The sequence below is a fragment of the Sciurus carolinensis genome, chromosome 2, assembly GCF_902686445.1.
Source record: "Sciurus carolinensis chromosome 2, mSciCar1.2, whole genome shotgun sequence".
Classification (NCBI taxonomy): domain Eukaryota; kingdom Metazoa; phylum Chordata; class Mammalia; order Rodentia; family Sciuridae; genus Sciurus; species Sciurus carolinensis.
In genome coordinates, this window is record NC_062214.1 from 47,066,615 (window position 1) to 47,138,703 (window position 72,089).

At 41.6% G+C, this 72,089-nt stretch overlaps 1 protein-coding gene across 4 annotated transcripts; it reads right to left on the reverse strand.

The window, feature by feature from the left end:
• Window positions 1-21,992: 21,992 nt before the first annotated feature.
• Window positions 21,993-40,164, reverse strand: Foxa2 (forkhead box A2). 4 transcript variants are annotated; one of them, XM_047541811.1, is made up of 4 exons: window positions 38,900-39,035; window positions 36,686-37,834; window positions 22,673-22,728; window positions 21,993-22,187 (listed from the first exon to the last, which is right to left on the reverse strand). In XM_047541811.1, exons 1-4 carry the CDS (start codon window positions 38,984-38,986, stop codon window positions 22,103-22,105), a joined length of 1,377 nt encoding a protein of 458 aa, XP_047397767.1. In that variant the 5' UTR covers window positions 38,987-39,035; the 3' UTR covers window positions 21,993-22,102. The 4 variants fall into 4 exon arrangements, with proteins under 4 accessions (XP_047397767.1, XP_047397768.1, XP_047397769.1 ...); XM_047541812.1 differs by lacking the exons at window positions 21,993-22,187; window positions 22,673-22,728 and adding an exon at window positions 39,951-40,164 and having other exon boundaries at window positions 36,092-37,834; window positions 38,900-38,969; XM_047541813.1 differs by lacking the exons at window positions 21,993-22,187; window positions 22,673-22,728; window positions 38,900-39,035 and adding an exon at window positions 39,951-40,164 and having other exon boundaries at window positions 36,092-37,834.
• Window positions 40,165-72,089: the final 31,925 nt, after the last annotated feature.

Below are 72,089 nucleotides of genomic sequence, written 5' to 3' on the forward strand. Positions count from 1 at the left end.
GCAATGCCATATTGGCAATTTATCATGTTTGAAACTCATCATTCATGCTGTTTGGAAACATAAAGGATTCTACCCACAGCCTCTGTCCTTATCCCCACCTTGATGGAATCCTGGGGAGAAGGGTGTTATGCTTCAAGACGCCCCTACATACAGTCCCTGAGCTCACTGGGCAATTCTTCTCTTTGTCCTCTAGTCTTCACTTCCTGGACTAAGACAACAGGTGTGTGCAGGTCCAGGAACATGGGACATCAGCAAACTTAAGTTGGAATTGAGGTTTTTCCACTTAAACCCTAACAACTTGGACAAGGTCAAGACTCTGCAGAAGAATATGCTTTCTTACATATTAAGGAGGAGCAGAAAAATCTGGCTCTTGGGGTTTTGGGGAGGATTAAGTGATACAATGAATAGAAAGCTCCTGGTGCCTTGCAGGCATTAATCAAGTAGTGTGTTTTTATGGGGATCAAATAAGAGTTACATGAATAGCAAGATTATCCTTGAAACTGAAGAAAGCTAGAAGGCAATAGCCTGAAGGCTCCTGGGTGTATGAGAAATGGGGTGAGCCTGTGACCAGCTTAGCTAGAGGTCAACATCTCCCGAAGATCAACCATGGCCCAGCTGAACTTTCTTGGAACCCCCAGTAGGTAAAAAGAGACTAAATTCATGCAGCAGTTTCATCCATTCATTTATTCAGTGAATATTAATTGAGTGCCTACTATGTGTCAGGCACAGTTTACAACAGAGACTAAAACAGAGAAAACCCTTGTTGTCTGGAGGTTTCCCAGTAGTAACAGGAAACTGATGGGAAATAAACATGGAAGCAAAATATCGAAATCAGGACTGTTTTTAGGAACAATGGGGCATGGGAGGGTGAGGAGACTGGAGGCAGGACTTGTGACAAAGCTTATGTGTCCTGCAACAGAGAACATTTTCATGGAGAGCAGCCACTGCAAAGACCCAAGGAGTCTCACATCTTTCTCAGCTATGATTTGGAACTAACCTTGAGAATCAGTGGCCAGACATCACAAATATTATTCCCCCAAAACTTGCAACTCTCCTAAGGGAGATCTTCTTGAGAAAAAACTGCTTGGAGAGAAGAACAAGTAAGTAATAATGAATAAATAACCAGGCAAATTGCATATTGCATACTAGTTCTCTGTTATCAAGAGGGATACTTGCCAAGACCCCAATGGATGCCTCAAACTTCAAATAATACCATGCTCTCTTTCTGTTTTCTACTATACATACATTCATTTGATAAAGTTTCACTTATACAGAAGGTACAGTAAGAGAGTAGCAACAATAACAATTCATAAAATAGAGCAATTACAATATTACATAATATTATGTAATAATATTATGTAATCAGTTTTAAATAATTTATTAATTGTTTCTTCATGGAATTTTCCACTTAATATTTTCAGACAAGATCAGGCACATTCAGAGTCATAAGGTCATAGACTCCATTTAATATTTTCAGACTACCATTAACTCAGGGCAAAAGAAACCATGGAAAGCAAAACTTCAGATAAGAGGGGAAGTTTCCAGGTGACTAGGAAACTTCCAGATATACCCACGGTCAGTGGCAGCAATATTAGATGATCACCAAGAGAAGAACTCAGGAGGCACTCCCTAAGAAGGAGCAAAGGAACCCAGCATGTGCCTAACAGGAAACAAAAGGCAGGTGGGAAATGGAAGGTTCTAGAAATTGTGAGAAAACAGGAACCAGGATGATCAATGACTCGGTCAGAGGGAAGGTCTCCTTTTGCACTTGATGGTACAGTTCTTGGTCTTGTCCTTGGTTCCTTGCAGACCCTCCCTGTGGGGAGCACCCAAGAGTAAGAACCACAGAAAGCCCTCAGATCAACTTGAGAAGACTCCTATGTGATTCCCTGCTCCAGGTTCACCCGTTTCACCCATGTTCTCCACAGAAGCATCCAGAAAGTTCACTATCACAGTTTCACACCTTCCCCTTCTCCTGGTTCTTTCCTTATCCCCTCACTCACCCTGGTATTGGGTCCCTGTGGGCAGCTCCAGCCCATCTTCCTTGAATCACCCTTCAAACCTGACACTAGTCCACATGACGTGTTTAAAATCTGGTTGAACCACATCACCTGAGGCAAGCCTCAGACTACCCAGTGCTTAGCTCACTCTTGCCATGAAGTGGAAATGATTCCTTGGGGGTGTTTATGAAGTGCAAATGGAAAATGAATACAGAAGAATTCAGCATAATGCCTGGAACATAGCAGGTGTTCCACAAACATGGGTTCAGGACTGTTGATGGTGCTGCTGAATGGCTCAGAGTCCCCCTGATCATGCAGGCCACTCATATCTTCACCTGCTGGGTTTTCATCTTCAAAACAAAGGCAGGTTTCTGGCACCAGCCATCTTGATCTAAATATCTCCCTTTGGTTCTCTCAGGTAACCTGTTCACCTTTCCATCCTAGCACTTTGCATATGACATAGAAACTATCTGGTTCTGTATCTAAGCATCCCCTCCAGAATATAATTCAAAAAGCTGAGGGATCTTGGTATCTTGGATCTTGGAATCTTAGTATCTCTGTCACAGAACACGTAGAACTGTCCTTAGGGGTGTAGTGAGACAAAGAGTCAGAAAGAAAGAGAGAAGGAGAGAGAGAGAGCTATTAAAATTCCAAATCTACTTCCTGCTTATGTTCACCCTATGCCTTTTTGATAAAAATATATATAGATAAAATACATATATATAATGTATATATATATATTTACTTATTTATTTATATATATGCTAGGCATGGTGGTGCACACCTATATTCCCAACATCTTAGGAGACTAAGGAAGGAGGATCACAAGTTTGAGGTCAACTTCTGGCAATTGAGCAAGATCCTTTCTTAAAATGAAATTTGAAAGGGGATGGGGATTAGTTCAGTGGCAGAGCACCACTGGGCTCAGTCCCCAGCACCACAAAAATAATAATAATAATAAATATATGTGCAGATGCATATTTACATATATATAGTTCACACATAAAAAATATATATCAAATAAATAAAATATATCCTTTTCTATTTTGGTACAAATTGATCATTGTATTTCCTTAGCCATGATGTTTTAATAAACTTAAAATAGATAATTGAGCTGGTATATGTGCATGAATATGTATATGCAGTGTATAGTTGTATAATAATAGTAATTAATATTTACTGAACACCTAACTTTGTGCCAGGCAAGACATAAAGGTGTTATCTTTCAAACAAAGTCAATCATCCCGACTACCTTGCAAGGGGGATATTGATATCTTATTTTATTCTTTATGAAATAGGTCCAGAGATGTTAAGGATATGTTCAATGTTACACAGTGTGGTACGGTTTCTTTTTCTTTCCTTTGTGTTGAGTTGAATCGCATCCCCACCCAAATCTATGTTAAAGTCCTAAGTATGTAAGCAATATAGAGATGATCCAGTTAAAATGACGTCAAAAGGGCAGACCCTGATACAATATACCTCATGTCCTTATGAAAAAGAGAACTATGTGCCCAGAGACATGTTCGTATAAGGAACATGTGATGGGACAGAGACAGGAGAAACCCATGTGAAGTGACAGGTTTGCAGTGATATGTCTGCAAGTCAGAGATTGTCCACAAATCACCAAGAGCTGGCAGAGGGTCTAGAACAGATCTTCTCTCACCACCCCAGGAAGGAACCCATACTTCTAACACCCTGACTCCAAATTTCTAGCCTCCAGAACTGTGAGATAACATGCTTCTCCTATTTCAAGACATCTAGTTTGTGGTACTTTACAATAGCAGCCCCATAACATCAATAGGTTTTTTTTTTTTTTTTTTTTTTTTTCCAAAGACGTTACTTTTATCCACTGATTGCACATGTCCTGAAAAGTGTGAATTCAATTTCTGGGGACTCGTCTGCCTCTCCACTGAGTCAGGAAATCTTCAGGGAATAGTATTTTCACCCTTGTGCTCCTACTTTATTAGCATAGTTGCTGACATAAGGAAAGTATGCAAAATGTTTTTTTGTTTTCTTTTAAATTTGCAGTACTGGGAATTGAACACAGGGGTGTTCTGCCACTGAGCTACTTCCCCAACTCTTTTCATTTTATATTTTGAGACAGGGTCTTGCTAAGTTGCCCAGGCTGACCTCTAATTTGTGATCCTCCTGTTTCAGCCTCTTGAGTCACTGGGATGACAGGTGTGCACCACCACATGTGTCTCAAAATATGTTTTGATAAATTGAATAAGTGTTAAGGTTCTGGGATACAGCTTAGAAATACAGTGATTGTCTGGCATGTATGAGGTCCTGGGTTCAATTCCCAATACCCTCCTCACCAGCAAAACAGTGTTAGAGTAGTTAGAATGTTTTTATTCCATTTTAGTGTTTACACCAAATGAAAAAGTAAGTTTAGAATTAGCTGTCAGAGTAGATTTGAGATGAACTGGAGATGTGGGGAATGGGTCATGGAGCTGCTCAGACTCGGGTGATTCTCAGCAATGAGTCACATATTTCCCTGGCACCCACCACCCTGTGAGCTCCCACACCCACCTCAGGGTGTCTAGGTCAGTGAGGGATTTCATCCAGAAAATTCCACTCCATGCAAACCAAAAGTGGACTCCAATGAGTGAAAAATTTAAACCAAGAAGTACAGGTACACCATCTGACAAGTGCACTTATTGTGGGGATATAGCAGTATTTGAAAGCAGACATCTCCCAGAAAATTTGCAGATGTATGTGTGCCTCCATCTTTATCCCCATGTGATTGAGAGGGAAGGAGCTGGGTTTAGGTTGGATCTGCAGAGAAGAATATAAAAGATACATTCGCCCAACCACTGCATTGAATGTTCCCTGTTACGCACACTGCACAGAGGCCTGAGAGTTATGAGGTAAGTGAGACAAAAATGTTTATATTCTGGTTCATGAGAAAAGACTTACAGATGATATTAATAAGTTCATTGCTATAGGCTCTAAAGGTCCAGGCGCTGTACTTGGCTTTATCCACCAAGGTGGGCATCCGGTTTGGGTTTATCTTTATTTTGAAATGGACAATAGAATGCTTGTTTAAGAGGACAAACCTTAAAGGATTAGCCGGCTTGAAACATCTTTCCACTGAATGCCAAGTTAAGGTCAAGGAAGTCACAGTAACAACAGAGTCCCTATCTATGACATCCAGTGAACTAGATCTGCTAGCCTGCAAGGAGGACAGAATTGGGAAGACTCTAAGACTTCAAGGAAGGAGGTCAGTGAACAGTTTGTGTAGCAGGAAATGGGACAGAAATTAGCAATTTCAAATCAGGAGGCAGGCAACTAATTAAAGAAAATTATCAACATCTCAACCCCTCCATGCCCCAGTTCCACTTTTCCAACACATCTCAAATCATCTCTGAAAGTTAATTTCTAAACTTCTTTTTATGTTTTTTAAACACCGAAACATAGTTTATCTTATGGGAGAGAAATAAATCTAGAATTTCATCCAGGAGGAGGCATGGATTCTGTGATGTTCTGAAGGTTAAGAACAGAAACAAGATGCAGGAATACATTCCTAATGCCTGTCCACAGAGTGAAGGATGCTGAAAAACCCAGAAAGAGGTGAGTCAAGGGCTTGGACATGAGTGTTAGAGTGAAGGATGGTAAAGGAGACCAATCTGAGAGATCAAGTATTACAACAAAAGAGCTGACAATAAATATGGCACCAGAAAATACAGAGGGGAGTGTGGGGAGGGTAAGCCAGTTGCTATGGTGCACACCTGTAATCCCAGCAACTTGGGAGGTTGGGGTAGGAGGACTGTAAGATTGAGGCCAGCCTCAGCAATTTAGCAAGGTCCTAAGCAACTTCATCAAACTGTCTTAAAATTAAAAATTAAAAAGGGGGTCTGGGGTTGTGGCTCAGTGGTAGAGCACCTGCCTATTATGTGTGAGGCACTGGGTTCAATTTTCAGCACCACACATAAATAAATGAATAAAGGTCTGCCAGCATCTAAAAAATGTATATTAAAAAATTAAAAGGACTGGGGATGTGGCTTAGTGATAACCCCAGCTGCATTCAAACCCAGTACCAAAAAGAAGAAAAAAAAGAGAGAGAGAGAGAGAGAGAGAGAGAGAGAGAGAGAGAGAGAAGGTAGAGGAGAAGGAAGAGGAAGTAAGGGAAGAATTCATTTTTGATAAACCCTGGGTTTGAGGTAAAAATAGAATTCTAAGTAAGAATATCTGGCATGCTGCTGAAAAGGTAAAACTAAAAATCTTAGGGCAGGGGAAAGTTAGAAATGCTGATGGCAATGGTTATAAGGAGAGGAGATGAAGTTTCTCAGATGAAAGAGTCAAAAGAAGGAAGAGAAAGGTGAACCCTGGACCTATGGAGTTTCTCCCATGATGATATTCAGAGGTTCATCAGTTGGTTAAGGATGCAGTTGTAACACCAGAAGAAAATCAGGAGCTGTGTCATCCCAGGTAGCTCAGGGAAAAGAGAGCATCAAGAAGAAAAGACTGATCAATGGTGTCCACTACTGCCAAGGTACACATGATAGAGAGATGGCTTTTGAGTTTGTGAATCAGAGGTCAAATTTTGCAAGTGCCCTTTTAGTAAATAAAATAGCAGGGAGTGGGCAAGAGCATCCAAGCAGTAGCAAGACAGTAGCAGCCTCATACAGAAGACTTGTTCAACCAGATTGGCCATCACCACCAGGAGGGAAGTGGAGGAAGCCTAGGAGAAGAGTGTATGACTGCAGCAGACAGGAAGGTGGTCACTACAGACTCCATTCTCTCTCTGATATTCAACTGCTGAGGGATGTGAAACAAATATGTTCATGAATATGAGCTGACATTTTTTCACTTTTCATTTTGGAAATCTTCAAACATATTAGAATAGTGTATCACATTGCTCAATTCCAACCCATGGCCAATCTTGATTTGCTTCTATTGCATCCACTTTGCTCACCAACTGGTTTGTTGGCAAGTTCAGTCCAAATATTAAATCAATCACTTCTTCCTGGAATAATTCCTTGAATGCTTCCATAAAAATTACAGACTTTTGTAAATTATAGCTATATACCATTACTACTTCTAAAAAGTAAATAGTAGTTCCTGAATTGCCCCTAAGTGTTTAAATTTCTCCAATTATCTCATATCATTTGGTGGGAAGGGGGAGCTGTTTAATCACAGTCAAAATTCAAGCAAGAGTCATACGCAGAAAATCAAAGGTTGAATGTTTTTTTTTTCTCATATGCTAGAGCAAAATGAGTGGGGAGAAAGAGGGGGATCATATATTATAAAAATGTAGGGAAGATCTGCAAAGTAGGAGACCAAGAGAGAGAGAGAGAATAGGTATGGGAAAGGGGAGGAAATGCAGAATGAATTTTAAAAAATCATGCCATGTGTATACATAAATATACCGCAGTGAATTCCACCTTTATGCATGAAGGATTTTGTCAGAATTAACCCTTATGTATAACTATAATGCATTAATAAAAAGGAGGGGAATATTCAGACAAGGCCTGCACATGGAATTGGCCAACATGTACCTCTGTCTTTCCACATCTATAAATTCTTCCTCTTTTTGAGGGGGAATTGAGGATTGAACCCAGGGCAGTTTACCACTGAATTACATCCTCATCCCCAGCCCTTATTTATTTATTTTTGAGACAGGATCTCAATAAATTGCTTAGTGCCTTGTTAATTTGCTGAGGTTGGCCTCAAAATTATAATCCTCCTGCCTCAGTCTCTGATGTTGCTGGGATTACAGCATGCACGACATGGCCAGGCCCCTTCTTTCTTTTTCATCTTGATGCTTATCTGTTGAAAAAACAAGGTAATGTGTCCTGTAGAGTTTCCGGCAATGGATTGTGTTGGAGGTATGCACAGGAGATCATTAGCAGGTCCTTCCACTGCTGTATTTTTTAAAATTTTTTTTAGTTGCTGATGGACCTTTATTTTATTTACTTATTTATATGTGGTGCTGAGAATCCAACCCAGTGCCTCACACATACTAGGCAATACTAGTATGTACATACAGAGCACATACTAGTGCTCTGCCACTGAGTCACAACCCCAGTCCACACCCCTGTATTTCTTGTCAGCTGGAAGTTAAATCTTGAAGTTTCCTGTGCTTCAAGTCTCTCTCTCTCTTTTTTTTTTTTTTTGTCAAAAAAAGTTTATTTCCTAATGAATCACATCAGTAAGCACAATGTCATTTTGCAATGTTCATATTGATGCCTCTGGGCCATCATGCAAGCCCATCCCTGCTAAATTTCCAATACTTTTCACAATGTTGACAGGAAAATGCAATTGTATCTTCTTACAGAAAATGCTTTTTATTTTTTGGATCTGAGGATCAAATCTACTCAGCCATATCTCCAGTATCTAATCTATTTTGATGAACAGAAAATTCAATATTCTATATACACTAAAGACATACATAAAACCAACATTTCTTAAATATAAAAATTATGTCTGGGTATGGTGGCTCATACCTATAATCCCATCTATTAGGGAGGCTGAGGCAGGAGGTCCACAAGCTCCAGGCCAGCCTCAGCAACATAACAAGATCCTTCCTCAAAAAAAAAAAAAAAAAAAAAAAAAAAAAAAAGAAATTTATATGATCATTTCCATTTCTATGAACAAATATGGTGATTTTTCTAACATGAAATCAATGTTCAGAATGTGCTCTGTCACTGATATTGGAATAATAGGTATAGAATATCTTATAAAAATAGAGGTATGGAATGATAATTGGAGGGGACACTGTCACAAATTGCTCCTTCCTGTGGACATTAACAGACACCTTCTGTAACCAACACCTGCTCACAATGCAGGCAAGGCTAGAAGCTGATCTTGGAGGTTGCTGACAATGACCGCTGTAGAGATTTCCCATGCCATTAAGGCCTGTAGGGCGCTACCATCAGAGAGAATGGAGAACTAGTGAGGAACATGGTATAACAAAAAAAAAAAAAAAAAAAAAAAAGAAATCTAAAAAATCTAAAGGGATCACTAAATAATTTTAAAAAGGCAGAGTTGAGATATCACCAATACCTTGACTGACTGATTCTCAAGTAACCTAAGAATGTAAATTCCAAATTTCATAAGAACATGAAGCATACTTGTATTATACTGACCTCATGCATAACTATCATGCTCAGAAAACTCCAGAAATTTCCCTAAGAATTAGAATCAACCCCCCTCATCTCTATGCACTTCTTAGACTACTGTTCATATAACAAATATATCCATTTTCTACAGAAATTCTATGAAGCAAAGTCATGAACCAAACAGCTTTTTAAAGGAATGAATTGTCAGCTCCCTATTTGTTAGGGAAAAAATACCCAAAGGCATCAGTCTCTGCAAAAATAAATAAGTTATATAAATACTCTGGGGTTAGAGGGAGATACAGAGAATTCTGTAGGCTAAAGTAAAAATTGTGTGATTTAGCACATGACAGAGCTCAGGGGTGGGGAGTTTGAGGATTCATTGAAAAAAAAAAAAAAGACAGGAAGATCAAGATCTCCAGGATCCCCATCCACAGGTGGAAGGAGGAAGAAGGCAAGCAAAATGGTAAAATCTAGAAGGAAAGTCTAAGAGAAATGACCCAACCAAATCCTGAAACTAACCCCCAAAATTCTTGTTGAAAGAAATACAGTAGAACCAAGGATCCAGATCTCAGGATTTCTGTTTAGGATTTCAATAGACACCACTCCCTGATCCCCCTAAACCTAGTTATCAGCAGACAGTCCCAGACCAAACCAAAATCTACATGTCAATCTGTTCCTACCCATTTCTGAGCAGGGCAAAGTTCTGCCAATCCCAGTTGCCACCCTGAAAGTTCCAACCACCAATGTTGGCATTTGACAAGGGCCAGCCCACAAGGGTGTGAAGAATTAGGGCTCAATTGGAATAACTGAGCCAGGAAGCTGGCTTGGTCAGAGCCTCTCCCAGATAAGTGGGAGCCCTTTCAGAGGTCAGACTGCTGTTGAAAAGCAGCCGACTCTGTCCAGGAGGGTTTTGGCACAGAAAAGGTCAGTATTTCCTTTGACTAGGGAATGCTTTAAATTTGATAAGAAAAACTTAATCATTTCTGCCCTGTTTAAGAGGAAATCATGGAAAGTTTCTGGGCCAAGTTATATGGCAAAAGATCTCGGTGCTTGAAAGGAAATAAGCTTTGTGCCAAACAAGGTGGCGTTTGCAATGCAGAGACAGGAAGGTAGAAAAGAGGGTAAGGTGTGCTGAACTGGAGCCACAGGTGAGCAGATTGGGATCCCAGCACCTGCTTTTGATGGTCCTTGAGCCTCACTTGAGACAAATTCTTAAGATAATCATAAAAATCCATAGCAACTGTGCTGTGTTGGGATTTGCGGTGAGATTCCAAATCAAGAGTCAGAGCAGGAGAAACAGGTTTCCTTCACAGGCAGGCAGAGGAATGTGAGCACTTCTCCGTCTATTTCAAGAGCTATCTACTGACTGCTCCTTGGTTTTGCTCACACCCTGTTTTCTGTCCCATGTTTCTACAATAAGAAATTAGTCCATCCAGTCATGGTGGCACATACCTGTAATCCCAGCAACTTGGGAGACTAAGGCAGAAAGATAACATGTTGGAGCCCAGTTTTGGCAAGACCCTATCTCAAAATAAAAAAATAATAAAATAAAAATAAAAGGACTTGGAATGTAGTTTAGTGGTAGAGCACCTCTGGGTTCAGTCCCTAGTACCATTAAAAGGAGGCGGAAAAGGAGAAGGAGAAGGAGGAGGAGAAAGAGGAGGAGGAGAGAAATGAGTCCAGAACACATCACCAGCATCATCCATTTCTAGAACACTTTTGAGAAGCAAACCTTCCTTCACAATGGTCTGTACAATTGTTTTGTTTTATCCTCAGAGAGAGGAAGAGAGAGAGAGAAACAGAGACTGAAACCAAAAGAAATGAATTAGAATTTCTAAACTTTTCACTCACATTCAGGGCAGTAAGGATCAGTCTATCAGCTCAAGAAAGAATGAGATGCTTTAGAGGGTTCATGACAAACCATTTCAGAGGCATGAGTGTTAAGTAGGAGTTTGGGAACACCAGGGATTCAGGGTATAAAAAAGATGCTGCTGGAGGACAAGACAGGAAGAGAAGTCATGTCCCTCTTTATGGTAAGTCCCATAACCATGACAACTCTGGCCACTGAGGACTCATCACCATGACACAGGTGATATTTTAAAATGACCAATGAAGGTAAATTGGACAATGTTCTAATCAGGTATCATAAGATAACCAATGGGGGCAAATGGAGAAAAGTCTTTAATCAGGTCCTTACAGGGACAAGAACACCTCACAGCTCAGCATATGAGACATTAATTTCTAGATATGGGGGCTTGAGCCTCTCTTGCTCAGCCCACTCAGCTCTACCTTATAGAGCACTACTTCCACCTTCACCTTCAATAAATCTATACTTTGCTTGTTACTTGTGTGTATCCTGCTCAATTCTTTGTTTGAGACACCAAGGACCTGGTCCCCAACTGGACACCCTAATGATATTATGAGGTCTCTGGAACCATGGTGAGAGTAATAAACTGAAGGAAATGGTCAGATGACTCCAATTCCACCTTACCAGACCATTCTGAGCCACATGGAGGTATATATACAGAGGCCAGCATGAAATGGGAAGGTGGTGTGGGGATTCTTGGCAGGTGATCTTAGGAAGCAGAAGTGAGTCCTTAAGGAAGATGAGGTGGGGAAGGAAGAAATGGAAAATCAACAAAACATCTCTGGGCTGCTCACTGCCAGGGCAACAGGCTCCAATCTACTGGAATCACATGCAGAGTGGAGTGGAATAGTTATTGGAATTGTCCCCACAGGAGCCTGGACAAAGGGAAGTTTATACTTCATTCCTTAAGGTTAAGTCTTGGCATGAGCAGCTAAATCAACATTCTCTGTCAATTTCAAGTGATTCAGAGTTGAGGAGATTTTGCACAGGTGAGGGGAAGAGGATGTGAGCTTAGGCACAGGAGAAATACATGTCACCAAACTGGGAGGTCCCCAGAGTCATCACCCAACACATGTTTTTTCTTTCTTAAAAGTAAAAATACCCATTCTGAAAGATACTCTGACTTTCCAAGTCCTTCTCCTCTCCCTATAATCTCCATTCCCCAATCCTTCTCTCTGATGTTCCTGGTGGAGTAATTGAGTAGAAAAGAGGACAAGTCTACCCTCAGAGCCTTGTCCTCTGAGGTGTCTCCACACAGGTCCCCAAATATGCCCATTCTTCTCTCACCTCTGACTTCTGAAGTCAAAGCAGCTGACTTTTTTTTTTTTTTTTTTTTAAGATACAAAGAGTCACGTGGATTCACTCTTTTCTGAATGCTGTCCTTGTGGTTAGGATGAACATGAATGCATTTCAGTTCCTTTTCTCTAACTTCAGAGGGATGGACATTTTCAAATGTCCCTTATCTTTATCCTGTTTGTAAGAAGGGAGTTTGAGATGTGGATTGTCCTCAGGTAATGCACCTGAAGTGGAGCCTCCCCAAAGTATCACTAATGTGACCCCCAAAGGACCACATATAAAGGGTCCCGGAGAAAAAATAAAGCTTCCCTAAGCAGCAGCATCCCCTGCAGGACTGAGTTAGAGAGACAAGGACATTGCCTGGGAACTGAAGCCCGCTGGCCTTGAAGGACCTGCCTGTGTAACTTTAGAAATGTGACTAAAGCTCCTTTGGGTCAGTTTATTTGAGTTTAAGACACATTTCCCAGATGTGAAAATCTCTTGTTTTCCCCCTAACTTAAAGTGGGTGATCATTAATAATACTTTTAGAAGCATTTTCAGGACACTGTACACTTAAAACACTTTTCCCCCAAAAGAGGTTTTGGCCCTTTCTTCTGAACCAATTTGGAAAACACACTTCATCCTCAAATTTCTTTCCACAGAAGATATTAAATCATTAATGTGATTCAGAGAAGTCAGCATCATACAATCCAGAGACTTGAGTTTTCCTTACCTTTTCTATTCTTTTGCCAACAGTAAAGTCTGGAGGCCCTAGAAAATGTTGCCAAAGTGTCACTTGGTTTTTCTTCCACAGCAGTGACAGAATAAATTGCTATTTTGTTTGGTTTTGTTTCCCATATACAAAACCTCCCAGGCCCTGAAACGCAGGCTGCTGGCATTTTAATTAATGTTAATGCCTGAACTGACCCCACCCCCACCCTGCCCCCAATGACTTTGAGTAAGGGAAATAAATTGGCAAACCCAGACAAAGCCATGTGTGAGTGTGGGTTCCCCGTCAAGCTAACCCCTCAGGATGGCAGGCCAGACTCCCTAACCAGCCCTGCCCCCCTTCTTCCACTCCCCGGCAATGTGGAATTTTTCAGTTCAAATAGGAATCCGTTGGGGGCTGGGAGGATTTCTCCTCTTAATAAAATAAATACTTCTGGAGCCTCTGAATCAGCTTATTCTCCTCTTTCCAATTACAAGGAGCATTTTTATTCCGAGATCAATAGTACCAGAATGTATCCAACCATAACTTTGCAACAACAAAAACAGATACATGGTAAATGTTTTCAAATACCCAGGCCTGGCCTTGAAATCAACTGATATTTACAACTACATGCATAGTCCTCTATTGGGTCAAATCATAGTCACCCTTTCCCTCCAGAGATAATATGTTTCTCTTTTTCTTTTCCAGTAAATTTCTATCCCACCCCCCCACCAACCTTCAGGGCTTAAGCATTTTATCCAGTTTAAACGATGGGGATTTAAATTGCTATTTTAGTGGAAGAGGCTTGATTAAAACCTATGTCCTCATCAAATTATTGGACAGTGGTTCTTGGACTCTGTTTACATTAGTGTCAACCTTAATTTAAATTCTGCATAACTATATTTGCTTCGCTAAATGCATTCACCAGGAACACACCACAAATTACTTTGCATTATGAGCAGAGTCTCTTTGTCTATTGCAAAGTGTTTTGAAATTAGCACCATAAGTAACTAGCTGTAAGTGTCACTCGATCTCCTTAATGCCTCATTAATCAAACTCCCTGGCAGCTGGTGTGATGTCCAAGCCCCTTACATATAAGATCAGTATCACTTGCTCCTTGCATTTGACCAGTCTTTTAAACTTGATTCATTATTTGTGCATTTGCCCTCCCCTATAGCATTGCTCCTCCCTCAGAGGCCTTCCAACACGTGCAGCTTTGTATGGATACTGGTTGCATGTGTATTCTTTGCAGAAATTGGAACTAAAAATCAACCAATTTCCCATCTTGTGAAAAGCCAAAATTTCAAGAGGGAGAAAGTCCTTTAATGGAACTAGAGTCTCACCAACCAGGTTATGTCTGAGTTAGCCACAATGATTCAACATGATTTTCAGATTCATCTAAAATTGCTACACTGGAAAATTTCCCTGGACTGTTTTGTTTTGTTTTAATGTCAAGAACTAGAGAGAGAAAAGAAATATATTCACCTAGGTCAACCACAAATTCCACATTCACCTTAGTTCTCATAAAGATGGAATGTATTTAATTTAAGCATCTAATCAAAGAAATTATATGTGAGTTCCTTTATAGCATGATATGAATCATCTTGTACAAAATACAAAATTTTAACTGTATGTGTGAAAAGAAAAGCAGAACAACTTGTACTTAATAACTTTATTACAGACCTAATAGGAAGAAAGGTCATCATTCATATATATGTATATATATATCATTCATATATATATATATATCAAAAGATGATATATTTTATAGAGTCTTTTCCTATTTCTTTCCTTTCCTTCTTTTCTTTCTTTCTTTCTTTCTTTGGTCGTTTCTTGGTACCATTAAACATTTGCAAATGTCTAAATAGATTCATCCTCTATATTCCCCTCTCCCTGCATCTCAAACAGGTTTGAACGCCTATATTTCTACACATACACACCCTTTTAACCAAATGTAATACTCACTGGCATTGAAATTACTTAGCAGTTTTGCTGGAAAATGGCTTTATGGCTATTTTAGATGCAACCTTAAGTTTGGTGTGAGCATGTTGTAGGTATCTCGGTGGCTGAGGGGGGCACGCGCCGGGCCCCTCCTGCGACCTGCGCAGAGCTCGCCCCAACAGTGCGCAGAGATGAACAGGTGCCCTCAGTGGCGGCACGTGAGGTCGGCTCTTCGCAGAGCAGCGACTCAATGGGAGGCCTTTGGCTTCCTGGCCTCTCCTTCTGACCACCCAGCAGGAAAAATACACCGAAGCTTTCCTCCCCACTCCACCACCAGTTTTGTCAGTGAGAAACACACACACATACACACAGAGCATTGAAACTTTTTATTTCCCGCGGGTGGGCTTTTAGCCTGTGAATATTTAATGCAATCATAGTAAACCATTAATTTTCTTTGGTGTTAAACTTTTTGCCTTTTCACCTTATAAAACCATTCAGGCTAAATCAACCTTATTACCATAGAATTAAGCATTGTATCCTGGCTTCCAAAACCAACACCAGGGGCAAAATCCTCTGAGTCGGAAACACACATCCAGCAGTGCAAACCTGTGTTCGATTTTGACTTTAAAATCAACTTAATGTAAACCGCACTTTGTTTTTATATTATTATTATGTCTACTTTTTCTTATGGTATTTAAAATAAGCTCTGGTTTTAAAAGAGCAAATGTGAAAGAACATTTGATTATTTTTAAGATGGCATTTACTCTGATCCTAAGTGTAATTTATGGCAATTACAAAAGCACACTTTATGTCTCATCTCTAGCTCATCCTGTTCTTAACTCTCTGTAGCAACCTCTATTCATTAGGATTCTGAACAAAATAAATGTGGAAAGAGAAGTCCAAAGTGATTTTCAGAAGTGGCAAATCACAATTTTGAATAGTTTTTAAATCAACTGTACCAAACTTTTCCTTCTTTGCAGCAGCACAGAGGGATGATGATTTAAACCAAAAACTCTGCCTCAACCTAACCCCTTCCTGGCACTTCATAAACACTTCCTCTCCCCTCTTCCCCAAAAGGCAGCATTTTGACCTGACAACCAGCACAAGTCACTGAAACCTTCGGTATAAACACTCCACAAAGATCCCATCTGATCAAGCTTGGATTTAAGAAAGAAAAAGAGGCAGGGAAAAGCATGAATCAGACATAGGCAATGTGTGAATCCTGTGTCTCCCTCCTCCTCAGTTCTCCATTCTCTCCCTCACCCCCTCCCCCACCTTGTAAAATAAAAGAGCTGAGCACAACCTGGTACAGTAGAGGGACCCCGAGATTTAAGGGAATAAGTGCAGACTTACTTAGCTGCAATGCTGCAGCTGTGCTCTTATCTAGCAAAAGGAGACAGGGACAACAAAAGAACCCAAAGAAGGGACAGTGGATGCATGGGAAAACCACTACCCCAGCATTGTGGTGCCCTTCTGCTGAGCAAATAGTTCAAACTGTTCATTCTCATCTTCTATTCTCTCCCTGGTACATTGTTTGTGCCCTTGCATTTCATTCTGCTAGGAAGGTTGCTCGCTGGGCCTATAAGCAAACAGTCCAGAAAAGAGCTAGCCATCCTCCTCTCTTCCCCGGAGAACTAGCATTTTTATTTCGGCTCCAAGCTGTCAAAGACCTGGAGAGTTTATGTCAGTGTCCTGAATTAATTGCTTTAAGCTGGAGCAAGCTCCATGGGCTACCAAACGTCCAGAAGATGTTTATTAATAACGTTTCCTCCAAGAGTCTGGCTCCAAGCTGTCCCTTGGTGGTGGTCTTTATCTGATGCCACCCTCTCAGCTCTGGTCCCTTGGTGCCCAGGAGGGGGTTGCCACTTTCAAGCATCGTGACAAAATTTAGAATTGCCTGGGGTGAAAATAATATATACCTATGTAACAGGATAAGTGTGATGGATGCTTTTGTTCCCATCCAGAGAGGTTCAAGAGTTACAGAAAACCACAGGCACCACCCTGAAGTGGGTATCCGGAAAGCAATAAGCCACAAGGACATCCCTCTGTGAAGATCACTTAGCCAATATAATTAGCAAAAGGAGCAAAAGAAATCAGCTCCCATTGTGTTTCCTTCCCACCTCCTCCTCCAAAATAAAATTCAGTGAGACTGACTACATGATGCATTTTGAAGTTTTCCCAGTACAAAAAAAAAAAAAAAAAAAAGTGCCTCTTTAATAGAATGAAATAATAAACCAATTTATATACCGATATAAGGCCAGGATCGTGAGTGCCATTGTGTAATTTTCCACTTGACTTTTCATTATCTACCTGAACAAAATCAATCTATATGTATGGGATCAACATACAATTCCAGAGATAAAAGCTGAAAATAAATGCACTTTGCATATCCCTGAGATAAAAGACACAGTGCTTGGTGCTCCCTTTTCTTCTCCAGCAGATGCATTTATAAAATAAATTGTTGTGTCAAGAAAAGAGTCAGACATTGTGGTGTATCTTGAGTGTGACTCCTTTGCTGAAAATATCGATCCCACAAATGAACAGTGGTTAATAAGTACCCTGCAGACCGTATCAGGTCTTTTACTGTAGTTTACCCAAAGTGCAGCCGGGGTCAATGTTTCTTTCAACCAAACCTCCCCACCTCCAAAAAAAAGACATCCCCTGTTAACATGGATTTAAGGTTGAGGACTTCAAGGGCTTTCTGATTCCTCTCTAAAGAAACAAAGCACAATGAAAAATCACATTAGATTAGAAACCCCTATGAAGCAAATACCCAGTTTTTAAAGGATACTCAGCCTACGAAAGCGAATGAGAGATGATTCCATGCATTTGATGATTGACCTTTTTTTTTAACTTTTAATAGGTCAGGTTTTGTCCCTTTATTCCATTCTTGACCCTAGTAATTTAAATGCTACTAATAAAGGCAAAACTCTCCTCAGTAGCTGTGCCAGGGTCCACCTTGATTCTCTTCCTTGGTAAAACACAACCAACAGCATCCTATCTGTGTGACCCTCATGGACACATGCAGCATGTGGTTCCATGTCACCTAGTTTTTGGTGTGCCCTGCTGGGTTCAGGGGTCTTTGGGGGAAAGTTCACCTTCCCTACCCTCCTAGGGACTCTTCCATTCTTGTCACTATTCATATTTCTGAGAGGCAGGAATTAATTTCCAATGTACAGGCTAGCAAAGAAAGGTCCACAAGGTACAGATAGACATTTTCTGATCATTGAAAAATATTGATGTCTTAGATCACTCGGTCTTAGGTCAATGATTTCTTAAAATTCGCTGTGAAATTTAGTAACTTATGGGGAGGTTTAATGTCTATGTGGGCAACTTACCTGCCACAACTTCCCTATGACAACAGGACAAATCAACACTTTTGTATTTTAAGATTTTTCAGTTGACAAATCCTAGTGGATGTTAGTCTGTTGTTTTGGTCCAGTTATACAACTCTCGATTTTCATGTGCCCTATTTCCTTACCCTGAGAGCTCTGTACATGTACACAGCCTCCATGTGGAATTGGACTACTGCCTCTCTGTGAACAAGTCATACATTCCTCAGTTTATATGCATTAAAGGCTCTGAGGAAAGCATCCAGGAGCCATCTGACCACAGTCTTGTGGGCTTTGGGGGAAATTCTTGCCATGGTCAAATTTCAATATGGGGGAAGCATATGTGCTTTCAGTCACATGGGGCTCTTAGGAAAACAAATGTACAAATGTCCTTCCTCTAGCTCATCTTTTTGTCCCAGTAGCTATGAATAAGTAAATCTAGAAATAAGAATTCATATTAAGAAGAATGGCCCAATTGTAAGAATTTTGTTGGAAAAGAAACTACTTCAGGATGGAATCTTTGAAAAGTCCCTATATTCTTATAACAGAAATGATGTCTCCTACTTCTAAAGCATCTGGGCTTTATGAACTCAAGATCTGCTTTATCCATGGTTTAATTATTAATTAATTTAAAAATAAAATAACATATGAGCTTCATTCAACAGATAGAAAATCTTTAAGGAGTTTCATACCCACTCTCAATTTCCCTAAGGACAGAGAACATACTAGAATAGGGTATTTCCATTTCCACATTGAAATTCATTCATACTGGAAACTGTCATTGCTGAGTGACCCTATAACCATCTTCTTTGTCTGGGCCCGTTTCCCATGCATAAACAGAATCCTGACATCAGGTTGCAAAACAATATATGCTTATGAAAGAAACATTTACTAAACAGGAAAAACTGAGTTTCTTTTATTTTTTGAGGTGCTGGGGATCAAACCCAGGGCCTCATGTATACCAGGCAAGTCCTCTACCAATGAGCTACATCCCCATTTTCAGCCTTAAAACTGAGTTTCTTTGAAAGTTATAATTAGTGACCATGTCATAGTTGAGATATCTTGATGTCATTTCCCTGGGGGTAGGGGGAAATGGACAGTCAGAAGTCATGGATTTAGGTAGGTATCTATATTTGGATAAATACGAGACTTCACTATACTTCACTACTTATAGAATTAAAAAAAAATACATCATAATACTTAAAGGAAGAGAAAAAGAATACAAAACAATTCTGAAATGAAGGTAAAAATGTGCTCATATTGGACTCCATGACTGGTAAAAAGTAATGGACAAAGACAAGAGTCTCAGCTGTTTACATACTGCAGCCTGTTAGAACCTGGAAAATGGAAGAAATTATATGTGAATAAGTATAGACTGGTCTGATAATATATCTACCTAGGTATCATAAACTAATTTGTTTTCCTCTCAATAATGGCCTCCTTCCTCTCCCATGTGTGCACAGAGTTTAAAAATATAACTAAAGTACAGAACTCTCTTGATTTCCATCCATATCAAATACAGATAACTGATGAAATGTGGTTCTCTTGACAACACCACCCTAGGGTGCCCCTTCACACCAGGCTGGATGGAAATAAGATGTCCATTTTACAGATGAAGAACCAAAAGTTCCTGTCTGCCCTGTGGAGAGGTAGTTTACCCTTTTAAAAATGTCAAATGGGAATACTTTCCACAGATGGTTTGTATTGGAGATTAGCAGGTGGGGATGGGAATTGGGTGAAATATGGCCCTACATCAGAATCTCTTGAACACCCCCTGGAACCATCTACTGAAATTGGTGAAGGTAAAGTCCCTCTTTTGGATCTCTGAATCATCAACACAGATGCCCATTCAGGAGACAATGATTCTGGAAATGGAACCGAAGAAAGTATTACTCTGAAATAAAGATGCCATAAACTTTCCATAGTACTTAAAATGTCTCTAGATCAAAAGACCTGTTTTTTCGTTGTTGTTGTTGTTTTTTTTTTTTCAGGTGAAAATAACTGTAACTTATCTGTGGTGCCAGTTTGAAAAGCTAATGAAATCTTTACTTTGAAAGCATACTGTCACCAAGAATAAAAATTACTAGATAGTTTTCTATAGAATGCAAATAGAATAGACACGCTGTAAGTCTTAACATGCTACATCAAGTTGCCTATCATGCACAAGGTCCTGGGTTTAATATGTAGCATCACGAAAACAAAACAAAACAAACAAATAAAACAAAAACACTAAGTATCATTATTCAATTTCTTCTGCAATGTTACAGAGCACAAGAGCATGTAATACCAGGGAGGAAAACAGATTTCTTTTAAAGAAATATGAAACAGTTGCTCTATTATATAACTCAGATGAGAATTTTATAGCAATCTCCTTTAAAATAGCATTTAATATACGTCCTCTGATGAGTTGGCAATCATTCTGTTTCGCACACGTCTCCAGGCTGCCACAGCTGCAATTGTGTCAAATATGTTGATATAATGTGGGATTCATAAAAATTTAGTTAGATGTTCAAATGTACTTCATTTTATTTTTTGGAGATTCTATATTACAGAGATATGAATTCACAGGTGAACACAAAGAGAATACCCTTTTTAAGGGAATATTTCAGATTAAGCCTAGGTGTGTTTATTGAGAGTGCCATTTTAAAAGGAACTGTCCATTGCCTGCAGAAATCACTATGCATTGTCTCAAGCAGCACTTCCAAGTTCAAAAGAAGTTTCTGCAGCCCAGCACAGGAAGGAAAAAAAAAAAAAAGTTTTGCTTTCCCACTTCCTAACTCCACTTACATTTTAAAAATGATTAATAGTGAGTGTGGGTAAGCTGAGAGAGAAATCAGACTGATCTGTGAATTTAAGAAGTCAAAGAATATTGGTGTAAGTCCATTTTTCTCCTCTGGAACTAGAGAAAAAGTAAAAGAACAATAGGAAATAACACCAATAACACCAGGAGTTTTTTATACTTTGAAAAAAGAAAAGCATCCATCTTCAAGTCATTTGTAGAATGAAAATCTGCAATGCCTGCTTTCTTGGACACCCAAGGTAAATTCAGACAGCAAACACTAAGGTACAGTTTCTTTATGATTCTGAGTTTCTTTTTTCTTTTGAGTAAATGAAGAAAAGTCAACAAGAGGAGGGGACAGATTGTTAGATATTTTGTTTGACCTAACACAATGTAATTTCAGATTTAGGAAAGAAGACTAGGTTTCAAAATGTTAAATGTTCCTCTCCTAGATCAAAAGTCACTTCATGTCCAAAAATGCAGGCCTGAGCTGATGTGCATTTTATGCAGATTTTAGGTCAGGTAAGGAGAATTAGTGGAACTATAAGTCATGGCTTGAATGGAATTAAATAATATGTATGATTTTAGTATCCATTTTGAGCTCATTATGTTTACATTTTTTCCTATTTTTACCTGTGTTCTGCGGCTCTGTGTGCACATACAGATGGTTACATTCTCATACTGGGCACCCAGAGAAGGTCACATGCTTTGCATCAATGGCAATTAGTTCCCTTTTTAAAATGGAAAATGTCATTAAGTTCTTGAATAATTCAAGAGTAGAGGTCACAATACAGTGTCCCTTTTGGGGGTCTTTATGGTGCAAATGGCAAAACAAGGCGATCCTATCAGTAAGAGTAGATCTAAGGTTTACAATGTAGCTCTATTTAGTGTGACAGGAAAATTAAATTACACGAGGCACTCATTCATTGTCACCCGTTAACAGGCTTGGGAAAATTGTGGATCCCGGGGGGCAAATCACTGACAACATGCGAGGAGAATAAAAATATTTCATTTTAATAGGCTGCTGTTTCGTTTGCTTGATTTTGAAAATAACAAACATACACACGTTCAGCACAACTCTTCTTGGATATAGGGTCTTGAATTTCCCAAAACAACCACAACTTACAGTATCTCCCTAAGAGGTGAGCAGATTAACAGCTCTGGGGATCATGGATCTGTTTTCCCAGTCACAGTTGAGCTGGTTTGCATCCAGGGGGGTCCTGGAAAGGAAATATAAGGTAGATTTGAAATAAAAATTGGCTTCTACTAATTCCCATCCCGCCCCATCCAGCTTGGCTGGACAGGAATTGTGTTTCTGGAATAAGGGCTGCCACCCCCAGTCCTCCGCCTCCAATCCAGAAGAAGCAAGAGAAAGGACGGAATGACAAGGAAGACACCAATCGTCTTCCCTCCCCAGAGGACAAAAAGTTAGACCGCCCTCCACTAGCTCTGGCCCAAGACCAGGAGACTTGGGTTTGGGTAGGGTGAACGAGTGCAGAACTGGGGATGCGAAATGAAAATCCTCAGAGGTCACTAAATGAAACGAAAGTTTCCTGAATGCCACACCAGCACAGCCTAGTCACTGCTGAGGTCCCCTGAGTCTCCTACAGTCCCAGTTAGGGCTGGTGGGCGTGGCTGCATTGGTCTGACTCCCACTTAGCTGGGTCCCGCTCCCACCCTTGATCCAAAACTGTTGTACTCTTACCCTGCCAGTCGCCGCGCAGTGTCCTGGTTCTTTCCGAAAGTGGCCGATCTTGGTACCTGAAGGAGAAACCCAGATTGCTGATTTTTCCGGAGGCAGGAAGGAAATGGGGAGGGGCAGGAGAAAAATTAAGTCTGCACCACCACCACCGCGACGGGGTAAGCCCAGTCCTGTGCGGCTGGATGCCTCAGGTCGGTTTCCTGCACTCTAGAACTTGGGAAATGGCAAGAGTGACCGCCCGTCTTCCTCGTGCTTTTTAAGATTTTTTAAAGATTTTATTTTTCTCTAAGTAATATTTAGTTGACATTTCCCTTTTCAAACTCCTCTACAAAGCCCTATGGCAGACAGGTGGCCCTTGAGAGGACCAAGAAGCCCTAGATGAGGGCCCACCCAGGATTCTGTGATTAGTGCGTGTCGGCAGCCTGTTCTCGCAGAGGTGGAACAGTTCGACACACGCGCCGGGAGGTTTCGGGACTCCGCTGGAAGCTTTGCAGAACCAGCGGCCCGGCCCGCGCGCAGGTGGGCTCCAATTGTGCGGAAAGCGCCACCTTGACGGATCGGGCACCTGCAACCTGCAGGGAGTCAGAGCCCCCTCTGCGCACGTATTCCCAGAGCCCCAGCCAAGGCAAGGGCGGTTTTCCCGGAGAGCGCCTCTTTGGTAACTGCCACCCGCTCTTCCAAAGGTTTCCAGGTCACTCGCGGATAACTAAAGCAAGGCCGACAGCCAGCAACTTGGGGGTTCACCTCGGAATGAGAAAAGGGTGTGCCCCTCCATTTCTAAAGCAGACCTGACCTTAAGAACACTTTGGTAAAGGGAAGCATTTAATTTTTCAGAAAAAAAAATATATTCCAGTGCAATTTGTGTAAATGGCGAGTGATTTATGACTAAATCTAGATACATTTCCTAGACAGAAATACAGAACAATGTCATGCCTAGAGGGGGCCAGAGAACAGGGAGGGGACAATTTAGATGCTTTTCATTTTATAATGCTTCCATTTAAGCAAACACTTGGGGGCTCCAGGCCGCTGTAATTCCAAAGACAATTTTCTCTGGTTTTAATTTGATTTGCATTTTTTCAACTTTGATAATATTCAATTTCATGGCTGAATACACATGTAAACACCAGTTAAGTCGTAGTTTTCGCCCCTTGAACCAAACAGAATGTCTCTTGTCTCTGAGTGTCATGGGAGGTTAGACGCGATTCCTAAAAATATATGCAAGTTTCTCTTGAATTATGTTTCAAAATTTAAAGTGGCTTTGTCTGGATGAACTATTAAGCAGTACATCTAAACCACACTTAACTGGTCAACGTGTGGGGGACAACTGCACAAATATTGCACATTGTAAAAATGAAGGCATGGAAGAAAATAAATTCCTACCCAGCATGGAAGCGATTTTATTTAGAACTACTTTCTATACTGTATTAATAATTTTAAACATTCCAAAAATTATAAATAAATTCTCTACTCCCCAGAAATGTTTTGAATGTAGATTTCACCGCTAGAAGGACAAACACTGAGAAATACAAAGAAATATTTGCAAGGAAAGGTTTAATTAGCACCATTGAACTATTTGATCAAACAGGAAATTTATAGGCAAATATAAATTGAAATTTGGTAATTAGTTTTAGTCGTATCAAAACTGATGTTCAACAAAATAGCACTGACAATGACAATGATGTTGTGACCTGCTGCATAGCCACACCAAAAACTAATGCAAGTATATGCCAATCTTGATTGTTTCAATTCCTCAGGACATGCCATTGACTAGACATCGTGCAAAGAAATAGTTGAGATTCATCAAATGAGGAGAAAAAATTGGCACATAATGAATAAATTCAAATTCCATATGCTTAGTAATCCACTTACAAAATTATACTAGAAAAAGAAAGGAGAGAAGAAATGACACACTTTTGGGATCTGCCCACGGGTAGATTATAAAAAGTAGCAATCGAATTTCCAGAGCTATCCTTCATTTTGAAAATAAATGCATTTACCTATTCACTGTCCACTACTATGAACACACAATACTGCGGAAGTTATTTCTACCTTAAAACCTAAAAATTTACAAATTACAATGTTTATTTTATTTTTCTAAGGATTTTTAATATTAACTTGGACAAGATTAGGGATTTTTTAAAAAAATAAAAGATATTACAATTTGACATCTTGGAGAATTAGTTGTGTGAGACTTCAAAAAAAGATTTTGCTTGAGATCAACTGGTAATGAATTGTATTTTAAGTTGAAGTGATCTCATTTGAAAAATATCTTTCATCGTGTAAAAGGAGTGAGGACAAACAAGAAAAGAATTCCGTTTGAAATAGTACCAACTTTGAAAGAGAAAGCTAATTTTTAAAAAACACATTCATCGCAGGCTGGGTTCTAATACCTTCAGGATAATTGCTCTTTAACATTGACTTTTTAAAGAAATAATTGATGAATTTTAAATTGTCATTGTTCAGGATTTGTATTAAACTTTTATATTCTTTTGGATGGCTGGTAATTTTACTGTTTTATACAAATAGATGGCAGCGTGTGTGCGTTTGACAATCACTTATAGCGAACTTATTCCTACAGAGAGAGCTAAATGAAGGGGGTCTGATTATAACTAATGATCTATTCAGAGAATTGCAAACTGTGGGCGGTAGTGAACATCTTTTCCTTTTTCTATTAGTAATTGAGGAGTAAATGCAGGTCTCGTTAAGGATCTTAAATTTGATGATCAGAGAGTGAGTTTGCCATTTTAATTCACTCCCTGCCCCCTCCAAAAATCTGGAAGACCATGGTTGCTCTATCCAGAAGCAGCCTCAAGCTCTACAGACAGTTAGTGTGCCCCCACCCCCAACTTTGTTTCTCTGAGTCTGAGCTGCAACAGGCTTATCAAAGACCAACAGGGAACTCCAGAGGGCTTTGGGTGGGGGAAGGGAGGTGAGAGAGGAATGGCCCCAGGAAGTCCTAGTAAGTATTTTAGGCAGGTGTGAACTTTCAGAGGTTGCAGAGTAGGGGGTCCAAAGGGACACTGTTTTCTCAGGTCCCTACAGACTTAGGGATTTGGGAGGGTATGTCCTTCTGGGCAACCACAATCTTCAGAGGAAGGCATAGCATCCCCCAAAAGACCCAGCTGCTGGTGGGGGGCAGGGGGATTAGCTAAGGATGTTATAAAGGGATTGTGATCTGACTGTCCCTTCATGATTAATGGGAGCCTTGTGTGTGTGTGTGTTTGTGTGTGTGTGTGTGTGTGTGTGTGTGTTGAGAGAGAGAGAGAGAGAGAGAGAGAGAGAGAGAGAGAGAGAGAGAAAGGGAGAGAGAGAGAAAGGAGAGAGACTTCACTGAATGCAAGGCAGAAATCGCGCAGTTACTTTTAGTTGTTTACTGAGCAGGGGCAAAATCTAAACAGCACTTTCCACAATCAATGAAGGGATCGCTTCAGGGTCCAGAGTTGAGCTCCCTAAATGAGTCTGGCATTCTGATAACTGCAGGTGAGCACCTGAGATCAACTTCTTCTCCTGGCTTGATGCTGTAAGGAGATAGGGACTCATCTTGTTCTCGAGCTCTGGGAAGGGAGAGGCTCGAGGGGGATTTAATTGTCTGCCTGGGTGAATCGAAATGTCCTTTTAAAGCAAAGAAATCAAGAGAGATTGGCCTTTAATAAGCAAACTCTGCTGGTGAAAGAGGGGTGGTAATTAAAATGAAGAGAGGACAAAATATAGATTGGATACCCTTCCCCCCTGCCTGCCCACTCCCACAAACCACCCCCAAAATGGCATTCTCTGCTCTCAGAGTCTTTAGAAGGCTTACTGCCCTCACAAAATATGGGTAACTTGTGTCATCTCATGTCCCCACCTTAGTCTAACACCTGAGTTATGCAATTTGGAGTGGTTAGCACAGTTTAATCTAGAACTCTGTTCTCTTTAAGAGTTGACCATTCCCATGCCCTGGACATCACTGTGCTTGGAGCTGCCCTTAGAATTCAATTGTATAAGTCTCCCCTGAAATGTCACAGTGGAAGATACTAAGTCTTCAGGAAATACCACACCACTAAAACTGAACAGACAAGGGAACTTAACTCCCAGTAGGCTGAAAAGAAAAGGAGACCTCTGCACCAAGCTTAAGTGCTGTTTCCAGGAGGAGGAGGGTCAGTGCTTAGTTCCTCCTGGTGTCCCTGGGTCCTGGCACAACAGGTGTTCAGTCATAATTGTCACGCATACCCAGTGGTGTGAACTCTGCTCTCCTCTCTCTGACTGCTGGCCTACTAGGTGCTGAGCCTCATTGTCCATGATGGATGCAGGCCAGCCCATCTTACTCAAGGCAAACCTCTGAAGCAGGTGTTTATCACGATCTGCATTTGTATACATGTTGGAGGAGACATGCTGTGGGAGCTGGAGTCTTGCAGTTGTTGCAGGTGGGGCAAGGGCATTTTGGAGACCAGCTGTGGAAGGTGCATGCATTCCAGTTGTGTTGTCACCTGTGTTGTCATGCCACCAGGTGCAGGTCAGGGGGAGGTCAGAGGCTTTCTGGATCCCTACTCCCAGTAAAGATTTAAACTGATAGGCTGCACTCCGACATAATTTGGCCATGTGGATTGCTCATGGTCTCTTCCTTGACTCCCCACCCCCCTGCCTTCTCTGGCATTTTCTCTTTCTAATCACAATGTAAGAACCATCAACCTGCTGATTCTCTCACTGTCTCTTCTTTTCCCTAGCATTAGCCATCTGGCCCTGGAGCTTCCAAAAGGAGGAAAGTGTAACCCAGGTCTGAATGAACCTCTGGCTGGCTTTGAGGAACCAATGATCACATGAGAATTCTAACTGTTACTACAAGAGAAAATAAGAATCAGCCTGATCCCAGACATACCCATCCTAATCGCTACAAGGTCAGATGGTGACTCTTTGTCAACAGCCCAACGGGTATTCAATTTTTACATTGTCTGACATCTTCCTGTTCTTTCCAGCTTTCCCCTAACATTTCACTTGTCCTCTTCTACCAACACAGCTTACTTTGCAAATTCTGAAGTTCTGGTGAAGGCAGGCTTCCTACTGCTTTGGAACTGGAGTTGACTGTGCTCAGAATCACTTATGAAACAGGAGAAGCTGAAAGAACATAGACTTGCTCAGACTACAATACTTAGCTCTGAAATTGGAGCAAGTTCCCTAACTTCTCTCAGTCCCAGACCCATTACATATAAATCCTGACTTCTACCAGTGGGGCATGGGGAAGATTATACAGACCAAGTTCATGAAGACACCTCCCATGGTGCCTGGCACCTGCAGGAACTCCACTTAAGGGTGGTAGGATTAAACAGAGTTGTTTTAAAGAAATAAGCTGAGGGAATACGTGTGTGTTGGGGTGAAGAGGGCGATAAGAGACACTAAAATGGTAGAACAAAAGGCAAATTTTCTGCCAAAAAAATGGACTGACTTTTCTGGGTAGAGTGCAATCTTTCTCATCCAGCAAGGCATGTAGCTGAAGTTACAATTTCTTCCAGTGTATGAACTACTCATTTTAATGTAGCCCAGAAATGCAGAACAAATGGAAAATACATAGTGAAATTGGTGTCCTTTATTTTAGGCTTAGAATGGGTTTTAGAAGGTACAGTCAGCAGAAAGCATGAGCAGAATTGCATGTTTTTTTTTTTTTTTTTAGTTGTTGTTTTGTTTTGTTTTGTTTTTGTTTTATCAGAGAGGACACATGATAATATCCTGATATTTTCCTCTCCACAGTCTGGGGAATGGAACCCAGGACCTTGTGTATGCTAGACAAGTACTCTACCACTGAGCTATACCCCAAGCCCTGACATCCTGATTTCTTTAATAAAGATTCCTCTGACCTCTCTACAGAGCTCTCTATGACCCAGGTCTTGCCCTGACTGAGACTTCACTCTATTCCTTCATACAAAATGTTATACAAAATGTCTTGTCCAATTCTACAATCACCCACCTCACATCTTCATTCTTTCAAAACTCTTTTCTCTAAACACTTGTCAAAATTATTTTATATATATATATAAAATATATATATATATATATATACGCATATATATATATAGTGGTTGGTGCTGGGGATTGAACACAGAGCCTTATGCATGTGAGATATGTACTCTACCAATTGAGCTATATCCCCAGTCCTTTGTTTTATATTTTTAAGTAACCTATTTCAACATTTATGATTTCAAATTAGGAATTATATGTTTTTACTTAAGTAAGCAAGAATATATGTTTTCACTTAAGTAAGCAAGAATTTCTCAATAGAACTTGTTATACAATTATGTCTGCTTTGTAAGAGAAGTCATAGAGAAATGAGATCGTATTTCTAAGGAAATAGCAAGTGAAAATTCACATGCATGCAATTCTACTTTGATTTGCTTGACTTGTGACCAACCATGGTCCAAAAACATTTTTGCTTGTTCTTGAACCAGTGTTTTATTGTTTTCAAATAAATAAAACTGGGAAAACTGATTTAACTATGGCAAGAAATCATTTAATCATTTATGCAAGTGAAGATGGAATCAGAAAAGCAAGTAGAACTAAGACACAGCAAATCTCATTTCAAAGTTCCGATGGGCACAATACATCAGTTTTTTTGATTATACATATATGTTTGTGATGCTGAAATTTTCCTTCTCAGTTGGTGATGTTTAAGTGAAATAAATATAGTATTGCTGCCATCAACATTTGACATTGCTGGGAAAATTGGTGCTTCTAATTAGCAAGAGCAGGGGTTAAACCCTAGGCACTTGCCCTAGTGAGACCCTGAGAACTTTAGTTTTGCATGAATGAATGTAACTTAATTTGTGTTGCTTCTTTCAGCATTCCCAGCTATCAGTTATGTTATCAAACAGTGAAACTCAGAGACAAAGAGAAAGAGAGAGGAGAGAGTTAATGACATCTGACCAGTCCATGTGGTTATCTGAAGTAAGATCCAAGCTCTGAAGAAGAGTCATTTATGAGGTGGGGGAAAGCCATATTGTTTTGAAGCTGTGCTTGAAAAACATCCTGTCCTCTCTACCTGTCCATGTGAGAGACTTTAATATGAGGATGGTTGCTTCTCCTTTAGAAGATACACAAAAATAACTGGAAAAGACCCCAAGGGTACAGAGACTAAGGGGGAGGGGAGAAGAGGCATCACCTCTAGTCTGGCAATAGGGACCATGACGGAATTACAGCTTGTAAAATAAGCCTCCATCAGTCTCCCAGGAGACAGCCAGCCTCAACTTGGGTGTTCCCTGCTTGTTAGCCTCAGTCATAATTGGTCTCTCCTCCCATCCCACGTTGTTGGTTTTCTGTGTGTGGCTTTTGGTGTGAGCGTGTTAGGTCATCAACAAATACAATGGGGGGAGGGAGTGAGGGGGGACACACATGATTGTTTTAAAGAAGAAAGGAAAAAAGGGATAAGAGAGTGGGCAGGAAGGCTGTGAACAGAATGGGGAAGATGCCCCAGGATTTAGAATTCCGAGGCAACCCCTGGAGTGACCGAGGGTAGGGGACTCCCTGGGAGTTTTGTTAAAGAGAGAAGAGGCCCACCAGGAGCTCAGGCCCCTGCTGAGCTCCTTTGGGGACACATCTATTCCATGCTATTTTTGTTTGTCTCTGGAGGTGCTTACCCATATCCGGTGCATCTCATCAAAAAAGAATTTTTCAAAAATAAATAAAAAAATAAAAACTCCATGGAGTGACCTGCTCTAGAAAGGCAATGTAAATGGAGCAGAAGACCCGAAGTGCAGGCCAGGCTCTCTGGGGACAGGCAAGGAACATAGCCTCTCAGTCTTTCCCCATTTTTCAAAAGTTTGCCCCTTTATTCTCATTATATTTTCCACCATCTTCTATCTATTCTTGTTTTCCCCTCTTTTCAGGGGAATACCAGTCCTAAGGATAAGAAGTTATAAGAAATTTATAATCTTCGAAGTCTACCATAAATCTAGAGGAAAATACATGACTTTACAGACAAGGAGGGTTAAAGATATAGTATGTAATTTGTATAGTATGTAATCATAAAAGGGTGGACAGATAAGGTCCAGAGACCCTTCCATTTCTATTTATGGTAAAAGTTATTTTACCATTTGACCCGGGAAGGAAGCAGGAAGAAGAGTAATGAAATCTAGTTACAAACTTTTTTTTTTCTGATTTTCTTGTTTTTGTGCTTTGAAGTTTTTTTTTTTTTTTTTTTTTTTTTAATTTCACTCCCCAACCCTTGCTGGCCTGGGTTGCTATGGAGTTGCTGTCAGGGCTGGTGTCCATGCTGTCCCGCACCCAGCAAAAATATTTCAGGTCTGAAACCGTGTTCTTTTGCCGCAGCAGGGGCAGCAAAGCGGGACTAGCAATACTAGGGCGTTTAGGGGGAGGGGTGTCTATTCTGTGTGGCAGGACTTAGTGCCCCCGAGTTTGTGGCTCTCGGCCAGCACCAGCTGTCCTGTAGCTCCAGATTTACAGTGGCTGGGCTGGGGGGCGCAGGGGGAGGACAGGAGGACCATTTTCTTTTTTGCCGTCTCTTGCAGGATGAAGATTCAGAGTCAGAAAAGGCTCTGTTGAGTTTTGGAAACGCTCCTGATGTCTACATATTCCAGACCTTCTCTCAGCTACCCTTCTCCACCACTCGGAGCATCCCCTAATCCCCGGATATATAGAAGGATACCCTGTTCCCAGGAAAACTCCTTGCCCCAGGTACCTCTAGGTACCTCCTCTGGCAAACACCTCCCCATTATGCCCTATTAAGCCTTATCTTTCGCTTCACCACCACCACCCCGCCCGCCCCTACATTAAAAGGCCCCCAAAGCACTGAGAACTGGCTTCTCTTTATGAAACCGCGAGAAGGCGGGTGATAAAGATCAGGCGTTTAAATTGGCCATTTGGAAGATTACATCTCTTCAGCGAGGGTCTTTCTTTCAAAACTCACACTGAATTAAGGGCCGCGGCTGCTCCGCACCCGGATCTGAAAGGCCGGGCACCTTTTAATTCCGCAGTGGAGTGGGTTGGGCTAGGTGACCGGGCGCCCATCAAAGGCCCGAGGGAAGGCCGTGGGGCGACACTCATTTAATGACAAGTAATTGACGGATTCGAGGCCTTGCATTACTAGCGGAACCGGGAGGCATTAATTATTTAAAAACGATTAGCCTTGCCATGTGTCCTGCAGGCGTTCCATCTTGTTCAGGAAAGATAACCAGCCACGCGAATCGGAGCTTGGGCCCATAGGGCGGCGGGAGCGTCCCAAACTCCCCTCGGGTGCGGTATACAGGGCGAGCAGCCCCAGGCGCCAAGAAAGGAGGGAAACGGGGGATCTGGAGTCCGGGTAATAATAGAGGTGCCAGTATAGCACTGCTCTTGCGGATCAGTGAGACTGATTTCTGCCCCCTTGGATTCGCGATCTGGCAACTGAGGCTCAGACCAGAAGAGCTTCCCAGTTGGGAGTGGCAGGCATTTTCCGTGGGGCGGTTACATAGCGCATCTCACACTGCCTAGCTAAAGACCCAGTAAACCCAGCTGGGCACGGACTTCTCATGACGCCTGACACCCAGACGCTTAAAGGAAAGACCCCAGGGTGAATGTAGATTGGAGAAAGAATGGTGGGAGGAGACAAACCTGAGAGGAAAGTCACCTTTCGGTACCCTGCCTTCGAAAGTCAAGCGCCCTGTCATTTTAACAACTGCAGAGGAACTACTGATTTCCCGAAGTCGCCACCCACTTGCAGGCGGCTGAAAGACCGACTTGATTGTGTTCGACGTTCTGCACCTGAGCGGGCACGTCCAGTAAGCCCGGGCGCGCTGGGGTTCTGGCGAACCCAGGCTGCGTAAGAAAATAGGCAACGAAGTTGCGGGGAGAATGGGGCAACGAACGAGCCCGCGTCCGTTTTCTGACTTTCTGTTCTGGGCGCAGTTTACAACCCTGGAGGTTCCCCAACCTGCCTACTGACAAGCGCGTCTGTGCTCATCAGCCACTTTCTGTGGCGAGAGTTAATGTTACTTGTTTTTGGAAAAGTTCTGCCGCTCCTTCCCCTGCTCCAGCTTGGTGCCAACCCCCATTGTCATCTTGACCTGGTTGGATACGGGAAAGGACGAGACTGGACTCAAACTCTTGTGGGCTTGGGGGTGGGGACGGGCGGAGGCCACCATGCTCGGGCCTCTCTCAGGACTTGCTGCCGACACCACGCATGTCGTTTCCTGTTGACCCCTATCCTAGACTCTGAACCCCCCTCCCTGCCACTGTCCTTGGGAAACACGGGCGCTCGGATCGAATTCCCGGCCCCAAGGGGCTACAAATCCTGCAGGAGCCGGTCCTAGGTTATCATTGCCTTGGGGCCCCACCAAACTTAGCGCTCAAAGCCTAGACTCAGACGGAGTTTCTAATTCTAGTACCACCTCATTCTTTTATGCCCAGCACTCTCAAAACGCCCAGTAAAAGAGGCCACCTCCCAACCTCCTTGGTCTTCATTAACTGAGCTTCCCTTCTACAACCCTCAACCCGCGTCCAGGTATCCAGAGCTCCAGGAAGGGAGAGGGAGTAGCTGAGGCGGAGGAGGAAAGTGGAGGCGTACGGACCTGAGTTGGGGATAGAAGCTGTCGCAGGGAGCCCGGAGGAGGTCCCCGAGTGGGCGCGCTCCCTACCTGCGGTGGCTGGCTGGCGGGCGGGTGGCAGAGCGTCCAATGCGCGAAGGGAGGCGGCCAACTGCTCCGAGCAGAGGCATCCCTGCATTTATTTGAGCTCAAACCGAGCGACTGTTGACTTTAGCACACAAAGCAAAGATTTCACTGCCCGCTAGTTTAAAAATGAATATTTTACCAAGATATCGATCAGCGTTATAAAATTCAGTTAAGTACAATGGGATCCTGGCAAAAAAAAAAAAAAAAAGAATAATAAAGGAGGGGGGAGGCAATATAATATCTGTGCAAATTTGCTGAAGTGTGACGTGGCATGGAAAGTTTACCCTCCTGGAATTCGGATCTAGAATGTTTTTTTCGGTTGTTTACTGACTTTGTTTATTCACAGATCACGGTTGCTTAAACCCGCGCGCGGAAGGCGCGGATAAAAGGAAGAAAAAGAGAGGGGGGAGAACCACTGTACCCCACAACGTAGAGTTGGGGAAAAGGGCGGAGGGCGATCCCTGAGCGCCTAAGCTTGGAACCCGGGCTAGGGGAGGGGGCTGATCGGAGGGGCTGTGTGTGAAAGACACAAGAAACGCAGAAAAGCCTCCGAAAGCACCCGCTCCGAGACATCCTTTTTATGTATTCGGACAGAACTATATCTTATCGGCAGGGATCAGTGGAGGGGGGCGCGCTAAGTAGTTTAAAACGACCCTCGAACAATGGGCGTGCGATAGGAAACATAGCAGGTTAGGGCAGCGCTTTCAGCCTCCATTGTCCCACACTCGGCCCCCAGCCCTGCCTCTCGGCTCCTTCGCCACGGGAGCCTTTTATGTGATAATGAAACACATTTCAGGCCGGGCTCACGACGTGTGTGTCCTTGCCAGGGGGAGAGACAGCCTGATTGCTGGCTGCGGCCTCCGGATCCCCCACCCCCCAATTTCTCTTCCCTGTGTTCTTTGGGACAATGTGGCATGTTGAAAAGGGATTTGGAGGAGGGGGCCGGAGGCGAGTAGCAAACCCCCCTCAAGAGAGTGGGAAGGCCAGGGTTGGGAGCTGGGGGGCAGAGAGCCTGGCAAGGTGACTGAGGGCTGCGGAGAGACAGTCTCCAGGACTGGGGCACAGCTGGGACATTCCAGGTTTGGATAGCCAGGAAGCCTACCGATCGACTCTCAGAAACAGTAACCTGGGTTTAAAAACAACAGGCAATAAGTCCTGGCATCTGAAGGCCACTGCAAGCTAGCTACCAGCATCAGTGGCCGGAAGACTGAGGAGGTTACCACATTGAATCCAGATGACTTACAGGCAAAGCCAAGGGTCAGGATTCCCTTTTGTACACCTGGGCTAGGGTTTTATAGTTGGTCACAAATTTAGAGATGTGAAGCCATCTGTATGGAGATGTAGCACCATTTGTAAGAATTTAATCTGTCTGTCTTCACACTTTTGGAATTTCCTTGAAGGCTCACAAAATACCCACTCATCCTCTCAGCCAGCAGTCCTGGCTTGCCAACCTGAACTCCTGGGCCAACAGGATGTTTTGGAAGGGTGTCAGGTTTTACTGAGAGGGAAGAGGCACAAAGCTTGAAAGACTTGGATCTTACCACTGCCACCTTCCTTTGGCAAACAGCACCAGATACCAGTTACCTCTGCCTCACCCCCAATATGCCTTACTTTTTAAAAGGATATTTTTCTTGTCACCTGCCGTTATCCATTTGAAGCCAATTCCAGGAGAACAATCTTCTAAAGGTTGCCCCAGATCAGGTGCTTCACCACTCCTGGGTTAGCAAGGTCTGCCAAGGTCCTACAGAATACCTTATCTGAAGGAGAAGGGTGGGAAGGGTGGTGAAGTAGAAACAGACTTGGAGTATCCAAGCAGAGGCTCAATTCCACAGGAACATAAGGGTGCTACAGGCAGTGGTAAAATGGCAAAGTACTGCACTAGGAATTTGCAAATCCAGTCTAGGCTCATGGACTTGAACAGAGGCCTGAGATCTGACACATAGCAAATACATGTAAAATCCTGGCTTTCCCCTAGGGGAGCCAGTTTAGTCTTTCTCAAGAGACCTCAAAAGCAGAGTGCCTCCCAACAGACCAGGTGAAAAGAGAGGTGAAGAGTGGTTCTCTCTTTGTGTTAAAAAGAAACCTGCTAGGATGGTTCATCTGGGACTTGTGTGTTTCATTACGTGTAAAGTTAACCTCAAAATTAAAAAGTACCCATAAACAATATTGAGTTCTATTTAATGAGGTACTAGCTGAAGTGTTCAATAGGAAGTGTACTGGTATCTGCAATTCACTTTGAAGTTCATTTAGAGAAATAAAGATAGATTAACTGATGGATTTGGCTAGATGTACGAATGTGATCAAGTGAGGAGAGTGAAATGTTAACTAGAATCTTGGCAATAGGGCGCCATGTGCTTACTGCAGAATTTATTAATCTTTAGTTGTAATAAAATGTTGGAAAAAAAACAATACCCCCCCCAAAAAAAATTCTGTAACCAGCCAGGGTCTTGCTCTCTTCTTCTTGACACTATTACTAAATCTGTTTATTTTTTTTTTTAAAGTTGAATGAGAGAGAGAGAGAGAGAGAGAGAGAGAGAGAGAGAGACTGAGAAAAAGAAAAGGAAAATCTCAAAGAAAGATTCAAGGGATAAAACTGGCAATAACACTTTAATATAGATTTGTGGAACTCTGACCCTTGTAGCCAGAATACACATTTATAAGCCATAAATAAAGCACGCAGAAACCATAAATTAATCAGACCCGAGATCTGGATTTCACCGTGTCAAGAATGGGAATGCATTTTTTCTTTTTCTTGGTCATTTACAATAGACCCTTACATTATTTTCCCCTCTTTTAAACAACCATACAACCTTCTGGTTCTCTGTTAAAACTACATGGTTTTACACTGAGTCACTCACAAAAGTTTTTTTTTTTTTTTTTAAGTAAGACTTCCCTGCAACAACAGCAATGGAGAACAACAACAACAACAAAAATCAGAATCTGCAGGTGCTTAAAGAAGCAGGAGTCTACACCGTAGTGGAAACCCGAGGTTTTTCCAAAGTTCCTATTTTTTCCCTATCCCTCTTTATTGATCAGCATCAGTGTGGCCCATCTGTTTGGGAGGGAAAAGCTTCAGAGGGGGAGGGGAGACAGTTGTCTTGGGGTGGAGGTGTAATGGATTTTCTTCTCCCTTGCACCTTACCAACACACCCTCCCCAAAGTCTCAACCTCTGCTTTCTCTCTCTTGTCCTTACCCCGGCTGCCAGAGTTAACGGGGCCTGAAGCTGTCTTCTTAAGAGGAGTTCATAATGGGTCGGGAGTATACCCCCTGGTAGTAGGAGGTGTCTGCGGCCAGGGGCGAGGCGTCCAGGCCCGCTTTGTTCGTGACCGGGCCCATGGCCAAGCTGCCGGGCATGGGAGAACCGTAGCCAGGGTAGTGCATCACCTGTTCGTAGGTCTTGAGGTCCATTTTGTGGGGCTGGTGGTGGTGATGGCTGTGGTGGTGTTGCTGCTCCGAGGACATGAGGTTGTTGATGGAGAAGGGGTGATTGAAGGCGTAGTGGTGCTCAGGTTTGAGATGGGCTTCAGGCGGCAGGCCAGGGTGATGGGGCGGGCCCAGCAGGTGGGCCGCGGCCTGCTGCTGCCCTGGCGAGGGCGCCGGCTCCGGGGGGCTCAGCGCCGCGGTAGGCGTCCCTTTCAGCTCTCCCAGACCCCCACGCTTATGCTCCTGGCACGGGGAGGCGCTCGAATGAGGCGACTCGGTGCCCGCCGGAGTCTCGGAGGCCGGTCCGGCGGCCTCCCCGAGCTGAGCCTGCGAGGCCTGGGTCCCAGCAGTCGCCTTCTTGCCTCCGCCCCCGGCACCCGCGGCTTCCTTCAGAGCCAGCTGCTTCTCGCACTTGAAACGTTTCTGGCGACGTAGGTAGCAGCCGTTCTCGAACATGTTGCCCGAGTCGGGGTGCAGGGTCCAAAAAGAGCCCTTGCCGGGCTTGTCTGGCGAGCGGGGCACCTTGAGAAAACAGTCGTTGAAGGAGAGCGAGTGGCGAATGGAGTTCTGCCAGCGCTGCTGGTTCTGCCGGTAGAAGGGAAAGAGGTCCATGATCCACTGGTAGATCTCGCTCAGCGTCAGCATCTTGTTGGGGCTCTGTTGGATGGCCATGGTGATGAGCGAAATGTACGAATAGGGCGGCTTGGCGTGCGTGTAACTGCGCCGGTAAGTCTTGGGGTCGCGCGCGCGGCTCAGGCCCGCCTGCCCGTACATGGGACTCATGGAGTTCATATTGGCATATGGGGCCAGACCACTCATGGCCCCAGCCGCCTGTCCCCCGAGGGGGCTAAGGCTCGGACTCAAGTGCGGTCCCATGCCCGCCACGCCAGCCGCCCCGGCCGAGCCGCCCATGCCCGCCATGGCGCCCGCGCCTGGGGACATGCCGGCCAGGGACGGGCTCATGCCCGCGCCCACGTACGACGACATGTTCATGGAGCCAGCGCTCATGTTGCCGGAGCCGCTGCCCATGGCGGCCGCCGACATGCTCATGTAAGTATTCATGCCGTTCATCCCCAGGCCGGCGTTCATGTTGCTGACGGAAGAGTAGCCCTGCGGACAGAGCCGGGAGAGGGAGACGCAACATTAGCATCGCGGCTCCAGCGTGCCCAAACCTCCCATTCACCGTCCAGCTCAGGCTCCCCTCCCGTGAGACCTCCAGGGAGCCTTTCCCTCCTCTGGGCCCAGGTCACTGAATTTATTTCACTTAGAGTGAACCAGGATCACCCTTGCGGAGGTGGCCAGCGGGCTGCAGTCCAGGGCATGTGGCCCTTGCGATTCCTTCTGTTCCTTTCCCGGGGTCCAAAACAGTAAATCCCTGGCGCATCACCAGGTCAGGCACCCCAAAGGCATCTTCCCTTCCCATACTTTCCCCAAACTCTTTCTGAACTCTCCCACCAGCATAATGAGCCAGCGCCACGGCAGGGAATCCCCCGACACTACCTCAGGTTCCAGTAAACAACCTTTAGGACTCCGCTCAGGACGCACAGGACAGCCTCAAGTGAGAATGTCTCAGGGTCCCCTATGCCCGAACTCTCCCGGGATCCCCTCCCTGGTCCCTAGGGAAACTGGAGTGCGGTGCCTGAGCAGGGTCGGACTGGGGATTGGCGGCGGGGGGAGGGGGGGGCAGTCCGAGACATTGCTTGCAGCAATAGGGAAGGAACCGCGAACTAGGGAAGGAACTCAACGCGGCCGGGCTCAGCAGCCTCAAACTTTCTTTCTCTTTGTCCATTAGTGTATGACTCTTTGCCTTCACCTCAGCCCCCAACTCCTACCCACCTTCTCCTCTTCAGCTCCCCACCCCCTCGCCGGCAGACCTCCCACCCCTCCCCAGCCGCACGCTGCCAAACATAACTCTGTTAGGATAGTGCGTGGCTCGGCCACGAAGAGGATTTGGAGGCGCCGCAAGTCAATATTTGATCACAAAGTTAATATTATCTCAAGGCTAACAGTGTGTCGTATAAAAAAGAGACCCATTTGAGTCGAAGGAGGGCGGAAAAGGCGGCTGCCCAGTAAGGCTGGGGTGGGGGGCGGGTGCTAGCGAGGGAAGCGGTCCTGAGGTTGGGGAAGGAGCGAACGCCGCCACCCCACTTCGCCCTGGAAAAGGCAAGCGCTTACCTCGGGCTCGGCATAGTAGCTGCTCCAGTCGGACGGCTCGTGCCCTTCCATCTTCACGGCTCCCAGCATACTGGAAGCCGAGTGCATGGCAGTTTAAAATTTAACAGCCACAACAAACGACCAGCAATCAGCCCCCACCCCCACCCTCTTAAAAAAAAAAAAAAAAAGTCGACTAAGGTACCGTCCCCTCCCTCCCTCCCTCTCTCGCGCTCCCTCTCGGTCGGATCCACTCCCTCTCTCTCCCTCGGCCGGCCAGAGGCGGTAGTTGGAAGTGGGCGGGAGGGGTGGGTCGCAGGAGGAGGGGGCCGAGGAATCGAGGAGGCCTAGACCAGAGCCCCGCTGTCGCCAGCGCCCGCCACCTCCGCCACCGAGCTCACGGGCTGCCGGGTGAAGGCTGAGGTTGGCAGTGCCGAGCTGCCCCGAGGCGGCGGGAAGCTCGCGGCGCGGGTCGGGTGGGGGGAGAGGAGGAGGAGGAGGAGGAGGAGGAGGAGGAGGGTGGGGGGAGGAGGAGGTGTGGACCGCGGAGCGGACAAGTGCCGCAGTGACGTGGGCGGCTGGTGATATAGCGCGGCGCGCTGGCGCGGGCCTCCAATCCCCAGACCCCGGGCAGCCCATTTGAATAATCAGCTCACACCTAGGTGAGAGGAAGCCTTGGCCGGTACCCCGCACCTGCCCCTCTGCGCCCGGCGCCCGCCCAGCTCCAGACCTGCCCTACACTCCAGGGTCGGGGCGGGAAAGCGGCAAGCCGGCCCGCAGGTGCTCTGGTGGAGCTCCCTTTGCTTTTGGGTTCACCTGGGAGTTCTCCAAAGGCGGAGGGGCCTGGAAAAAGGTACCCCCCCCCCGTCAAGTCTTCTGTGTTCTCCCGGTCCCATAGCGCCAAGCGTCTATAGGAGAGAGAGACCGGCCTCCCTGCCCCGCAGAGTCTTATTTAAGCAGGATTTATTTATCCCGGGTTTCTTCGCTCTCAGAGCACATTCCCTGTCAAAACAACAAGCAGGTGACAGCCAATTTGCAAAGCACCGTCTTATTTAGAAAAAAATAGTGTACACACCTTTAACTCGCCTGCCGCTGCTCCTGAGAGGCCCCTCCCTGTTACAGTTAAGTCGCAGAGCGGTCCCGGACAACGCGCGGGGCATTCATGATCCGGCCACCTTGGCTTTTTGCCTCCTTGGAGTCCACCTCCTGCCACTGACAGGGGGGCAGTCGAGCGCACGCAGCCCAGCTAGCTGCAACCGACGCTTGGGAGACTGTGATTTGTCTCTGACATTCAGGCCGGCGTATTTCAAGGTTACTTTTCAGTCACAACCAAGGTGCCCACAGCATTTCGTAACTAAAATAAACAGGATAGGAAGTTGGGGGTAGAACAGGAGGGGGGAGAGGAATAAAGGAATCAATAATGGGACGTATGAAATGACTTCAGGAAGGTCTCTGTCCTTTCTGCCTTCTAGAGGGGCTGTCTTATAAATATTAGAAACTTCAGCAACCCTGTACTTCTCTTTTATTTCTCCTCCAATTGCTGGGTGCAAAAATTGTTGCCTGTCCTGGGTTGGCTACCAAGAACTCAGTAAGTTCAGATTTTGCAGTGAGAGTATTTGCAGGTATTTAGATATGGAAGTTCTATTTTGATTCTGAAAACTGGCTGGGCCATGGTATCCAACCTTGCATGCTCACTCTCAGAGACAGAGAAAAAAATTGGAAAGAGTGGGGCCCAGGCACACTTGTCCAGAATTGGGGGTGATGGTAGCAGAGGACAGGTGAGGTGACAGGCTTAAGAATGAAGTGTGTGTGAGGGTCAACCTAGAAGGTGAGCCAGAAGGCAACAGTAGGTACAGGCGACCACTTCCCCTAGTCCCTGCCTCTTGGATCTGTGTTGGTTTTGAACTAAAGAGGCAGCTGCTCACAGTGCCCTTCGAAGCTCAGATGCACATGGTTTGGATAATTTATAAGGAAGGCAATAATTAGCCCTCTGAAGGAATGGCAGGCTCCCTAAAAGTCAAGGTCTCAGTTTATGCTGAAAATGGTGTACCCCATCCTAGAGTGCTGAGAGCTCGCAGGAGGGGAAGACAAGCTGAGTAAATTCCCCCAAGCGCCTGATGGTGTGTAATAAGCACAGGTGGATGTTTGCCCAGGGGAGCCAGGGAGGCCAGATCCCCAGCATCTTCCAGTGGGTCCCCTCCAGAGGAAGGGTGGAAACAACTTCTAAGAAATTGAAGAAAAGGGACATGGAACTCAAAAAGAAGTTTTTCCCCCCAAAGTTTTCTGCTCAGCCGGGAGCAGAAACACAGCTTACCCACATACACAATCCCTCCAAAACACATTGTCAAACCCCTCCTTCCCAGATAGCACTTCAATGTCCAAACAGAAAACTCTGCACAACAACAGCAAACAGGCAGGTTTCTGGTGTGTATGGACTTCAAAACCCAAAAGAATATTCTGGTTAACCTGTGGGGGAGGGGGGCAGGCGGGATGTGTGTGTGTGTGTGAGGATGTGAGCTTAAATGTGTGCCCACCACCCTTTCTGATTTTGCTCCTGGTTGAAAATCTGGTCCTAGAAAATATTTCACCTGCAAAATGAGAGAGCAGGCGTTGGAAGAGGAGGTTCTTGGGAATAGAGGGCACTGTCCTTCTAACAAGCGGATCGTGCAAGCTCCCACCTTCACCCCCAGTCGCATTTGTGGTCTGGATCCCTGACATTAGGGAGCACTAGGCACCGACTTCTACAGTGATAGGGCGCCCCCTGTCGTCCTCAAGGCCAACGGGACTGACCCAAGTCTGCATTTACCCCTACATTCCCAATACTGCATGCAACTCCAGTGCCTAACAGCTTTTTATATCTCTCTGAGTAGCCCTGCCTGGGATAACGACGCCAGGGTCTCTGAATTTCTTCGAAGATCCCCGAAATTATGCGCAAACCCAAACCGGCGTCCAGTCCCCTGGGAAGCTCTGAGGGTTCCTGTAGGGTCTATCCACGTGTGACGCCGCCTGTAGTCTCCAAGCCGCGGGTCCGGGGCCCTCCCAGCGCGCGCGCTCCTAGGGAAGGCGAACGCGGCCTGCAGTTCGCTTTTGGCAGCCTGTAGCAGGGGACCAACCAGCTGCATAGGGGACCGGAATGAACTAGACAGATCGGGTTTGCGCTTTCCCAGCGCGGCGGTCTCTGGAGGCACTACCTCCCCCTGCACGTTCTGGTTCTCCCTGGAGCTTCGATTTCTAAAGGTTTATTCAGATTTCTGGCACGGAAGCTTCAGGCTGGAATGTTGTGAATTGCTCCGGGTGCTTCTCTCCAGGAAAAAGTTCGCAGGAACTCCGGCTGCAAACAGATGTTTGCTCTGGCCCCCCCTTTCGTTTCACCTCACCTGGGGCCGAGACCTATAAAGCTTTCCTTTGCCTGCTTCCTCCCTTTTCTTTCCGTTTCCCTCAGCCGTGCTCCCGTTACTACATTAAAGCCTCTTTACAACTGTGCTTGGAGTTGCAGGGTTTGTTTTTATTCTGGATGTCGCCGCGGCGGCAAAGGGAGCTTATGGCTTGAACTCAAATGCGGGTCACCGCTTCTCTCCCTGGTAAAGAGACGCTGTGATCCTGTGTCCTTTAGCAAAAGTCCCAGGAGCTCTCTTTTTCAATGAAAGTAGCAGAAAGAAACATCAATAAACAGAACTCAACTTCCTTAAGTTATAACCCATAAAATACCAAAGGGGGAAAATAATAAAAGCCCTATTCAACTGATCAATACTCCAATTCGTAAAGCCTTTCAGAGAATAAATATCCAGGAAAGGACTTACTCAAAGTTCTCCAACCTGTTTAGGGCATTTTCCAACAGGTCTAGAGGCGAGATTAAGTCAGGAGAGATGGGAACATGACAAAGTCTTGTTTCCAAGTAGACTTTTTAGTTTCAAATAAGCTTTTTTATTTAATAGCCATCAGATGCTCACATGCCCAGGGTGGAATTTTCTGGGTGAATCCCAAGTCTCAATGAAGAAAAGGTATATAGTGTGTTAAGATTATCATTATTTATTTATTTATTTATTTATTTATTTATTTGACAGAGTCTTTCTAAGTTGCTAGGCCGGTGCGCCTATTGCCTTAGCTTCTCTAGGCTGGAATTACAGGCATGTGCCACCTCGGCTGATCAACTGGTAGGTTGGCTGTGGGCACACCTTCAAATACTCTCCTGCTGGTCTTTATTGTTCTGTAAGGGTCAAAACACTAGTTTTTTGTGGGAATGGCTACTGAAAACAATTAGCTAAGAACAACTTATGAAAATATATTGACTTGAAAAAATGAAAAAAAAAATACATTCAGTGGGACTCCGTCTTGGAAAAGCCCTGGAAAGTGCTGATAAAAGTGGGGGAGGGACAAGATACAACATTTAAGTTTAATGAACAGTGCACCTGCATACAATCTATCTTCCCTTCTCAAGATGCAAGGAAAAGAAGGGACGCAAATAAAAAATCATAAAATAAAAAAAATAGGATGTTCATGTTAATGACTAATGGGTGATGGGGGAGGTATAGCTCAGTGGTAGGGCACCTGCTTAGAATGAGAAAGGATCTCAGTTCAATTCCCAGCACCAATTGTGTTTAGGTAGTAGAATCATACCTTCAATCTACATTTTTCTGCAATATGATTAAACATTTTTGTATCATTGTTGTTTTATTATCACATTCCTTTATTATTTTATGTAGAAATAGGTAATAAGCTTATTAGCTTTCACGTTAAGAAAAGTTCAGCAAAATAACTTGTACAAATATTCACTCAGTTCTCAACTTCCAAAGATCAGAGAAGTCACCATCCAAAGTGACAAAACTTTTGAATTCTGAAAAAATGAACTAATATTTTTTTTTTCCTTACTGGTATTAGGGGATGGACGGACTATGTTCTTTGTTGAGTTAGGAGAGAAAGACAAGAAATATTCATGGCAACCATAGATGGAGACTTCCAGTGTGTTCCCATCACATAGGAGAAAGAGGAAGGCTCTTTCCTCTGGGGTAAGGTTAAGATGAATTTGATACACGGACCACTTTGTTTATGCATGTAGAATTTGTTGTTTGGAAGGTTGGGTGTTAGTTATGGATGTTCATCTTTTAGGGGCTGTCTTAGTAGTACAGCTGAACAATTCCCATCTGTGTAGTTCTGTACAGAAAAGTTAGTGCTCTGCCTATTTGGGTTCAGAGTTTAAAAAATATTTCTAGTATATGCTTGACATCCTGTCCACCATTGTTGTGATTTTAGCACTCTTCTGCTATGTAGAACTATTATAGCAGGTAATTTAAATAATTAGAAGAGCTAAAAATAAATGATAATTTTTAGTGGCAATAATAATATGCCAATGTGAGAGAGAATAAGCTTTTCTTTGAGGGATGCTTAAATTAGATGCATCTACATTTGTGGTCCTGGGAGCTATTTCATACATCTGCATGTTATTCTTAGGAAAAATCTCAGTTATTCCTGCCAAAATGGCAAGCAGTAAACTTCTTTAAGAAAAGGAGTCATGGCGAGTCACTCACAGAGTACCTGAAGAATCAGACCCTAGCCATTTTTTCTTTGTGTTACACAAGAAGCTAATTTAGAAGTAGCCCCACTAGATCTATGAACTACTGATTATTTACTTGGACAAACAAATGTGCTTTCAATAAGTATGAAAGGATGAGGCATCTGAGAGATGTGGAGATTAGAAAGAGGTCAGAAAGTCCTGAGTGTTGAGTCTGATGCTTATGAAGCAATTGTTAGTTTCTTGTTTCCATCTTAAAGTGATACAGAGCTCTGTGTAAACACCTGAAAAACTATACCTAATTTGTTCTAATATTAAGCAGTGACAATGAAGGGAGTTTATATATCTTTTTCCATTTGGCAAATATTTAATCAGTACTTGCTATATTCCAGTTGGTAGGGACAGAGGGAGTCACAGGCTTATAGAAACTGTTTCTTTCTTTTACTCTTTTCCTTTCTCTTTGTTTCTGTCACAGATTCCAACCTCTTACTGTTTTTCAGGTCCCTTCTAACCTCAATTCAGGAATTTCCAAGTGTGAAAATCCCATTCCGAATGGAAAGTTTACATTTCATCTCTTCGAAAACAATCTTCTAGCAAAGATGGACTAAAAACCAGGATGAAGAGCTTATCCTGTTCCTCCTAGAATCAACAGGAAAACCAAGGGCTCAATCCTTACATAGTTCTCAAGATGCCAGTAGAATAGATCTGGCTCAATCATGGCCAGACAGGAGCACTGTGGCAGCCCAGTTCTGTCCTATCCCCATATGCAATTACTCTCTATGGGATCAGTTTTCCCTCAGTGGATACCAGGAGATTCTGGTTTTGGGAGGCAGAAGGATGAAGGTGGTAGGGAGGTGCTGCTGGTGGTGGCTTGAAAACCTTGTCACCTCTGACACATAGTGAACCTGCAGTTCTTAGATGTTTGGGATGTAAGTGTCTATATTAGGTCTGTGTCAATTATATTTCTCAAAAGTAAATTCCAGAAAAATGTAGAAAAATTGTGAATTCCTCTAAAAAAAATATAAGAGGCTCAAGAAAGGGTACCAAGCTATAGACACAGTGCTCCACCACAACTGGTCTAATTAACCAGGCCTGGGCCCTACCCATCATACTTTTATGTGCATAGGAATTCCCTGAGGATCTTGTTAAAATGCAGATTCTGATTCAGCAGGAAGATTTTGCATCCCTGACTAGCTTCCAGGTGATACTGCTGGTTGACTGACCACAGGTGGAAAAACTGAACCTTAAAGGCCTATCTCTCTCACTGATCCTGCAATTTATCCCTAGGTGGGTGGTGAAATGCTACTTGATAAAATAAGTGCAGTTCTCTAGCACATCTACATCCCTCCCCTCTGGCCTGCCCCAGTCACACAACTGAGTCTTCCTTTAGTGGACTTTTGGTGGGGGGTGGTTTCTCCAGCCCATGGGATGCCTGCACAGCCCCAGCAGCGTGGCAAACATGCTCCTAAACGGAGCTGCCCATCTTCACCTCCCCACCCCCGCCAGGGCTCATTGTTAGCTCAGCAGGTATCCTCCTCCTTTTGGGCAGTGTTTTCCGGAGACGGGGACCTCTCTGGTTGGGGAGAAAAGGGGGATCTATGGCAATAATCAGTTTGCAACATGGAAACAGTCATTTTCCAAGTATTGAAAAACAGCCTAAGCAAAGCATCTCCTGCAACTGTGCAGCATCAGCAAAGGCTCACTTGGGTCCAGTTAAAAAGTCTCCTTAAGGAAGAGGCCCTGGGGAATGGAGGCAAGTCCTGCCTGGCTGCCCAGCCTCTGGTGTTGGGCAGGGAATTCTGCTCAGGGACTGAGCAGAACTTTGAACTGAACTTTGGGACATCCCTTGAACTTCTTCCCTGATTCACTTTGCATTTGAGAAACAAAATAAAGATGGAAGGAAGAGAAAGTGATGAAGAAATTCCTGTTTATTGAATTGCAATGGATTGCCTATTCCCCCTTGAAAAGAAAGACCTGGGCTCCTTTTGAAGGCAACTGGAAATGAGAATTTTCGTCCACATAATCTGACCCGATATTGAACCCACACGTTTGCCAATGCACAAGAAAACACTATCAGGAGTAATTAAAACTGAACCCCTAGGCATCACAATTAACCCCCCTATTGCACCACTCAAGTATTTTCTGATATGTAATAAGAAATGTTTAGGAACTAAAATTGGAGTCTCTGAGATAAGAAGAATTTAAAATTTTTGAACTATTTCATTATTAGCAATAAGACCATCTTTCCTTCTGTAGAGATTTAAATGAAGCATTAATTCTGGACAGAGCTGCTTCCTCCCATGTACAAACTACTAAAAGGGAAGGGAAATACTTTTCTGTGGGTGAATTCTTATTTCTAACCATATTTATAAATGCATATGGAGAAACAATGTAGAGTCTCTAAATTTTAGACCAACTACTTAATTCTATATCTGATTTTGTGGGGAGGGTACTGGAAGTTGGACCAGGGGTGCTTTAACACTGAGCTGTGTCCCTAGCTTTTTTTTATTTTAAGAGTGTCAAATTACTGAGGCTGCCCTTGAACTTGCCATACTCCTGCCTTAGTCTCCCAAGTCACTGAGATTACAGGCACGTGCCACTGCACCTGGCTCTACATCTGTTTTTAAAGCAGTGTGAACTGAGAATGATAAAACCAGTAAGAAAGTTAGATGAAGCTGCTTTGAGATCCCTGGATACAACAGGATATAAAAATGAAACATTTTCCATTTGTCCTTTTCACACCCAAATTTTAAATCACCCAATAGTTTGCCTCTGTTCATCTAAAAGATTGTACTGGGATGTTGACTCTAGATGGATTGTGTTATGTTAAATGAAAAATTGTAAAATAAGTATGACATAATATTCTTCAGAGGAATCCATATGAATAGGTTTATACCCTTGAAACTATTGAGGGTTTAGTTGTGCCCCGTAAGTGTGAAACCTGCAATTCATTCTTCTAAGTCTTCAAAATAAAGTGCTAACTAGATGCTAATGATGTGGTCATTCCTAATGGAAGCTCCAAGTCTCAGACCTGACATCCATTCCCCAGTCCTCATAATTAAATAGAAATTGGATGGAGATGGTGACTTTATCTTTGTTTCTCTGTTTTCTTTCATTCTTTCCCCCTTCCTTTAACATGTTAAATTTAGAAATATAAAATTCTTTCTTCATGTTCATTTTCCAAAGGTTTTTGCTACCCCCACTTCCAAGGGGTAATAGATTCATCAGACTTGATGGCCTTTCACATGAGGGGGCTCATTTTATCACAGAGTTGGGGGAAACTGGGATAAGAACCATTGAGACCCCGGCCCTTCTCACCCAACCATTCTGATCACAATCTGATCCAAAGCTTGACCTATTTTCACTTTATAATTTTTCTTTCTTTTCAGTAGACATTCCTTCCTGTAATGAGATAGAGAAGTTATCAAAAACCTAGGAAAAGTGAAAATACAGGTAAAGTTGTCATGTATCAGGAGTCTGTGTATTTATGTGAGTATATATGTATAAGTGCACATGTATTGTGTGTGCAGAGTTTGTCTATGACATGCCCAATGTCTCAATTCTAGAAGAATATGGTTAAGTAAACAATAATCCAACTTTATTATGGAGGATTGTGCAACTGTTGTCAAGGATGACATGAATCCTTATAAAAATCACATAGAAAATATAACCCTTTGATTTTGAAATTTATTTTATTTTGTTATTTGCAGTGTTGTGAATTGAACCCAGGGCCCCTTACATGCTAGGCAAGCGTTCTACTTGTAAGCTATAACTTCCACCTGCATATTGATTTTATAATGAAGGGTTAAGTAGTTGCAGAATATGATTAATTTAATTTTTGTTACAATAAACCCTGACTCAGTCACTGTATAACAACAATTTGAAGCTTATACACCAAACTGTCAACAATTACACCCTGAGGTTGGGAGTTAGGAGAGATAGAAGACTTCTACTTTTTATTTTATATCTGCCTTATTTTTAATCACTGTGTTTTCTGGTTTTGCTATTAAAAAATCTCAAACACACATGAAGAAGTGTGGTCTTTGCCACTGGATAGCTGCTATGTTGTAAACAAATATTCCTGGTCCTTATTAATTGAAATATACTTTCCTACATCTTGCTTTAGAGAAAACGAACAAGACCTCTTCCTGGAAGAGACTGCTTTCCATTTGTAGGTAGAAAAATCAAATTGGAAACACCCATAGGGTGGGAGAAGTTAGGTAGGAAAAAGAAACCACTAAGACTTAATAAATCTGACCTAATTTTAAAAAGAAAAAATGTGGCTGTCATAGGCCTAACGTAAAGAACCAGGTAGTACTTAAATTGCTGTGGCTCTTAATTGCTCAAGAAGTGAAAAGATTGAAATGTAGGCTCTGTGGTTTCACTTAATTAATATTTATGATGATAGAAGAAAATTAAATAAGGCAAACAGTGTAATTTTAAACACCCTGTGGTCACAGTCTGCAGGACTCACAACAAATTCAGAAGCAAGAAATGCAAGTGCTCTGGGGACATGTGATTTTAGTTTGGGGATGTGTGATTTTCAGTTTTCCCCATTTCATCCTTCATATTGAATGAGACCCCCAATGCTGACATCTTAGAATGCTGTGGTGACTTTTTTCACTGATCGGTTTTGCATGTTTTCTTTGTCATTGTGATTGAATATCTGAAGAAAGAGTTCCTTTTTCCATAGGGACAAAAAGCAAGGGGCTGCCTAAAGATGTTAGCTTTGGAAACATGTATAATTGCTCCAACTGATGTTTCTAAGATGCATATCTGTCATGTATTGATTCTTTTTGTGCTTTGATGATTTGGGTTTTCCCTCTTGGAAACAGAGTTGGAGAGATAGCATTATTTCCTGTTGTGAGGAATCCAAACTCTGAGGTTGGTTCAGCTTCTGTGTGCTAATAAATATTTAAAAAATGGATGGATGGATGGATGGATGGAAGAAAAAAGAAAAAAAATAGATGCTATACAAGTTTAATTGAAAAGCTCATAGTTTGCCCCTGAGCACTCGGTTTAGCAGGATAAAATCAAATTATAACAAATCCTAGGCCAATTCTGTTCAAACTTCAATTGATAACCCGTTGATAAATTGTGACCACAATTTACTTCCCTAAAATTATTGTTAAGTGTAAGAAAGTAAAAGAATGAAATACAAGATTTCTGTGTATCTCACATAGTAATGGATGTGTAGACTTGAAAAGCCTCTGTTTCCATTATAAATGTATGTATATCTGAATCGGGATGTAATTGCATCTCTGACTGTGGTTCTTATTTCAAAAGTTTGAGAGACTCTATACACTGGGGGTTGAGGTTTCATTAGCTCTCCTTGTGAGGAAGCTTCATATTTCTCATCTGTGAAACAGGGATAACCACAGAAGTCAGCTTATAGGGCTGGAAGAAAATGGAGTGATTGAAGCTCACCGTGATGGTTTAGTTCAGCATCTACCATATAGAGAGACTATCTGCACTGTATTTTTCACTCCCTGTGTCCACTAGTTTCTCAAGAAAGATCTCAGCACATGACACAGAGAGATGCATTGTACTATATTTTACAATTCTTTCAACTTGGAACCACAACCAGCTCTCTTAAAATGCAACCATATTTGCTTAAATTGTCACCACATATTTGTAAAGGTTATTCTCTTCTCTATGAATGATATAAATGCTGTGTGGAGTTCTGGGCCAAAAACTGCTCCAGGATTAGAAAATGTGTTCTGCCCACGTGTAATTTTTCTTAGCAAAGAGTTAGTACTTGTCTTCAATTCTGTAACTTTCTCTTCTTTGAAGATTAAGTTCCACATTTCATTTTTTCCTGTTGACCATAACTCTCAACTGTTTCTGTTTCCAACTCTTCCACCTGCTACATACAGTTGTTCATTTTCTCCTTGTCCTCTTCTTGAGGCCACTCGATGCTGGAAGCTTGAGCTTTGAAATGTTTACACAACTCGTCTCTTTACCCTCCCTAGGAATATGCTTTTCACCATTCTCATTTCTGATCACCTTTCTGTTCTTTCACCTGTCAATGCATTTGCTCTCCTCTCCATTCAGTAAAACCATTTTCCACCAAGGAAGGCCAGGTGACCTAAGTTTGTAAGAAGCCTCCTTCATCCATCTATCTAGAAGACTTCTCATCTGCCAAAGCCAAGCTGATAACTCTTGGATCCTTTCCCATGATGACTGTTTCAGACCAACCTGGGGGATCTGCTCAGGGTGAGACCTTAGCCAAAATCTCCTACTAGATGTAAAAATTTCCACTTGGACTTAATGCATGTAATAGGGAAGTTCTCATTCTTTTAAATTGACCAATGTAGCTTACCTGCTCCATAAAACTGGAAACCTTACTATTAGTGATGAAAAATTCCCCCCTTTTCTAAGCTCATTCCTTCAAATAAAAGAAGCTATGTGTGGTGGCACATGCCTATTTTTCCAGTGACTTGGGAGGCTGAGGCAGGAAGGATCACAAGTTCAAGGCCAGTCTCAACAACTTAGTGAGGCCCTAACTAACTTAGTGAGAACTTGTCTCAAAATTAAAAAATGAAAAGTACTGGTGATGTGGTTCAGTGGTTGAGTGTTCCACAGGTACAATAACCAGTACAAAAAAATACAAAAACAAAACAGAAACAACATCAAAGAAATCAGGCTGGCAATACAAAGGTAGGCACAGAGCAGGGCAGGCATATATGGGGGTAAGTGCTGGGGAGGAGATTTCACTTCTTACCTTCCCAACACTATTGTTCAATCTCTTCCTTAACTGATATTTGAGCACAATTATCATTTTTCAATTTTCCTTTCCACATAAAGCTACATTTTGGAATCTTCCCATGTACATGCCCATAGAACGATCTCTTATTTATAGTGCACAACAGTGTGCACAGTCCCTAGCTCTTAAATCTACTATTGTTGGTGTTTCAGGCAAATTCCCAGAACCCAAATGTGTGTGATTTAATAGGGTGGTGCTCCCATGTAAGGAAACAAATGAAGAAAAGACAAATGTACAAGGTGAAGTTCTTCAAAGAAGAACTCTGACTTATCCCAAAGGAGACTCTGGGTGAAAGGGAGCTTCACACCTGAGTGGCTAAGGGCTGTCCTTTGATCAGGGGCTCACAAACCCCAAATACCCAGAGTTTTCTATATGAATATACCAAGGGCAGTCTCTGCTGAACAGTAACAAGTACAGAAGCTTTCTGAAAGCCCCATTCCATATGGCCCTCATCCTTCTCAGATCCTGCCATAAGTGTGATATCTTAGCTCTCATTTATAGTCATCTTACTGCATTATTCTAGAACAACTCAGTCAATATTCATTCAATCAACATGGACTCTCCAGTGTGCCCCCAAGGACTCATAGCTTCCATGAGCCTCCATGGTCAAGTTGCCCCCATGGCCTCCTTGAAATGTCTTCAAGGAGGTCACAGTACTGGAAGTGAACCCAAAAGGTATATAAATACCAGACAATGTATGTATAACCATAGCAGTAGGATCATGCACCCCCAAGATAATAGCAATTCACTGGTTCTTTGCTGGGAGAGTTCAATCTGAGGGAATGATATTGAAACTAAGCCCTGGAAGAAAAATTATTTACCATGCTGAAGGAGACAAGTTGCAGCTCTACTTGGCACCTAGCCAAGACAACCATGCAGGAGATTGTGAGCACTAATCCTAGTGGGGAGAGTGTTTTAGTCAGCTTTTTCGTCATTATGACTTAAAAAACCTGACAAGAACAGGTTTAGAGGGGGAAAAGTTTATTTGGTGTTCATTGTTTCAGAGGTCTCAGTCCACAGAAGGCCAACTCCTTTGCTCTGGGCCCAAGATGAGGCAGAACATCAAGGTGGAAGGGTGTGGCAGAGCAAAGCAACTCAGGATATGACAATCAGGAAGCAGAGAGAGAGAGAGAGAAAGAAAGAGAGAGAGAGAGAAAAGAGAGAGAGAGAGAAAGGGCCTTCTCACTGGGAACAGATATAGACCTTAAAGGCACACCCACAGTGACCTACCTCCTCTAGTCACATCCTACCTGTCTACAGTTACTGCCCAATTAATCCAAGTGGATTAACACACTGATTAGGTTACAACTCTCATAACCCAATCATTTCACTTCTGAACAATTCTTGCAATGTCTTACAATGAGCTTTTGGGGAACCCCTCATATCTAAATCATAATAAGAGAACAAGTATCTGGATGTAACATTCTCTCTGGTTTCCACTACATAGTCATGCAGACAGCACAGTTCTCAAAAGAAGTCAGCCTCTCTGGTAAGTCACACCTCTCTGATGGTATCCCCAGAAAGCTCTAAACCAATATAGATAGGAAAGTAGCAGGTGAAATGAAAATATGGAACTAGGGGTCAGAAGGATTGTGTCTTAGTTTTGGCTCCCCAGAGGTAGACATTATACAATGATCTGACTTCCTTAACAAGATCCCTAAAGGGCAAGAAGTTAAATCAAGAACTATAAATGAGATGGGCTCAAACTAAAATGCTTCTTTTCAGCAAAAGAAACAATCAGTAATGTAAAGAGAGAGCCTACAGATTGGGAGAAAATCTTTACCACATGCACCTCAGATAAAACATTAATCTCTAGGATATATAAAGAACTCAAAACCTTGACACCAAAAAAATAAATAACCCAATCAATAAATGGGCCGAGGAACTGAACAGACACTTCATAGAAGATACACAACTGATCAACAAATATATTAAAAAATGTTCAACTTCTCTAGCAATTAGAGAAATGCAAATCAAAACTAAGATTTCATCTTATTCCAATGAGAATGGCAATTGTCAAGAATACAAGCAACAATACATGTTGGCGAAGATGGGGGGAAAGGTACACTCCTACATTGCTGGTGGAAATGCAAAATGGTGCAACCATTATGGAAAGCAGTATGGAGATTTCTCAGAAAACTTGAAATGGAAACACCATTTCACCCAGTTATCCCACTCCTTAGTTTATACCCAAAGGACTTAAAATCAACATACTACAGTGACACAGCCACATCAATGTTTAAAGCAGCTCAATTCACCATAGCTAAAATTTGGAACCAACCTAGAAGCCCTTCAGCAGATGAATGAATAAAGAAAATGTGAGAGATATCCCACATTTTCTTCATATATTTTATTTTATTTTATATATATATTTTATTCTATATATATATTCTTTATATATATTTTCTTTATATATATATATATATATATATACATATATATATATATACACACTCAGCTTTAAAGAAGAATGAAATTATGGCATTTGTCAGTAAATGAATGGAGTTAGAGAATATCATGCTAAGTGAACTAAGCCAAACCCAAAAAGCCAAAGGCCAAATGTTTTCTCTGATATATGAATGCTAATTCACAATAAGGGTGGGGATAGGGAAGAATAGAGTTACTTTATATTAGGTAAAGGGGAGTGAATGGAGGGAAGGGAGTATGGGGAAGGAATGATAGTACAGTGAAACAGACCTTATTACCTCATGTATATTTATGACTGCAGGACCAATGTGATCCTACAATATGTATTATCAGAAAAATGAGAGATTACACTCCATTTTTATATGATCTATCAAAATGTATAAATGCATTCTACACAAAAACTTAGAGCAAATAAAAAATTAATTAAAAAAAGAATTTGAGTGTAAGCAGGGAACACTAGAAGGGCAGTGGGGAAGCAAGGCAGGGAAAGAAAGGCAGCCTATTGAAAGGCATGCTATTAAACAGGCTATCACTGTGGACTCTTGAGGCCTAATACTGCTAGGACCTTTGGGAGCCAGAGGAGAACATGTATCTCAGTGTTGTCCTTACCAAGGGGTGAGGGAACTGAGGTATTTATGTATCAACTCCTATATTTATTGATTGACATATAAATATAAATATTTATATTTATTGCTGCTGAGGAATCTTTTCTGGATATTTCCAGTCATGCATGGGTAGGGTAGGAATGGCTGCCAGAAACACCCTCAGGCACAAGGGTGAGAGAATGCTGGCAGATGGAAGGGCCATGGGAGATATACTTGGGGTCCTGACATCATTTAAGTTCTAGTGTCTCCATTTCCCAATGGCAAGGTTTTAGGGGCCTTAGTCTCCTAAACCTGAGTCAGACTTTAGACTAAAACAAGGATAATGGTAAATGCCTTTTAATTGTTGTAAGGTTTAAATGGAGCTTTGCTTTAATTCTTGAATAATATCTTCAAGAATTCTGATAAAGAAGGGAGAGACAAGTAGACATACACTGATATTCATATTTATCACCGGCTCTGGACTCCAGAACTTCATTCCTAAGTGTGGAGAGGCCACAAATCTCCTCCAACTTCTTCAACAGAATCAACCTTTCAAATTTGAATTATGAGAGTCATAGATTGTGGATCACCTGTATGTACCAAAAATTATATTTCTTCTCAGAATGATGCATCATAATTCAGAAATGTGACTTTCCAAGGTTTAAGCAGAATGGAATAGTGATCAAGGTCATCTGAAGAATTAGCAGCAGGAAAGAGTAGGCAGAGTCCTCCTGTCTCCACTGAGATGCTTGCTGAGCTCAAGATCTCTTCATTACTTGAAAGAAGACAGATGGGAATGACCAGTTCCAGCAGAAACCTTCAAGTTTTATGCATTCCCAGTGCCCAGTGGTAAGAGTAGACAGAAATATTGAATAATGCTGACTTTCTTCCTAGTAAGTAAAAGGTAAATGATTGATTTGCTTTTTAGTTTCCTGGTGAGATGATTCACCTCCACTGACTAGGGACTGACGATAAAAATAATATCATTTTGGAAAGTCCCCATAACTCAAGCCTGGATTTCTAGCTCCTTCCTAAACACTGAAAACCAGAAAGGAGAATACCTGGGGACTCACGCAGAGTACAGATCACAGAGGAAAGCTCCTACAATTCGACTGGAAGCACGACACTAAGCACCTTTGTGCAAAATACCGGCACTGTGATAATTCCCACCATGGGTGAAAAGGAACGTCCCATTTTCAGGGCCATTTCTACAAAGTCCTGATGGAATTTCTCCTGTCCTTGTAAGAACTCTCACTCCCCAGACTCAGATTTGCTTTTAACCAAAAGCCTTTGATTTGATCCCCATGAGGTTAATGGGACTTTCAATCAGTCACAAGACCCTTCAGAATTTATCTGGAAATTGCACCCTCTCTTTATTTTTACCACTTTCCTATAATTGAATTTATGTTCTAGACATTAATCATTTTCATTTTCAAAGCTAGATAACATCTGAAGAGCTATTTCCCATTTCCTAAGCTCATTTAGAATAGTATAAGTAAAACCCTAACTTTGTCCACTGTTCGGAAAAAAAAAAAATCCATGTACACTAACTTGAGATTTTTCACACTTTATTATCCCAGCCTAGAAAGCAGGAGCTGAGCCTTCGATTCATATTCTATTCCATCATGAGTACAGCTCTGCTAAAGGGATTTGCATGTTTAAAGGAGCAGTCACAACAACGCACATAATGAATTCTCCAGGGGCCTTTGTAGGGAAATTGCTATTCATTCCAAACGTTCATGCCTGCTCTAGGGCTGCTTCTCCAAGCACGCTGATTGGACTCCTGTGTTCAGCACCAGCCAATCATAAGGCACCCGAGCCGAGACCTCCATCTTGTTTGGACTTATTTAGGAGGCAGGCAGGGGTGAGTTGAGTTGGGGGCAGGGTACCAACCTGTAGGCAGACTGAAGGTGTTGTGCGTAGGTGTGGAAAGGTGAATAATAAGGTTGGTTACTTTCCTAATTCCTTTATCAGAATGCACCTTTTCTAGGGATCAAAAACACAGAGATATTTAATTTCTCCATTTTAAGTAGGCAATAACAAGGATTGTCACTGTTTCTCATAAAAAAATGTGATAAAAAGTGAATTGGGAAAGGAATTTTGACCACCAGATGGTAGGAAATTCTACAGTAAAATATTCCATGATCTGTAAACTCCAGCATATTCCATATACCTGGAATAGCTATGGTTGAGTTTATTTAAAATCTTACAAGAAAAGGAGTAGGCACACTAGTACTGCAACTGATGTCACTGTTGTTTGTGGAGGGATTGTGTGACAAGGACCTGGGATGGAACTGGGAAAAACCTCAGCATTTCTTTAGCTTTGTTTTAATCATCAGCATCACCTTTTCCCCTGCAACTGTGTCAACAAAGGGGGCAGGACCTTCTTAGTCACTACCTTTGATGTCCATATAACTCTGCTTCTCTATCTCCAAGGGTCCTTCATTAGCCTCTTGCCAGGCATTGTTTTCCCTCAGGGCTCTATCAGTAATTGTTCTTCACTAACGTTTAGCATGTAGGGAAACTTGGTAAGGTATATCTCTACCAAAGGTATTAATTGGTTCAAGAGAGAAATTAATGAATGATAGTGGTAAAGAGCATGACTTTTAGAGTCAAGATACTGATTTCAGGCTCTGATTCCATTATTTATGAACTGAGTAACCAGGAGCAGGTTACTTAGCACCCTCACCCTCAGTTTATTCATCCATGAATGAAGATAGTGATTATTTCTTCCTCCATGGAGATCATGCCTCATTGTACATAGTGATGACTCGCAAAGAACTGAATATTAATCATTACTGTAAATATATAAGATTTCTCTATATGTTGGCTATTGCAGGGTATGAAACAGCTGGATGAATTTGCATAGTTTAGATGTGATCTGCTTTATACTACAATTCCTTGTAGTACCCAAGGAATTCTCTCCAAGGTCACTGGGAAGTGATGTCATTCAGGGCAGATGTAGGTCTTGCCTTGTGTTTTCACAAGCTACCCACCTGTGCAGCCAGGTACATGTTCTAGGAGGAAAAAAGTATTCTAAGGATATATTTCTTTTAAGGATAAGTAAAACTGAATACTAAGTTACTCATTATGTTATCATCATCCATCATCATCATCATCAACATGGGGGGGAATTCAAGTTGATATCTTAGAGGACAATCACCTTCTCCTACGGAGTGTTCTAAGTTATACAGAAGATCAGCTAACATGACCCTAGGGGAGCCTTTCTTATTTTCCAGTGGTTATTTCTAAAACAAGAAAAACAAGCTTTCTATTCATGCTATCCTTCTCAACAGCTTAAAAAAGAATTTGAAGACAGATTTAAATAACCCAGTTATTTACCTGTTATATACCTCTGTCTCTGGGGAGCTGAATGGCCTTGAGTGAGGTCTTGTTTGATTTCACTGAGTCTCAAAATCTTAAACTTTAGAACAGAATGAGGACATCCACCCAGCTAGAGACTTGTTAAGGTGATAAACTCATGGGAGTATAAGGGTTTTGCCAAGCTATGGTTCCCTGCTACCCGGTACTCATGGAAATAGGGAAGTTCAAACTGAAAGTGTCAGAGAACTCATAAACTAGTTAAAAATTTTAAGGACATGGAAAGGGTTTGGCTCTTCTCAAGGAATTTTTTCCTTTACAAAGGTACACATCTATTGATTATGACTAAGAATATACCTTTATAACTGAAAATATTAAATCAAAGCCACCTTTGTCCTTCCGTACATTACATTCTCTCCCTTTCTCTCTCTAACTTTGTCTTTACTGGGGATTGAACCCAGGGCCTTGGACATTCTAGGCAAGCCTGTATCACTGAGCTACATCCCCAAGCCATCACATTCTTTCAGTCCATCCACTATGAAAGTGAATCTGTGAGGGAAAGGTTGAAAGTTTTTTTCTAGATCAATGTTTCTTGGTGTGGATGAGTCACTTAAAAATCTTATCAAAAGGTGAACTTTGAATTTGAAGGTCTAGAGTGGGATGGTGGGTGGGGGAAATGTCTGAGATTCTGCATTTCTAACAAGCTCCCAGTTAATATTGATCTGCCATTTTGGATACCACTTGTTGCATGGCAAAGGCCAAGAACAATGACTGTGGATTCTTGAGACCATGGCAAAACAATAATTTTGAAAGCCAGATTTGAGAAAAGAGGAAATGAAAATTTAAATTTTGAAATCTTCCTTTACATGTTGAGAGTAAGTCATTATATACCCTAAATCTTTACCATAAGCTATGGGAGGTTTACCATAAGTAAAAGGAGGTTGGAATATGACATAAAGTAGTTGTCCCACGAATAAGAAGAAGGTGGGAAAAGTTTCTTGATTCATGAAAGGAGGGTCAGAGGGAGAGGGAGAGGAGTAGTAAAGGGGGCCCTGACTCTTCTCCCTTGGGTCAAATCCAGGAAGAAGGAAAGGTATGGGAACATCTAGGAGGCATTTTCTGAGACTCTAAAGACACCTGGGCCCATGATCCTTTTTGCCTCAGTCACACCACTCCCAACATGGAAGACCACTGTAGAACAAGGAAGACAGTGGATTTTGGATTAAGGTCTGACTGTTTGGTGGGAAGTGCATGCTGGAGACAGACAGTGGACATGGTTGAGACTGAGAAGCTGCAGTCACCCAAAGTTTATAGGGAGCATGTGCGTGAACCTTTAAAGCCCTGATTCAGGTACATGGTGTTCAGGTACTTCAGCAAAGGGAACTCACACAGGCAGGACCAGAACTCTGCAATGGCAATAGAAAATAGTGTCTAGATCATACAAGAGATGTCCTTCCCCTGGACATCTCTTGATTGTCCAGAGCTAATTGAAACTAGAGGAATGCCTATAGGTGGCCAGGCCTCCCCTGATACCTGATATATGAGACTTTCTTGAACCTGGGGACATCTTGAAGAGCAAAAAAAGGAGGGAGGTAAACAGCTCTGGTGAGAAGATGTCTTCAGAAGAGATGGCATTAAAGTGGCAGATGCTACTCATTCAGAGGGAATGATATTTCTTTTCCTTAGCAGGTTTGTGTCAGCTTACCTAGTCATGTGGAGAGCTGGAGGTGGGAGGGAACTTGAAATTGAATTTAGTAATAGGAAATAAAGAAACCACTTTTTTTTTTTTTTTGGCCCATGGGAATAGTAGTGTATATTGTCAATCCCTCTACAGTATCATTTAATCAACTTTAAAATAAAATTACCTCTCACACCCCAACATGCAATCATTTAATTCATGTGCTTTATACTATACAACTAAAAACAGTGCTAGTAAACCTGATATTTAATGGTTTTAAAAATGATCATGTGTTATATTTTCATGTTTTTTCTAGACCTCTGAATTTTTATTTTTATGTGCTCAACTTTGTTACCCATTTGTTGTGAAAAATGGCAAGTATGCCAGGTTATTGTGGCATGTCTGTGATCCCAGCCACTTGGGAGACTGAGGCAGGAAGATCACAAGTTTGAGGCCAGCATCAGCATCTTAGAGAGGACCCTGTCTCAAAATAAAACATAGAAAGGGCTGGAGATGTAGCTCAGTGGTAGAATACTCTTGGGTTCAAGTCCCAGTATCCCCCCAAAATGTTAAAAATGTGTGTGTACATATATATTTTGAATGTGTGTGTAATATATATAATGTTATGGGTCGAGTGATATCCCACCCCCCCCCCCAAAAAAAAAACCCTCTTATGCTGACATTTCACTTCAGAAAGTGAACATATTTGGAGAAAGAGACTTAAAAAAAGTAATTAAGGTTAAATGAGGTCATTAGGATGGACCCTAGTCCAATATTACTGGTGTCCTTATAATAGGAAGAGATTAGGACACAAATACAGGGAGAAGACCATGTGAAAACACAGGGAGATACCGGGCATCTACAAGTCAAGAAGAAAGGCCTCAGGAAAAACCAATACTGTCAACACCTTGATCTCAGACTTGTAGCCTCCAGAATCATAAGAACATTTCTGTTGTTTAAGCTACTCAAATTATGGTACTTTATTATGTCAGCCTTAGCAAACTGATGCAGAGATTAATATATTTATTAGACAGCTGTATTGATGTCCTTTTATTGCACATTATGAATTAAAACAATAATCTAATACGAGGTGACAGAATTCTCTTTCTTGCTCACCCGGTTGACCAATATTTATTGAGTGCCTTCTATGTATGAAAGCACTGAAGATTCTGTGGTCCCTTCAGGTCCACGCACACATGTGAATTCACACAGTACATTAACTTGGGATACCAGATGAGAAGCATTATTATTGCTAGAGAGGTTCTCAGAGGAAGGTCAGGGAAGTGGTATGTAAACTGGATTTTAATGGGAGAGCTAGGAAATATCTCATTTGGGAGTAATGGTATGAGCCATAATGAGAAGCAGAGAGGTCAGGAACAGTCTGGAAATAGTGATTAGATGCTTTGGCTAGATATGGACAGAGCATAAGGAGATGTCAGGAGAGGATTCAGTTGTGCTGGGCCTTGAAGGATGGTCAGATTGTGCTGGCTCAGATTTTATTCAATGAGGAATGGAGAGTAATCGAAGTTTTTTAAACTGACGACTCACAAGATTGTGAAGTATTAAACAGAGTGAAGAGTTTACTGGAGATGGACATTGCAGCAATTCAAATACAAGGTAACCAAGAAGAAGACTTGAGTGAAAGGGCTTCAGAGTCTAAAAGAATGCTCAGGATCTGGCAATATCCTTTTACTTTTCTTCCTTTTTATTTATGGAAAAATAAAATACTTTTACAGTCTGTCACCCTTCCTTGAGTTGCTCTCTGGCGAGTTGAGAAAAGTGAAAAACTTAAGGTCTTTGCCTTTTCTGAAGCTGGCTGGGATAAACCTCAGTGGTTCTGCTGAATGAGAATCATTAGCATATTTATAATAGGTCTCAGTATCAGATAGCAGCACTTGAGAATCAAGATAGAGAGTGTTATTGTGAGTAGGAAATTAGTGGGTCCATGGAGGAGATAAAATAATGAGTGACAATCATCCTGCTGGTTGTTATCAGCATTGGCACAGTGGGATGTAGTGATGAGCTAACTGAATTTGCACCAAAATATTTCATCTTCCCACTGGGTAAAGTTCCACTGCACAGAGATTGTGCTTTGGTTCTTGTTGGCTCTGGAAAAATGAATATCCTTTATGAGGGAGAAGTGCTGAGATTATCTAAGTAAGGCCTCAGACATGGTGACCATCCCATTTTTATCTCTTGAAATGAATCAATATATATTATATTGATCTGTTAAGACAGAATCTCCTAGCATTCTCTCTTAACTGTCTTGGATTTCTCTGTTCATTACTAATATTTTTCTTCAGTTTAAAAATAGAAATGATATTCTTACTGTTCTAAGGGTTAAAATTCTGAGATCAGAGTGCCTGCATGGTCAGGTTCTGATGAGGGCCCTTTCTGGGTGTGCAGATGACTTCTTCTTTGCTGTTTCCTCACCTGAACTTTCTTTGGTGTATGCACATGGAAAGAGATGAGGACCCTATCCTATGACCTCATTTAACCTTGATTATCTCCTAACTAAGTCTCTCCAAAGACATTCACATTGGAGGTTAGGGTTCCAACATGAATTTTAGAGGGATACATTTCAGTCTAAATCAGGCATTTAGATGTATTGGGCATCCAGGAATCACCTGAAGAAGGCATACCTAATGTTAGCAATGACAATTCTTACTTGTTTCTGAATCTCTGAGTTTGACTGCTAAATTGCTATACTTCCTGTGGTACTGGAATGGGTATTCTGTCTTGGATTTGCTAGCTCAGCTCTGTCCTTGGCATCAATTCAAGAGAAATCTTTGCCCAAAGTTCCTGGATGTGGCAAGTTATCTTGGGGCTTGGGCTTGAACTACTTAGCTTGACTTCACCTCCTGGTCACATGTATGAGTTCAGGAGTTGACTCTTTACCTCATGTAAGCCACTTGGGCTGGAGAGATCTGGAAGAATACATGCTGTACCAGTATGAGAAGAGATCACTAATTTTCCTTCCTGGATGTGATGGGAGAAACTTATATTGTGAGTGTTGCTTATGAAACTGATTATACAGAAAGAAGATGAGCCAAACAGAACCCAGGGTCTTGACATTCTTATAGTGTTCCTGAATCAAACAAGTTCAAAGTTCCTCTACTTCTGGACTTGTAGGTAAGGGCACCCTAAAGTTTCAAGTGAGGCCTTTGCCAGTAAGGTTTAGTCAGGTCAGTTAAAATATTAGCAAAGTATAAACTCATTAGCAGAAAAAATTGCCTTTCTCTCTATGTGTACATATCAAAGACCTCACAGCCCAGAAGACCCACAAATTCTGGTAAATTTCCCTCAAACTATTATCAAATAAAATCTTCTTTTTCTAAAAGACTGTGAGCTTATTCTTCTTCTAAAAATATCTACACCAGAATTGCGACAATTAAGAGCATTACCAAAAAGAAAATGTCCTGAAACTTTTGGGAATGTTTTTTCACATTTGCAAAATGATTTGCAACCAGACCTGCCAGCTAGCACTTCACGGAAGTCAAGAAGTAGGTTTTGAATATCTAGATCATTCCCACCCCCAGCATCCAAATCCACAGTAAAATCAACTTTCTAGCTGTCTCTAGTAGATGTAACCAAATACTCAGAATAGCTCGTACAAGTACTGAATAATTCTGATAAAAGTTGATGTAACTGGGGCACAGTCACATTTAGTCAACTTACCTTAGGTCTCTAATTCGGGTTATTGCCTCAGAAGCTCTTCAATTCAGTTGCCCCCATCCTGTGGCCACCTTCTCTAGTAGCCAAAGCCTACTCCACCACCCTAAATAACTCTGAATGTGCAGCATAGGTGTTTGGGTTGGTTGGAGATGGCAGTACTTCCCTCCCATTTCTTCATTCAGGATTTCTCTCCTTCAAAGGATACTTTGTTATTCCCAAGTTTCCTTCTCCTGCCTGTATGAATCTAAAATGAACTTGAACTAAAAGTACTTGTTGAGTGGTTATGCTCCCAACTGTAATTTGGAGTCAAGGTATGAATATTTTATACTCAAAGAGTCACTGAAGATTTGTAAAAGGTTTTTAAAAATAAAATGAATACACTCGTTTTTGTTGGCACAGGAAGCCTATGGGAGAAAACAAAAACACAGGACAAGCCCTCAATCATTAGACTTTAAAAAATGAATCTGGATTTGTGTGTGGGGATGATCAGGAGTAACGGTGGTGAGTACAGAGTGTCCTTTGGAGGGAAGAACTACCCAAATGAAGGAGGACTGGGAAACAAAAACAAAAGCCACCCAAACACTCCAATCTCATTTTAAACCTACCCAAATTCCAGAGGTGCCATTTCAGAAGGTGCTCTTCATGCCCTGGCAGAAATTAGGTGTCGGGCTGGGAAGCCAGTATTCAGATGCCTGTGGCTTCCTTTCACTGCAAAAATAGATTTAGAAAATAATCCAGTCTTTGGCAAAGTCTCTCTAAGACCAAGAGACCTGAGTAGCCCCTTTGCTTTTGCTGTATGTTTGTGTTGCAGTGAGCCAAGGGCTTTGTGAGCTCATAGGCTACTTCAAAGCTGAACACAGTTGAAACAGAAAATTAATACATGTTAATTAAGCATTTCCTGCCCCCCCAAAAATCTTTGAGGTTTATTCTCTTAATAATATCTATTGGTTCATAGGATGGAATTCTGTTAAGTGAATTTCATTGGGTGGAACTCGTTTTAATAGAAGGATAGATGTTTGGATTCTTTTCACCTTCAAACCTTAGCATACTCAAGATTATGATTAACTGAGAATTGTAAGTTGTTTCCTGAAGACTTCTATATGAGGATATTGCAGGAACAGATCATGTCTGAAATTCAGCAAGCATGTGAATATGTTTTAATAGCACCTGATGCATATCACTTCTCTAAGCAAAGTGAGTGGCAATTTCAAGGAGGAAAGGAAGACTCTAAAACCCGATGAGGTGGCTGCCAAGATCATGACCTGCTGTGGGGTGCCTCATAATTACTCTTTACTAGATGTTCTTAAATGACATTGCTTCTTCTCTTCCCCTTCACCCCTAAGGGTTTTATTCTTAATGTCTAAACTCAATCTGGGATCCTGGATTTTTTAAGTAGATTCAACCAATGAGGATTTTGTAAAAAATATAGGTGTGAGCACACACACACACACACACACACACACACACACACATACACACACACACAAAGATCCAAAAAACTATATAGCATTTTTACCCATTAAATTGGCAGAGATTTAAAAATATGCTAATGTGTAGTGTTGGCCAGAGTTTGGCTAAAAATTTCAACTTGTAGACTGGGTGTGGTAGTAAAATGGGTACAGTCTTCAAGGACAGATTAGTAGCTTGTATTATTTGACCCCAGAATTTGAATTTTAGTTATTTATCCTGCAAATAAAGAAGAGAACAAGATTTGCCTATCACATTTATTTTGATGGTGAAAATATGGAAACAACAGCCATGTTAATCAGTGAGGGACTAGTTTTTTAAAAATTGTTGAAATATCCAGTTCTTGAAAATTATTTCTTGTAACCTCCATAATGTATATATGTGTATACATGTGTGTGTGTATATAAGTATATATATAAAATATATGTATAAAAACAAATACAAATAAGAATATATTATACAAAAAATCCATTTAGGACTCAGTTTTTTATTTCATTATTAGTCAAGGCTTTAATTATTATTTTTTTCATTTTTAGTGCATATAGTTATACATAATAGTGGGATTCATTTTGACATATTTATAAATGCATATAACAGTTTTCTCTATTTCCATCAATGGGGAACTAGTTTCATAAAGTATGTGCATGAAATGGAATATTATGTAGCCATATAAATTGGAATGTACAGACACTGAAAGATTTCCATAATTTAGACCTAAGGGGGAAAAAAAGGATAGAGCACAATGGTATATATAGTTTAATCCCACTTGTATAAAAAGCTATACATATGCATATATATGCATAAAATTTCTGAAAAAATACATAAAAAATTGTAATGAATGTTAATCCTTTTCATATGTGGAACTGAGGACCTAAGGGGAGAGGAGGGAGGATTTAAATTTTATTTCATATACCTTCATATTACTTTGCTTGTTTAAAAATTATATTTATTTTATTATTATCAAGTCTATTTAATTGTTTTAAATAGCTAAACATCCAATCAAGGCCATGGTTCAAGATTTTCTGAATTAATTCAGATTACTTCCTATTTGCCATCTGGTGTCTCCCACCCTTATCTCAGTTTCTCTGACAACCCTATTTTGACCGAGTTCCTTAAACCTGTAGGCAAGTCTTTACTCTCAGCTTTCCTGTGCAGCTCTTCACTGTCATATGAAAGGTATTAAAGAAAGTTCTGTGAAATACCAAATAGATACACAATGGACACACAACTTCTTCATTCCCAAGTGATGGCCTTGAAGTTGCTCTGGGTACATCAGCAGTTCTATCAACCTTCATTAATGCCATTGTATTTGTTTTCTTTCACTGCATAAAATCCCCACAAATTTAGTGACTTGAAACACACATATATTAACTCACCATGTTAGTGGTCAGGACTCCCTGCACAGCCTAGCTGGGGTCTCTGCTACAAGATCTCCCATAGGCTGAATTCAAGGCATTGGCTGATGCAGATCTCATTGCAAGGTTCAACTGTGGAAGGATTCACTTCCATGCTCATGAAGTTGTTGGCACAATTTTCTTTCCTACCTTTTATTGGATGGAAGGCCTGTTTCTAACTCTCAGTTCCTTGCCACATAGGACTCTTCAACATGATTCCTTGCTTTGTCAAAGCCAACAAAAAAGTCTACTAGCATGATAAATATTGCATTTGTAATGTAATCGTGGAAGTGAGAACTCATCACTACTCTGATGGTCTGAGGCAAGTCACAAATCTCACATGTAAAGGGAGTAGATTGTGTAAGGGCACGAATACTAGGAGGTTGGAATAGATGGAGGTGAACTTAGACTTTGCCACTGTCACAAGCTTATATGATTGATATTCACATAGACTAAATTAACTCCATCAGAAAAGTCTAATAGTCACAGATGACTTTCTCTAAAGGTCTTCTCACCTCCCCATTTATTTACAACTTCCCTGGGGCCTTTCCAGGTCATTGTTCACCCACCTTATGCTCATCTTTGTATCTTCTTTTCATCTGGGCTTCATCTGTTGGTACAAACCTTTAGTGAACGATTAATTCCATTCTTTGCTCATTTGGGTTCCCATCCTTGAGTGCTGAGGGGTAGAGAAAAGTATCTTGAGAGCATACAATTAATGAGTGATCTTGACTCCATCTGGGTTCCAAGCCCAAATGCCAACTTCCTGTCACCTCTCTCAGCTAGCCCACTGCATCCCTTCTCTACTACCTATCTATTCTGTTTTCTTCATATGAGTATTTGCCATTTGAAATTCTCTGGTTTGCTTGCTTTCTCACTTATTGTCTGCTTCCCTTCAGTAAGAAGGAGGGGTGTGGGGATTTGTTTCTCCTCATTCAACTGCAGTATTTCCAGGACCTGGAATGACTCCAAGCACATGGTAAACATTTAATAAGTATGTGTGAAATAAATAATTGGATTAGTCAGTGAGTAATCAGTGTGCCCTGTGAAACCTGTATGAGGCGGAAGCAAGAGGAAGCGCCATTGTTGCTCTGTCCCTAATGATTATTTCACACACCATTTCTAAGGTGCCTACATGGCCGTGAATCTCAACCTTGCTCTCCTGGTATTGTTGACTTTTGTCTTGGCAATATCTAAGCCTTGCCCAGCCCTTCCTCTTTCCTCACTAATCTGAGGGTTACTGTGGTTAGACTAAAATGTGCTCCAGGAACTTATCCCCTGGAAATGCCTTCCCCATCTCCCACTTTTACATTATCAGTGACTGGCAAATATGATGATATAACTAAGAAATGACTTGCAAAATTTGGAGACTTTCAACTGCTCCTATTTACCTGCATATTTTTGTGCTGCAGGTGGTATAATTACAGGTGGAGATTGATAATGGAAATAATAAGGTAACCTCTGAAAGTGATAACTGGGTGTCAGGGTTGTTAGGTGTGCTTTACCTGCAGACTGTCTCTTTCAAACCTCTCAGGATTCCCATCTTGCACGGGAGGTGCTGTTTGTTCCCACCGAGGTATCACCTCTTCTATAAACAACTACCTGGTCAAATGTAAATAGGGTTTCTAAGGCAGCTTATTAGGATAAAGTCAGTGAAAATAATTTTAATAACATTCTTATATTAAGAAGGAGGTTTAATGAAAATACAATTTTAACATAATTAGATTGAACTGGTTCAGCAATGTATACATAATCTGAAATGATCTTACTTAAGCTCACCTAGTACCTTGACAAGTCACTGCTGTAAGCTTTTAAGAAATGGATTTCTAATATTTGATTTTTCATAGTGTTTATTCAAAATTTAATTTTACCACTAAAATTTGCATTATATGAATCATTAAGGCAACACCTTTCTCATTACTGTAACAAGAAGACACGTTCAAACAAAGGCACTTTAGAGAGCTTAGGATGTTCTAAAAGCTCACTCCTTACAGGCCCCCTTTGAGCTGGTCAGTGGTTTTTGTTCTCAGGGACAGCTAATCTAACATTGGTAAGAACAGATATCATATATTCAATTTTAAGTTCTTTTTAAGAATTAAATCTTGCATTTACATATTTTTTTCTACAGTCTATGAAAATCAATGTTCCTTCTTTTTTTTTTTTTTTCTTTTCCTATTTTTTTTTTTTTTAATGTGTGCCCCTGCTGTCTTTTTTCTGGTTCTGTGGGCAGGGGAGTAACAGAAGAAGTGGGGGTGACAGTCCATTAGAAGTCCTTCTAATGAAGGAGTAATGTCTCTGCCCAACACCATTCATACACAGGTTTGTCCCTGCGTGCTGGGAGGGAGGGACAGCAAGTACACTGCAAAGATATTTTTGATGTTGGACTGGGATGTCCCAGACGGTTATGTGGAGGGGGTAATTAGGCTTTGGTTTAGGTAAATGAAGCTTTTCCATGAGCTCCGTGGAGTCTTGGAGGCAGCATGTGATGGATACTGGAATGACTTTGAAAATGTGAGGGGCTTGCATTCTGGTTGCCCCGCCTGTGAACTGTGTCACATCTGGGTGTCTTCTTAACTTCTTTGAGCCTCAATCTCCTTGTCTATGAACTGGCCCAGTTAATGTGAGATGGCAACCCTGCAAGGTTTCTAGAGATTTAATGAACAAATTCATATCTAATACCCTCTGGGTTCAAGATGAGGAGTCAAGTGAGGTTCTTCCTGTCTTGCCTTTAGAACTTCTCACAAATGTCTTTTTTATTTTAAGTTTTTTTGTGCATTATAGTTATACTTCATAATGGTGAGATTCATTTTGACATGAGCATACATGCTTGGAATATAATTTGCTCCCTTTCAGTTCCTAGAACTTTTCTCTTTTCCTTTCCTTCTCCCTCCCTCTGTTCCCTTTCTGTATATCCTTCTTTTATTTGTAGTTTTTTAATTGCTACTTTACAGATATGCATAAAAGTGGAATTCGCTGTGGCATATTCATATATATATATACACACACACCATAATTTCTTATTTCATTCTGCAATTCCTCTTTTTCCATTTCTTCTTCTTCCCCCTCAATTCCCTTCCTATCCTCCACTGATTTCCCCTTTATTTTTGTTGGATTCATTCCCTTCTTTTTTCACTTATTTTGCTCTAGTTTCTTGATATCAGAGAAAACATTCAACCTGTGACTTTCTGGGTCTCACTTATTTCACTTAGCATGATGTTCTCCAGTTCCATTCATTCACAAGCAATGGCCATAATTTCATTCTTAATGACTGAGGAAAACTCCATTATGTACACATACCACATTTTCTTTATCCATTCATCTGTAATTTGGCTATTGTGTATTACACTGTTATCAACACTGGCAAGTCTTTATCTCTATAGTATGCTGATTTTAATTCTTTCAGATAGATGCCAAAGAGTGGGCTGGCTGGATCATATGGTGGTTTCATTCTTAGTCTTTTGCTTTTCACCCATTTCTAAGATAGACTGAGGTCTTTTCCTATGACTTGAACAGAGCAGAGAATCTGTCAGCAAGGACAAATTGTGGGGATATTACCTAATGAGTAGGCAACCACAATGTCTGCCATAACTTGCAACAACAAAAGAGACTAAAAATTCACATTGGAAAAAAGCCGTATTCTAGAAACAGAAGGAAATTCCCCATCATGCCATGTCATGCTTCTTTCTCATTTATGCTCAGGGGACCTTCTGCTTTCCCATTCCACCCACTCCACCCACTCCATGCCCAATCTTCCTTCTTTCCCAGTGTTCATTTTAACTACATGCCATTTTCACTCATACAGGAAGTCACAGCCCAGTACCAAGCCTTATCCTTACTTTCTTACCTTCCTTCACCCTCTGTTCAATCCACAAGCAAAACCTGTTGACCCAACATTCAAACATCTCCCAGCACCTCCACTGATGCTCTCAGGGTCCATACCACTGGTTGTCTTTACGTTGGTTCTCAGGACTCTTTCAAGAGTTTTTCAGTGGGCATTCTCCATCTATGTTTTCCTCCAACCCAGATCAGATAAGAGAATCCTTTAAAAATGTAAATCTGATCATGCCACTTCCATCCTTAACATCCTTCAATACCTTCTCATTAACCTTAGAATGAAATCACTGCATAAATACACATAGACTGCAATCCTCAGTCCTCAAATTATGCTTCAGAGGGAAGGACACCCAGGATTCAAACAAAAGTTGGAAAGAAATCAAGTTCAATTTAGTTAGATTAGGTCAGAGGAAGCAAAATGTCTGGACAGAACCATTTGTGCATGAATGGGATGAAAAGTGGCAAAGCAACTATGCAAATAAACAAAAGAAATAAAGAAAAAAAGAGACATCGAAAACTCTGTACATTATTATGTGTCCAACTGCAACTAGCAGATCATCTGGACAGTGTCTGGAGAAATAGGGATTTTTTTTTTATTATTATTTACCAAGTCTGGAGGGAGGTAGCTACTTGTCTTGGTTTAGGGCTTACTAACATAAACATTCTGAATCAACACCACTGCAATTCTTTCAGCCTTCCCTTTATGTTGCCAAATGACTGCAGGAGCACAACACTTCATGTACTCATGGTACCATGAATGGCAGGAAGGAGAGGATAAAGCGGGGCTCTGCTTTTTCTCACCAACAATTCTTTCATCCCAGAGAATCTATTTTCCCCTCAAATTTTCACAGCAGAGTTAAAAATTTGCTTTAAGACTCTGGCAAAACCTGTGTCAATGAAAACACTCCGATCTACCCATACCTTGTCTGTGAATCTCCATTCAGGAATTGAATAAATTTGGACCTTGTTAAGCAATAAAAAGTGAATGGCCAAATGGGTGAATGAAGCCACTATGGTTGTACAAATTGCAAAAAATCCCTAGGCTGACTGTCTGTCTGTCTGTCTGTCTCTCTCTCTCACTGTCTTTCTCTCTCTTTCTCTCTTACACACACACACAAACACACACACACACACACACACACACACACACAAAGGGAGATGAAGACATCAGACTGGAAGAAGGCATAATTCAAAGAACAGAAGATAATCACTCCAAGCAAATCCTTCATATTAGAGGACCGTTATTAAGAACATGAATTAAGGAAAAAGAAAAGAAACATTCAACATCTGAATCCAATGTGTGATCGCAGATTGGCTCCTAAACTAGATAAAGAATTTTAGAGGGAAAAAGATCAAGATTGAATGGAATTTTATTAACATTAATTTACAGATTTTGATCATTGTACTGTGATTAGGTTAGACATTAACATTTGGGGAAACTGGATGCAGAGCACACAGAAATTCTACTATTTGTGTAACTTTTTGTTTAGTCTGAAATTATCTCAAAGTGAAAATTGAAAAATAAAAACAATTCTCAAAACCAGGAAAATGAATAGTATGACATAGGAAGAGAGATTTGCTTTTGGCTAAGAAAATAAACTGAGAAATTAATCCTACTTATCACTTACAATTATTTTAGGAATAACCAGGAATATAACAGGGCTAAAAGCTGTATAAGTGACATAGAGACAAAACTGATGTGATCACAATAACTTATAATTAGACAGCAGAAACAGTAGATAAAAGTAGATGTCAAGAAACATATTTAATTTTTTTTGCAAACTTCCTTATCTTTCATAACTAGAGTCAGATATTGTTCATAACTGAAATGTAAATATAAAAATGTTATATCATAAAGGTTTTTAAAATCATTTTATTTTTACTATGCTAATTTAGTAATTTTTATTTAGTTTATTAGTTTAGTAATTCTTATGTTACTATGATAGTTTAGTAATTATCACTTCTTGCAGTGGGAAAATATTTTCTGAATTCTAGCGTTTTCTCAAATTTTATATTGCCATCTTTTTCTTTGGTTGAAACAAAAATGCTTTAATCCAATTAAAATGTCATTAATGATGTAACAATTTTTCTGAGGTCATCTAGCTAGCTTTCTCTAGCTATCTGTCTGTCTGCCTGCCTGCCTGCCTGCCATTTGTCTATCTGTCTACATGCAAAGACTAATATCTTGGATGATATTTACCAATCTCTAACACGGGTTATTTCAGATTGTACAATTTTGGAGGATTTCTTTTATCTTATTTGTACTACTCTGCATTTTCAAAATTCAGAAATTTGCAGAAAAGTCTGTGCTCTATTTTTTAAAAAACAGTTGAAAGAACAGATAATTTTTTTTGTTTGTTTGTTTTGGTATCAGGGTTTGAACCCAGGGGCACCTAACCACTGAATCACATCCCCAGCCCTTTATATATTTTATTTTGAGATATATTAACATATGATACATTTTGGATTTGAATAGGTTATAAGAAAGCAGGAGAATATCCCTGAGTAGGGAAGATGATGCAGAGATGAGTTTGAATAAAACACTAACATATATAAATA

Coding starts and splice junctions, on each gene's coding strand:
- Foxa2 (XM_047541810.1), bottom strand. CDS start 38,986: ATGCACTCGGCTTCCAGTATGCTGGGAGCCGTGAAGATGGAAGGGCAC. Junction 37,835..38,899: donor GCTACTATGCCGAGCCCGAG/GTAAGCGCTTGC, acceptor CTCTGTCCGCAG/GGCTACTCTTCCGTCAGCAA.